The 68,354-nt window shown below is 59.5% G+C and overlaps 2 protein-coding genes across 2 annotated transcripts in view; one reads left to right on the top strand and one right to left on the bottom strand.

Moving 5' to 3' along the window:
- Window positions 1–20,508: 20,508 nt before the first annotated feature.
- UNC13A (unc-13 homolog A) lies at window positions 20,509–54,528 on the top strand. The gene is made up of 43 exons (XM_041422615.1): window positions 20,509–20,607; window positions 22,253–22,282; window positions 22,590–22,689; window positions 22,905–23,022; window positions 23,204–23,327; window positions 23,494–23,567; window positions 23,647–23,701; window positions 24,394–24,429; window positions 24,967–25,177; window positions 27,122–27,760; window positions 29,401–29,494; window positions 30,470–30,516; window positions 31,590–31,668; window positions 32,930–32,935; window positions 33,218–33,289; window positions 33,568–33,787; window positions 34,318–34,545; window positions 34,728–34,869; window positions 35,203–35,372; window positions 35,833–35,948; window positions 36,052–36,215; window positions 36,952–37,102; window positions 39,185–39,253; window positions 39,365–39,454; window positions 39,604–39,738; window positions 40,012–40,145; window positions 40,587–40,672; window positions 40,888–41,014; window positions 41,094–41,190; window positions 41,328–41,471; window positions 42,637–42,720; window positions 42,936–43,013; window positions 43,289–43,377; window positions 43,481–43,633; window positions 43,753–43,876; window positions 46,999–47,037; window positions 48,018–48,047; window positions 49,132–49,188; window positions 49,382–49,462; window positions 49,584–49,731; window positions 52,132–52,224; window positions 52,306–52,465; window positions 52,748–54,528. Exons 1-43 carry the CDS (start codon window positions 20,517–20,519, stop codon window positions 53,034–53,036), a joined length of 5,274 nt encoding a protein of 1,757 aa, XP_041278549.1. The 5' UTR covers window positions 20,509–20,516; the 3' UTR covers window positions 53,037–54,528.
- An 11,445-nt stretch (window positions 54,529–65,973) lies between these two features.
- MEX3D (mex-3 RNA binding family member D) overlaps window positions 65,974–68,354 on the bottom strand; it is an 11,587-nt gene continuing 9,206 nt past the window's right edge. Inside the window, exon 2 of the mRNA XM_041423569.1 lies at window positions 65,974–67,393. Within this exon, the coding sequence (XP_041279503.1) occupies window positions 66,141–67,393 (1,253 nt within the window). The 3' untranslated portion in view covers window positions 65,974–66,140. The remainder of the gene's footprint in view (window positions 67,394–68,354) is intronic.

The following is a 68,354-nucleotide window of genomic DNA, read 5'->3' as shown; positions in this document are numbered from 1 at the left end:
CTGACTCTTTGTTTGGAGTGAGTGAATCCCAGTTTGGTTTTTGTCTCCTCCCGCAGACATAGCTGGCAGAGGGGGGTCCTGCCACTGTCCCCATGTCACGGTCACACTGCCACGGCAGCCCCTCGGCCCTTGCAGCTCAGTTCTAGGGAGCAGGAGCACCCCAGTGCCAGCGTCACCCCAGTGACATCCTCGGCACAGGGATGTGGCTCTGCTCCACCACACCGAGCCCAGCAGCGCCCCAGTGCCAGGGGGGCTCCCCAAAATGTTTGTGTGCCAGGGGGAGCAGCACGCAGGGGTGAGGGAGGGAACAAAAATCCCCCCAAATATGGCTTTGCTGGAGGAGAGGGCAGAGGAGCAGGGAAGCTTTGGGGAGCTGAAAGTGAAAGTGGCGGGCGGTGGGTGCGGCGAGCACCGTGAGTGTTTTGGGGACCCAGCTGGCACCCTGTGCTCTGGGGGATTCAGTCCCCAGAGCCGGCCCTGGTGAGGGCAAAAGCAGCTGCTGGTGGTGCTTTGGAGCCCCAACAGAAGTGGGAAGGAATCCTGGGGGAATTTTAATCAGTTGCCAAAGCAAACAGAAGCGCGGGGAGGTAACGAGGTACCTGCTCCCGCGCCGGATCAGCACCTCCGGCCCAGCCCCTCCCAGCCCCCTGCCCACGGTGTGTGCCCGGCCCCGCGCTCCAGGGCGATGCCAGGGCGAGCAGCCGGCAGCCACGATGGAAAACCACCTCGGCCCATGGCAGCAGGGCCACAGCGGGGCCAGGTGTGGGGCTCACACTCCCAGCACAGCCCTGCAGCCCAGAGCTGGCCTCGACCCTCCAGCAGCTCTTAGATGAGGCCTTTGCTGTGGTAGGAAATGGTTTCTCTGAGGATTTTGTTTGCCAGAGGAGAAAACTGGGCTGGAATTTGCAAGAAGAAAGTTTGAGGGGAATGGCAAAGAATTATTATATTAGTTTTCCAGAAGGAGCTTCCAATAGTGCCGGCACACAGCGACGTGTCCCGGAGCGACACAAACGGGGGCAATACCCAAAAGTGATATTAGGTGAAGGGTCCCTTTCCCAGGAAAAGTTTGGCAACTCGAGACTCTGTTGCCAGCCTCTGTCTGCAGCTAAACCAATTACTGCAGACAAATTGGCATGGACGTTCGCCTCACTGAGCTCTCGGCCGCACAAAGGGCTCGCCTTCCCTCCTTGCTTTCCCTCCTTGCCTTCCCTCCTTGCTTTCCCTCCTCGCCCTCTCTCCTTGCTTTCCCTCCTCGCCTTCTCTCCTTGCTGTCCCTCCTTGCTTTCCCTCCTTGCTCTCCTTCATTTTCCCTCCATTTCCCCCTTCCCTGACACGATTTTACAAGAGAGGAAAATTACTCGGATGCTGAGCGTACTGTAAGTAATAAGGGCTTTGAAAATAGGCTCCTAATTAAAAATGATACCACTGCTCGTTTGTTTTTAAGCACATATTAAACTTTCTTCCCTTTCCTGCTGCATTCAAATGTTGGGGTTGCTGGCTTGGGTCTTTTTTTGTGAAAACTGGCTTTCCATGCCGTGATTCTGGTTTGATTTGATTCCCCCCTTCTGCCCCCTCCCGGGGTCTGCTTTGAATTAACGAAAGCCAAATCCAAGAAGCTGGAAAGGGATATTATAGAATTTTCCATGTCCTTATTATTTTTTTTATTAGCGGGACCAGGCAGCTCGGCAGAGCAGGGAGTTTGTGACTGGGGGGGCTGCGTGAGGCACTGGTGGGGGGACAGCAGCCCCCACCTGCAGCTCAAGGACCTCAGCCTCGGGGGCACGTGGCCCAAGTGTTTAGCACAGGGCATTGAGCTGCACCAGGAGATGGGATGTTCTGTCTGAACATGGGGTTTGCAGGGTCACCCCCCCTGCAGCACCCCAGGCTGGTGGCAGGGGACCCCCAGGCTGGTGTCCTGTGGTGTCCTGGCATGCACCAGCCTGGGCACAGGGAGCAGGAGCCAAGGGATGCTGTAAGCTGCCAGGGGCTCCCTGGGGGATGTGGTGGCACTCGAGGATGTGGGTGCTGCTGGCTGTGACAGTGCCCCAAGGCCAGGCATTGTCCCCAGACAGGTGCCCAGCGGGCGGTGGGCGCTGTGAGAGCCCGTGGGGTCAGTGCCAGGGCCAGGAACCCTCTGCAGGGTGGGGGGCCTTGGATAGCCCTGGGAAGAGGGTCCAGGGGCTGTTTCATGGTCCCACTCCAGCCTTGGCTCACAGACCCCAAACAGCAGGGCCAGGGGCTGGGGCATTGACGAGCTGCGTGCGGACAAACGCCTCACCTTGCCCGCCCCGTGCCAGGGCAAGGGAATTCGGTGGGTTTGGATTTGTTCCCCGCCTGTTTCGCACTCGGGGCTCTCAGAGCAGGGCCTGGAGAGTTAACACCAGCCACGCCAGCTCTTGGCCGCCGGCACATGCTCTGCCCGGCCCTGAACCGCCGCCAGCTCCCGCTCCGGCAACAACAGCCCCCATTGTGTGCCAGGCGCCCCGCGCCAGCACCCAGCTGCCGCCCGGGCCGAGGGTGCAGCGCAGGGCCACAAGTGGACTTTGTATCCCTGCTTTGGGCTGCTGGGTGGTGCTTTGCTGCTTGATTTCTTTTTTTTTTTTTTTTTTTTTTTTTTAATAGGAAGCGAGGAAAACAGGGCGTTCGGCTCCCGGCGTTTCGCCCAGCCGCTCTGCAGCGAGCCGGGAGGAAAATATTTTTTTAAAGACAATTGCTTGGCTCTTTTTGCCTTTTATTTTGGTTTTTTTCCCTTTATTTTCTCCTTTTTTTTGCTTTTCATTTTGCTTTTTTGCCTTTCATTTTCCTTTTTTTGCCTTTTTTTTTTAAACTTTCCCCCTCTTTTTCTTTTCACCTTTCCCCCCATTTATTGCCCCAGCTTTTGTGCCTTTTTTTTTTCTTTCTTATTTACTGCTTTTTTCCTGGTTTCTTGGGTCTCTCCCTACGGCGGCCCCGGGTGCATCGCCTCCGAGGGGCTGTGTTTACCCAAGTGGCACCATGTTTGTCACCGGGGCTGGCTTCTCCGGTGTCTAAATATGTGGTGGAGGCACGTGACAGCGGGAGCAAACATCCTCCGCTGGCTGCCAGCGCCGGGCTGCTCCTCTCCCGCAGGATTGGGGCTGGAGCCTCGCAGCTGCTGCACCCAAAAGCTGCCTTGGGGCTCAGCCCAGCCCTTCAGCTGTTTTGGGGTGAAGAAGGGGATCTGTGCTCCCAGCCCAGGCTGCCTCGTGGATCTGTCCCTGCTGTCCCATTCCCATGGGTGCAGGAGAAGCACCACGTCCCTCTGTGTTCCAAGTGGGGAAACTGAGGCACAGCTCCTTATTTGCAGGGGCAAATCAGACCCGCGGGGGAGGATTTTCCTGCTGGATCCTGAATATTTTTAAATCAACGTTCTGGGGCCTTTTGGGGTGAAGGCTGTTGCCATGGCAGAGATAGGGGGTCTCACTCACTGCTCCTGCCCCCGTGGCACTTTGGACCTGGGTGAGCTCTGTGCGAGGAGCATCCCTGTCTGAGCAGGGGGTGGTGGGGAAGGTGCCCAGCCCAGGTGTGCAGGAGGGCACTTGGCAGCACGGAGGCAGCAGGACCCACGCTGGCACTCCCCACCTGCCCAGCCATCCTGGCCATGCTCCCAGAGCGGGAGGAGGGGGAAGGCAGTGCCACGGGCCAGGAAGCCGAGCCAAATCTCAGCCCAGTGATAATGTTGAACATTGATTTCTGTATTCCCCTTCCTCCGGCCTGGCAGGACTGTGGGATGTGTGGAGCCAACATCTCCTGCAGCCGGAGCCTCCATCGTGGGGCATCCTGCATCCGTGTGTGCCCTGCATCCCAGCCAGCTCTGAGGCCCAGAGCTGCAGGGGGAGCTTCAAGGCAGAAAGAGGCTCCAGATAAAGGGTATTTCAGAGGAACGGAGGCACCGTTTCTGAGTCCAGGGGGTTTTTGGCTGCCAGCAGGCCCTTCTGGGTGCTCTGCTGTGTCCAGCATGTGCCAACCTCATCCTGAATCCCAGCCCTGCCCTGGGCTCTGGATACCCCTGACATCCCAAACACCCCCAACACCCCCCAGACACCCCCATGCTGCGCCTGTGTCTGACACTAGGATGGAAGCAGGGCTGTGGGGAACGCAGTGCAATCCCCGGGCTCCAAAGTGTCTCAGAAATGTGGGTTTCAGGTCACATTCCCAGATCCCTGCAGCCCCAGCCTCCTGCACAGAGCACGGGTCTCTCCAGGTTGGTACATCCCAGACCTGCCAAGGTGCTGGTGCAGGTGTCACCCTGCTCCTGCCCCATCCTTCCAGCAGCCGTGGAGGGGCCACAGCAGCAGTGGCACCCCAGAGCAGCCCCACAGCACCATAAACCCAGCTCCAGCCTTGGAATTGGGAAGTCTGTCTCGAAACCAGTCCGACTAGAATAACTGGGAAGGCAACTGTGGTTTCTTTTCAGGAAAAAAGAGATCTCGAAAAAGAACTGAAACTGTTTTCATTTGGACAAAAATATTCCTAGACATTTTTCCACATTTTGCCAGCAAGAAAGAGCATTTGCTTTTCATTTTTCAATGGAAACCCAGAGAAATGTAATTGAAAATGATGTTTTCCCTGAGAAAGAAGAAAAAGGCAATTACTGTTAAAAATCCATTTTGGTAAAAACAAAGCAACTTGGTGAAAGAAAACCCTCCCCAAAGCAGGCCTGGCCTGTGCTGACACAGTTCCCCCTGAGCTCTCATCCTGCCGGGTGCCGCACGCCGGGGCCGGCCGCTGGTCACTCTGCCTCCCTGGTGTCCGGAATGGCCGGGAGCTGGGAATGGCCAGGAGCCAGGACTGGCCTGACAGCGGGAGTGGGACACAGCAGGACACCCCCACCACGTCCCACCACGTCCCCACAGCCCGCCTGCATTTTGGAGCGGGGTGTGAAGCAAACATGAGACGACCTCAAACACTCAGTCCCATGGTGCTTTTTGGAATAGTGATAATTAAATTCAGACTTTTTTCCTTTCAAAATGCCCTGGAAAAATCCAATCACTTTGCAAATCAAAATAAGCATTTCCAATTAATCCTCTAACTTGAACCACATGGCTTTTAGGGAACGCGGTTGCACTCTGCTGAGACGCTATTTTTAAACCGGTGACGACTCCAGCGATGTTCCGAGCGTGCTGCAGACAGGCACGGCACGGCCCGGGCCGCCGGGGGCTGCCCAGGGAGCTCGGGGGCTTTTGTTCCCCTCGCTGTCCCCCGCGGTGTGCCGGCGGTGCCCCCTGGCCAGCGCAAGGGCAGGTGACAACTCTGGCTGCAGGGACGCGGCTTGAGGCTCCCTGAGCTCAGCTTTCCTCCTCCAGCGGTGGCCACTGTGGCAGAGGGGACACACAGCCACAACCTCCTGCTCCCTCCAGCCGAGGGGTCCCAGCAGCAGCACTTCCACATTCCTCCCCTGGCTGGGGGCTGAGGCTGCACAAACCCATCACAGGCTGCCCGGGCACCGCGGCGGTGCCAGGGACAGGGGTGGCTGGGGGTGTGAGGACAGTGCCCATGTCACAGATGGAGCATGAGGACACTAAAGCGTCCCCCCAAACTCCCTCCTGGATTACTGCAGAGACTCTGCCAGCGGGGAAAAGCCCCGCTTGCAAGGCCACTATGCCCAGCACCGCTCCCAGTTGTGCCAGTGGGAGGAACTGGTGGCATACTGGGTCATCTTCCCCTCTGACACCTCTTATGTCCCTGGGGACAGGAGCCTTGAGCCCGTGGTGGGCAAAGGCACCCAGCTGAGGGATGGGGCCAGCTCCTGCCTCCCGGTGCCTGTCCCTGCCCCACTCCAGCAGTGGCATTTCCAGGGCCCCTCCCTGGTGGTGCCAAGGCAGTGCTGAGCGGTGCCAGCTGCCACCCGCCGGGCCTGGGGGGTTATTTTTAGCCCTGGCTGGGGATTTGGGTGCTAAGCAGCCGGCACCTCACAAGCTGATTTGAGCACTAAGCTGAAAAGCTGGGGACGTGGCCAAGGCGGGCACGGATCCGGCCCCGGCCCCCACCTGCCCCTGGTGCAGGGGAAAGGGGAGCCGAGCCCTGTGGGGAGGGGGCGATGGGCGAGCCTGAGGAGCTGTGGGCTGGCACCCCCATCCTGCTGCCGTGCCTGTGGCAGTGACACGGGGGGAATGGGGTTTTGGATCCCCTCCAGGCCGTAGGGGCTGGTGCTGGGAAATGCTGCCGTGGGCTGGGCGAGGCGGGAGCAGGCCCCAGCCAAAGTCAACTCAGCCACCGACATTCCCAGGATCCATGTGCTGACGGACGCCCCAGTGCCCGGGGCCAGGGCAAACGGGGTGCTATCCACCCCCCAAATCCTCCTCTTCCTCACACGTGTGCTCCTGCACGTGTTTTTCCTCTGGGACTGTTTTGGGAGCAGCCAGGAGCCTGCAGCATCCCCTTTCCTCAGAGGCTGAGGCTGTGGTGGGGCCAAGGTTGGGTTTGGCACTGCTTTGGGCACGGAGCCAGCACCTGGAGCTGGAGCCATGGAGATGCTTGGGGCCCAGTTCATCCCACTGTGGGGATACTGTGCAGCACCCACATCATCTGTGCAGGGGAAAATTAGGGTGCTGAGCTGCTCTGGGAGCTGTGGCAAAGGAGGGATGGCAACGCAAGACACTGGAGCGCTGAGAGTGCCCTTGGCCTCAGCCCAAAACCACTCACTTTGTCCCCTAACCAGCTCCATGTCACCTTCATCACCTCCTTCCCATTTCTTGTCCCCCATGCTGGCATCATTCCCCTAGGGCCATTCCCTTGGGGACACCAGCACGGTGACCTGCTGTGGGTGGCTCATCCCAGCAGGTGAATGGCAGGAGGGCTGACCTTGGCCTGTCCCCCCTGCATCGCCCCTCACCAGCTCCAGGGTGGTGCCCGCTGCTCGCAGAGCCCGCAGCCTCCCCGCCATGCCAGCTGGCTGCCAGCCCTGCCTGGCACCGGGGCCTGCCCGCTCCTGCCCGCACATGCCAGCGGCAGAGCCAGGCCCAGCCCCGTGCTCAGCACCTGTGCCAAGGAGCGCGGCCTGACCCTGCCAGCACCGCGTCTGCCCCGCACGTCACGCTTCGCTCTCGCACCACGACGGGCTCGCTCTCCGCAGCGGGCTCGTGGCACCCGCCGCCCGCTGTGCCTGGCATGGGCAGCGTGGATCCAGCCGGCTCCGCTCCCCCTCCCGAGGAGCCGCAGCATCTCCGGCTGCGCCCAGGCTGGTGGGTGTTTGGCAGACGGGCGTGGAGGCGGCTCTCGGCACTGTACCTGTGCCAAGCGGGCGGCTCCGAAATGCTGCTGGTGCCAGGGGGCATGGCTGGACCCCAGCGGTCGCCCGGGGGAGCTGATGGGGGAAAATGAAAATGGGGACCGGCCCCAGCCCTCCCCTGGTTGTGCCAGGCAGGGATAGCGGGGTTCTGCTGGAGGAAGGAGGCGGCTGCGTGCGGCGTCCGGCCCTGCCGTGTGGGCTTCCCAAGCTGCTCGCCGTTCATTTCAGAGCTTATTAAGAGCTGGGCTTTGTCAATAAGGCACCATATAAAGCACATTGTTGTCTCTTAGCAACCTTAACTAGTTTAAGAAGAATTTTGTTTGGTGGTTTTTTTGGTTTTTTTTTTTTTTGAATATAGAAGAAATTCACCAGGAAATGGCTGCGCCAGCCGGGTTCATCCGGGAGCACCCGCTCTTCCCGCACGAGTCAGCGGCACAGCACAATGGCTTGGCCACAGCTCCAGTCCCAGCTCCCAGCGAGCAGGGCCCTCTCCCAGTTACAGAATGGGAGTGCAGGGAGCACTGGGAGTCTGATGGGGGAAGGACACAGACCCAGGGATGGCAATGCTGGTGATGGGGAGATCACCAGGCTCTGCCAGACCCCCTCTGGGCAGCCTGCAGGAACGGGGGGAAGGTGTGGAATGACCCTGTACCCGGTTTGAGGACAGGAGGGAGCCTAGGCCATGCCCCATTATTCCCTGTGTCCCCAGCCCTGGCCCTGCACAGGAGCTGATAGAATGCCATGGCCAAGGGCACCAGGCAAGTGGTGGCAGAACCCCAGGTCCTCCACTCCTGCCAGACTGGGACCAGAATGGGTGGAGACAGAGCTCCCACCACATCCCGGCCTGCGTTGGACTGGGATAACTGGGCCCCAGCCTCTCACTCTGCGTGGTGCTGGAGCTGGTTAATGGCAAACGGCGCCTGGGAGCATTAACCCAGGCGGGGGGGTGGGAAGGGGGGGTACAAACAGGCACTGAGGGTGAATCTGCAACCGCAGGAAGTCAGTTATTAATTCGAGGGAGACGTTTTGCCCCTTGATTTACTGTCATCAGGCCTTTATGTAACGGCAGGGCAAGGGTGGGCAATGCTGTGGGGAGGGGGTGGGCGAGGTGGGGTGCAGTTCAGCACCCCCCCAGTGCTCCCTTCTGCTGCTTCCTGAGCCCCCCCATGTGAAAGGAGAAGGGGATCAGGGTGGGAGCCTACCTGCTCAGTGTGCCACTGTGTGCCAGGGGAACATGGGGGACCCTGAGAGAGTCCCCTGCCTTCCCCATGGGACTTCCTCCTCCCCGCCCCCCAGTTCTCAGGCTGGCCCTCAGCAGGCTGTTGACATGGCTGGGGCCTCGTGTCCTCATGTCACCTCCAGGGTTGGGGGACAGGAGCAGCTGCCGCCTGCGTGGTGCTAGTGTGCAAACACAGGGGGGTTTGTGCACTCGCACGTGTGGATGGAGGTGCATGTGGGAGCACGTGGGCACATGCACACGCCTGTGCGTGTGCAGATGTGTGTGCACACGTAGCTTTAGCACGCCTGTTCAGGTGTGTGCGCGCACACGTGCTCCGCCGTCCTCTCAGCACACACCACCAGGCACACGCTGAGGAACACGCGCGCACACGCGGCGGGGACAGGGCACACGCGGGCTGCGGGACCCCCAGCAGCCCCGTGGCAGCACTGAGTGCCAGGGGACACGGCAGCCCTGTGGCAGAGGCCACGCGGCGTGTCAGAACCCCAGGGCGCTGTGGCAGGGGGGACACGTGGGGTTCCAGGGGACACAGCCGCCCTCGGTGCCGGCTGGCGGGTGGCCCGGGCGGGAGAGGGCCGGGGGATGCAACACTCCCCTGCCTTCAATTGGCTGAGCGATAAATAAATAAAAGGGAATTAAATAAATAGAGGCGAGTCGGTTTATATAATCGCTGGTACAGTTTGTCCTGAACCTCTGCACGGATTAGAGAGCTGGCACCGGCCGTGGGTCATTAGCAGCTGGGCTGAGCCCCCCCAGCGCGACTGCCCTGGCCCCAGCCCCGCCCGCGGCCCCCAGCCTTGCCCCCTATTTACCTATCCGGGTACTTTTTAACGAGAAACCTTGGGAAGGGCCGTGCATGTGTGTGCATGTGGGAGCTCTGCAAACGTGCACAGAAGGGCACACGGCTGTGTGCGGGCACCTGCCTGTGCCCAGGTGTGCCAGAGCAGGTCGGTGAGTGTGCAAGGAGCTCTGTGTGTGTGTGCCCGTGTCCACTCTGTGTGTGTGCGTGCGGGGGTGTGCACAGGAGTGTGTGCGTGCACGTGTGTTTTCAAGTTTGTGTGCAAGGGGGCCAGCACACACATGTGCTTCTGCACGTGGTGTGCATGTGCAGACGTGTGTGTGGGCACCTCACACCTCTGTGTACAAGCACGTGTGGTTTTCACCCCTCTGCTCAGGAAAGCACCTTTCTCCCTCAGCTCCAGTTTCTTGCGGGGTGCTGGGGTGTTCCTGCAAAACCTTTTGGTTTTTCCCTGCCTTTTGGAGCAGCACCTGGGAGGTGCGTTTGTTGGAGTGTGGGGAGCCCCCTCACAAAGTGTCGCACCCAGGGCAGGAGGCCCCCCCCCCCCGGCCCAGGGTTGCCCACAAACCTCGACTCCCCTCCTCAGCTGCCCCAAATTCTCCGCGTGGACACGGCAGAGCGTCCCACGGCGGGGATGGCCAGCAGGAACCCCCGATGTCCCCGGGCTCATCCCGAACTGTCCCCGCAGTGCCCCGTGGCGCACCCTGAGCCCCGCGCTGCCGCCCGGTGCCGGGGCTGGGTATTATCCGTGACGTGTCTGTGCCCGGGTCTGTGCCGCTGCCGCTGCCGGTGTCCGTTCCACTGTCCGTGCCCATTCCCGTGCCAGTGCCCGTTCCCATGCCCGTTCCCGTTCCGGTGCTCGTTCCCGTTCCCGTTCTGGTGCCCGTTCCCGTCCCCGTTCCCGTGCTGGTGCCCATTCCCGTGCCCGTCTCCCTGCCCGTGCCGGTGCCGCTGCCCGTTGCCGCGCCAGTGCAGATGCCGGTGCCCGTTCCCGTTCCCGTTCCCTTGCCCATGCCCATGCCCATGCCCGTTCCCTGTTCCCGTGCCCGTTCCCGTGCCCGTTTCCCGTTGCCGTGCGCGCTCTTCTGCTGCCATCTAGTGCCCACGCACGGCGAGTTCCCGCAGGGCGCCTTTCGCCCGTGGCCTTCCCCGCCCGGGCACTGCCTCGGCTCGGTCGGCCCTGGAGAAGCCACCTGTACCTTAGGGACACCTTGGTGCCCTCTCAGGAGGGTGCCGGCGGGCTGGGCCCCATGGCTTTGGACCCAGAGGTGGTGGTAGGCCCTTGGCTCTGGGGGATGGGGAGCAGCATTCCCCTGCTAACTGGGACAAAGCCAGCAGAAGCACCATGCCCGGGAAGAGCTCGGTGGCACGGGTTGCTGCAATGGCACTTGGATGTCCTGCCACGCCCTTCCCCAGCCACCTCCGTCTCACCGGGCACAGGTTGTGCTGGAGGGGTGCAGGATCCTGGTTTTACCCACCACTGACCATCCTGGTGCTATTTGTCCCTGGAAGGGACCGTGCCACGGAGGGGCCACGGGTGGCACCGAGCCCAGGCAGCACCAGCTACCTCGCTGCCACTGCAGCCGTGAGTGCCCGACCCGCGGACGCCACCACAGCCGTCCCCGACGGAGCCATTCAGTGCAGGATGATGGAGAGCAGCTCTGCCGCCTCTCCCCTGCCTCTCTCCCCAGCTCCCTGAGATGGATGGGCGCTCGATACCTGCTGACTCAGGGCTGGCGGATCCAGCTCTGCGCGCCTGCCGGGGCTCGGCAGTGAATCGCAGCGCTGGTGTGCGGCTGCTGGCCCTGCCCAGCGAGGAGGGGGTGATCGATGGGGTGTCAGCAGAGACTCAGGCTCCTTGGGGCTTTGCTCAGGGGCGTCTCGGCAGGAGATGCCGCAGAGGTATTTTTAGCCGTGTAATTCATAGCTACCTCCAGCCTGATTAGTTTTTTTCTCCCTTGGTCAATCCATCACACACTGTGCCCCGGCGGATGGATGCGTGCCGGGAGCTGGGTGTGCTGGGAGGGGCTGAGGCAAAACCTGGACACGGGGTTCATTTCAGAAAGCTTCATTTGATTCTGTTTGCAACGGAGTAAAACAAAATACGTGTATGAAGGACCCCAAATGCTGAGAAAACCCCTGCCTCAGGTGCCCCCCAGCAGGCCAGGGTGGGTGCAGAGGTGAACACCTGTGAGGTGAAATTGGTTCTGGGACTGTGTGCTGACCTGGACCAGATCCTGGGGTGCTCCAGCCTTTCCCAGGACATTTTCCCAGATATAGATGCCAAAATGGGAGGCAAGGAGAGGCTGCAGCATCCCACATCTGTTGTCTCTGGTGAAAGCATTTCCACTGAGGCCTGATTCAGCAAAACTGTGTTTTCCCAATTGCTGCTGCACCCAGGCTGAGGACACACAGTCCTGCGGGCTGCCGGCCTCTCCCAGGGGTGCAGGCACAGAAGGGGATCAGGCAGCTGATGTGATTGTCCTGCCGTTGGGAAATGTGAGCTTAGGGAGCTCAAAGGACCGCTCTGATTTGGGCTTTGGGCTCCCGTTTGCGCTTGTGCCCACCCCCCTTGTGCACCCTCACAAACTCTGTGAGTGCCATGGCACCAGCTGCCCGGGTGGGACGCAGCATTTGTGGGTGCACTGCAGGGCACGCAGCAGTGGGGTCACCCTGACACCCCACAGAGGCCCTGGGCTCCTGCCAGTCCCTCTTCCGGCCGGCCGAGCGTCACCCACCGCCCCCGTGTCCTGGCGCGGCCCAGCGTCCCCGAGCCAGCGCGGGGCTGCGGGGGCCGCCTCAAAGGAACGATTTTCTTGCTCTGAAGCCCCGGCTCTGTTCGGCGTCAGGCAGGGCAGTGGGGTGCTGGGGCAGCGTGGGTGCTCCCGAGGGAAGGGGCACCGCGCTCCCGCTGGGCACGGACGCTGCCAGTGCCCCCCACCTCCAGCCCTTTGATTCTGGCCCAGCCTCTTGCCCTGGGAACTGCAGCTGCCCACGGCAGGGTCGTGCGGGGCAGGATCTGATCTCCTGTCCCTGTGCTCTGTGCCTGAGCCACAGCAGAGATGGCAGGATGCCAGGCACCATCCCTGCATGAGGAGAGGGACACCCCAGTGTCCCCAGGGCTTGGCCCTGACTGAGTTTTTGGGGTTTCTGCAAGCCTGAGTGGCAGTGGCTTTTGCTTTCTGGCAGGAATCTGCTCAGCCTGTTCTGCTTCCCAGTTCTCCTGTCCAGGGAGATCTGTGGGATCCCTTGCAAAGGGTGATGGGTTCTTGGACTGCATCCCTCAGCTGAAGATTTTGCTGTGAAGCTGGAGAGAGGTTCCTCTGCTTTCCAAAACCAGCCCAGACTTGTGCCCAAAGCAGTTTTAAATCCAGTTTAAGGCAATTCACATCCCCTGCCCTGGGCCAGCACAGGTTCTGGGGGATGGACAGACAGACACTCAGGCCCCCTTGCTGGCACTGTCTCAAGGACAGAAGCTGAAGGGATTGGACAGGGCTGGCAGAGGTGGGATGGGGCTCATGTCAGCAGAGACCTTCACTGCCAAGCAGGGAGATGCTGTTTCTTGCCAGCAGCAAAGATTTCTCCAAAACCATGTGAGTAAAGCACCCGGAGTGAGCTGGGCCAAGGACAGCCAGGTTGGGACCCAGGGTAAGGCTGGGATCAGTGGGAAACAATAGAAATCCAAACCCCTGGAGCAGTGAGATGACCACTGAGCTCGCGTGGGTCAGGGGTTCCACCCCAACCCTCCCTCCCTGCCTTGGTCCCAGCCAGGGCCGTGGCACAACCTTCCTGTCCTTGGCCCCAAGTCCCTCTTTTGCCCACGATCAGCTTCCCCCTCCAAAATCAAACAGCCAAGGGGTCCCTGCACCCCTGACCCGGCCGCCCTCACTCACCATCCACCAGGTCCTGGCCCTCACGTCGTAGCAGAGCTGCCACCTGACCGAGCCCCCGGCCGCGGGTGCCGCTGCCGCCCCTGCCGCCTCCATCCCCACCGGCTACTCCGGGAGGTGGCTGGCATGGTGCCCTGCTCCCAGTGCCATCACAGATAGTTTTTCCTCTCAAAAAGCACCCAGGGCAGCTCCCAGCCCTGGGAAAAAGCAGCTGGATGGAGGCGAGGAATAATCCCAGTCCGGGAGTTCCTGGGCTGCCCCTGGGGAGGCGGGTCGGCTGCTCTGGCTGGGCTGGTGGGTGGTCACTGCCGGGCAGAGGCTGTGCCAGCGGCTGGACAGCCAGAGGGACAGCGCCCACGTCAGCGGGACAGAGGGACTCTGGTGGGTGGGACAGCAGAGGGATGTGCTGGGTCTTGCAGGATTTGGGAGTTGCTTTGGCTTTGTCTGCCCAGGGAAGGGGCTGCTGCAGGTGCCACCTACAGCCTGCCAGCCTCTGCTCCAGGGACCCTGACATGTCCCCATGTGGGTGATGGGCTCCCATGTCACCCGTTCCAGAGCTGTCCTGTGTCCCCCAACACACATGTGCTCAGAGGAGGGTACCCTCCTCCTCCTCCTCTCCTTCCCCTCCTTCTCCTTCTCCTTCTCTTCTCCTCTTCCCCTCTAGCTCTGTAGAAACTCAGGGATGAAAAGGGGATGTGTGGGAGTCTCTCCTGAGGATCTGGGGGGGGCGAACACCAGCAGAGCTGTGGGGGCTGAGATCTGCTCCCATTGGGGGGGCAGGATCTGGTCACTGGGGATTCCTGGCCCTGTCACCCTGCCCCCAGCATGGCCTGCCCCGAGGTGGTCAGAGGTGCCTCAGGGTGACATCCTTCTGGCCCCACTGTTCCCGCACACCCTGTGGGGTTCCCCAAAGGATCCCAGTGGGGTTCACATCTGTCCCTTCCCTCCCTGCTCCGCACCCAGGGATGAGCCATCCTGGATTTTGGGCTTTGCCACAGGGAATCCTGACCCCAGTGCGTGCTCAGTGCTCTCAATTGTTCATGTCACCATGTCCATTTAGCATCCCTTCTCCCAGGAACTGTGATTTGATTTGGAGTTTGGGGGTCGTGGGCTGACACCCCCCCCCCCCCCCCCCCCCTCCATGCATGGCTGGACAGCCAGCTCTGGCTTTGTTGTTCTCAGGGACAATCAGATCCTTCCCAGTGCTGTCTACTGGGACAAATTGGTCCCTGCTGGGTGCCCAGCCTTCCCCCTATGCCCCCTGTGCCCCCTGTGCCCCCTGCCCTCCTGCCTGCTGCTTGCAGACTTTCTAACCCCAGGGTTTTGCTGCAGGGGTTGATAATGTTTTTGAGGAAGTTTGGGGTATTTTTTTGTTTTGGTTTTTTTTTTTTTTTTTTTGGCTTTTAAGGCCCAGGAGTCATGGCAGAAGCTGAGTTTATGCTGAGCTGGAGATTTGGTGACATTTGGGGATATCCAGAAAGAAGCTTTGGGGATGGAGCCATGCTGCTGCCTGGGGCCCAGGGGGCTTGGGCAGACACAGTGCCAAAGGATCTCAGGGTGGGAGAGATGGCTGTGTGGGAAGGGAAGCATCACAGGGGGCAGGTTGCAGGAATTCAGCTCCTGGAAATAATTAATTTCAAGGCACAGAGATTACTTCCTGATTTACTTTTTTTTCCTAAACACTATTTTTTAAAATCCTTAATTTTGATCCAAAGCCAGGCCTTTTCTTGGGAAACGAACTCTGGAGCTTCTCATGAACACTTTCTTTTCCAATGAGACTTTTTTTCATCCAAACGAGGGCTTGGGGCAGAAAATAAACCCAAGGTTGAGCCATGGTTGCAGCTCAGAGCTGGCACCAAGGCAGGAGGGTGGCATTGTGCAGCAGTGGGTGCTGGGGTGGGGTGAATCAGACAGATTGAGCTGAATTATGAAAATCTTCCTGTTTGGAATCTTCCAGAATTGCTGTTTGGCTTGGAAAAGATGGCTTTAAAGTGGTGTGTGATAATATGAGTGTGTGTGTGTGTGTGTGTGTGTGTGTGTGTGTGTGTGACTGGAGCGGGTCTGTGACACGAGTCTGTGTGACGAGCATGTGTGAGTGACTGGAGTGTGTGTGTGACACAAGCACGTGTGTGTGTGTGACAAGTGTAACATGAGTGTGTGTGACAGGAGGGTGTGTGTGATGAGTGTGTGTGTGACACAAGCATGTGTGTGTGATGTGTGTGTGTGAAGAGTGTGTGTGTGTGAGGAGTGTGTGTGTGATGTGTGTGTGTGATGTGTGTGATGTGTGTGTGTGATGTGTGTGTGTGTGATGTGTGTGATGTGTGTGTGTGATGTGTGTGTGTGATGAGTGTGTGCCCCACGTGTGCCAGCACACGGCGATGTGCTGACGCTGAGTGGAGCAGACACGTCCTGCTAGAGGCAGCTCTGCTGCCCCAGGGCTGCCAGAAGCAGGGAGGAGATGCCAGGAGACAGCACCAAAAATACACTGAGAGGCCTTGGTGGGTTGGGAAGAGCCTCTGACACTTCACTGCCTGTGGGGCAGGGCTCTGGGGTGTCTGGGGGCCCCGAAGCTCCTGGCAGGATGGTGTTTGTAGGGGGGAGCGCTGTGGAAATGCCATGTGCCAGAGCTGGGGGTGCCACACCCTCCTGGTCCATCACCAGGACTTGATGGGGGTCTGGAAGTGCTGTGACAGGCACTGAGGGGCAGAAGGGGGTGAGAGGCCCCCTGGGTGAGGGATGGGAGGGAGGAGGTGGCCTCAGTGCTGACCCCCACCCTGGGTTGGGCCCACTCCGCCATTCCTGGGGCAAGACTGTTGGGAAGCAGAGAGCCAGGAGAGTGGATGTGCTGGGGAAGGGGCTGGGGCTGAGCCAGCTGCTCCAGCCTGAGCACCTGGGGGCTTGCCTTGGCATCTCAGCACTGCCCAGGGTGATCCTGCCTCCTCTGGCTCGTCATTGGTGCAAAGCCCAGCTCTCCGTGCCTCAGTTTCCCTGGCAGGAAGGGCTGTGCCCACTGCTGCCCACCGTACCAGTTCCTGGCCCATCCCTGCAGTATCCTCCAGGGCCTTATCCCTGGAGAAGGGAGGGAGATGGCAGTGGGGCTGTTCACAGCTGGGCCTGCCTGCTGCCCAAACTGGGTCACCCTGCCTGGGATGTCACCTCACGGGGCTCTGTGTGCACGTGTGGGGGTAACGGGGGTGTGCAGGTGTGTGAGGGCACACGTGGGTGTCCAGCTGCCACACCTCCTGCCACCAGGGGCTCCAGCACTGCGCTGCCAGGGGGCTGACCCACCCCAGGCCTGGGGCTGCTCTGGGAGGGTCAGGCCCTGCTGCTCGTTTGGCACCACTCGTTAGTGATGAGGGATCAGCCAGGGCATTCAGTCCCACAGGTACCCTTGTGCGCACATCTTCCCTTGCTGTTCTCTGCCTCAGTTTCCCTTGGCATCTCTTTTCCTGACCCCACTTTCTGCTGGTCCCTGCAAGATGCAGTAATCCCATGGCAGTAACATGGTGACACCTTTCCTTGTGCCACAGGGCCACCAGGACCAGCAGGATGGCAGTGTGAGCCCATCACCTGGCTCCACGGCAGGAGGAGGCAGATGGGGACAGGATGAAGGCCTGTCTGAGCTCATGTCCCCAGTGATGGAGGTGGAGGTCTCTGCTTTATGCTCATGTGGGACCCCTTCCATGAGGGCCAGCATCTGGAGAGGGTGCTGCTCCCTGTCTGGGACCGTGGCAGCTTCTGCAGCCCCTGAGCTGGGATCACTGCCCAGATCTGAGCATTTTTTGGGATGTCACATTTGGTGTCTGAGAGGAGAGAGGGGACAACAATGGGGGGTGACAAGGACAGTGTGCCCCACCTGCTCAGACGCACCTCTGAACATCCCGGGGGGGGAATGCCTCTAGGGGGGGTGTGAGGTAAATTCTGCACCCCAAAGCCACCCGCGCTTTGAGCTGTGCAGGCAGGACACAGCTCCCCCGCCCCAGCCAGACGACCCCACCCTGCCAGGGAAAGGAGGGCACCGCAGCCCCGGGGCTGTACGAGCCGGCCGGGCCCACCCCGGACAGCACCGACCGCCCCTTCGGGCAGGACCCCCCGCCCGTTCCGCGGGGCGTTCCGCGCTCCGTGCCGTGCCGTGCGTTCCGCGCTCCGTGCCGTGCCGAGCCGAGCCGTGCCGAGCGCTCCGCGCCCCCCGGGACCCCAGACCCGTCTCGGCCCCGGCGCCGGGTCCCGCGGCCCCTGTGCCCGGGGCGGAGAGGGGGGAGCGCGGGGCTGCGGGGCCGGGGGGGCTGAGGGGAGTGTGGGCAGGAGGCAGCGGTGAGGGGGGGTGTCGTGGGAACGGCTCCATTCACGAGCGCCCGGCGCGTGGATTTATGAATGAACCGGCGGGGGCGCGCGCGCGGCGCGGGAGCCGGGAGTGGGGGTGGGGGAGGGGCGGGGGTGTGGGCGCGCCCTGCCCGCACAGGGATCCCCCGGAACCCCCGGAACCCCCCGGGATCCCCCCGGAACCCCCCGAACGCTGGTCCTGACCCCAAAACTCCACCGGGAGGGACGGGACTCCCTCCGCGCCTCCCGCCGCCCCATGGGGACGGCAGGGGAGGGACGGGACTGCCCCCGAACCCTCCCTGGCTCCCCTCTCGCTGTGGGAGGGGAGGGGGCTCTCCCCGGAACAACTCCCGGCCTTCCCTCATAACCTCCTAGCGCCGTGGGGCGGCAGCTGCCCCCTTATCTTCCCACTGCCGGGGAGGGAGGGGGCTCCCCTATAAAACCCCCCCGGGCTCCCTCCGTGCCCACCCCCCGCCTTGGGGAGGGGGCTCGCCCCTCGCTGCCCAGCCCAGCCTCTCCAGCTTGCCGCCCCCTCGGAGCCCCGTTCTTCCCATCCTGGCCCTTTCACGCCTCTTCCCACACCCCCCTCAAGCTCAGACCTCCATGTGCTCACCCCTGAGACACCCCTGCCCGTACACCCCCCCCACAATCCCCATATACCCCCCTACTCATCCCTCCCAGGGCCCCACCCCTCACTCCTATCCTCAGGCACCCCCATCCTGCAGATGCAGCCTCTGCATTCCCAACCATTCCCTCATCAAAAACACGCCATCTGTGCCCCCAACACCCCACATCTATCCCCAACCCCCCAATTACACAGTGAAGCACCCCCGACCCCTAAAATCCCTCCACTCGCAAACATCATCCATCCCCATCTATGTATCTCTACATTCTCACTCCCCTGAACAGACCCCATGCACCCCAAATCCCACATTCTCCCCAGTTCCCTCTGTGAACCCCTAAATACCCCCTCAGATTACAGCCCGAGCCCCAGCCGCGCCTTCTGCAGCCCCCTTTGCCCCTGCAGGTGTTGCCTGACCTGGGCATGGGGATGCCGGTGGGAGTCAGGGCATCTGGGGGGGTCAGGGTAAGAGCCTGGGGGTCTGGTGGTGTGTGCCCAGTTAGGGGATCTGGTGCTGGTCACCCCATACTGGGATGAACTGGGGGACTGCACAGGTAGGGGATCCCTGCACCCAGCACACTGAGCCCTGCCCAACTCAGTGCACAAATGAGCCCTGCAAGTTTGGCCTCAGCGTCGCTGGTCAGTCTGGATTGAATGCTCAGTAATGGGGGGACAGAATTCGGGAGGGGGTCCCTTTACCCCCTTCTCAAGGCCCTGTGACATCCTGATGGGGATGGGGTAGCGCTCGTGTGTCATGGGGTCATGGGATGGAGGTGGCAGAGTGACAGCTGGGATAAGGTGGGGCATGGAGTGTCTGGGATTCCCCCACCCCAGGCGAAATCTGGAGGAAATGGGGCTCTCCCGGTGCTGCCTGAGTTCATCAGGATGGGGGCTGTGCCCCCTTCCACCCCCTGACATGTCCTTGTCCTTGAGGTGCTGTCACAGCCCCCTCTCTGGTGGCAGTGCCAGAGATGGCGTGCCCCTGGTGTGCCTGGAGAGCCCCCCCAGCCAGCCCCAGATTTCGGGTACTCTCCTCTGGCAGGGGGAGTGCCTCTTTACTGCCACTTAAAGGACTGTCACATGTGGTGACACCCTCGGTGACGCTGGAGGTGGCTGCTGAGAAACAGCTTCGAGTGGGTTGGGGCTTCCCCCAGTGCCCCGTCACCACTCGCTGGTCACGCTTCTCATGCTATTTTTGGGGGTCACGGGGGCGGGGGTGCCACCCCAAATCCTCCCCCCGGCTCTCCCAGCCCCTCCTGGGGGGCTTCGTGCCAGGGGGTGTTCCTGCATGACAGGCACTGGAGTGACCTGGGAGTGTGGGGTGAGTGGGGACAGGAGGGGGTGTCTGGAGTGGCGGGAGGCAGACGGACAGATGGACAGGCGGGCGGACGGGCATCTGGAGAGACAGATGGAGAGACGGAGGGACAGATGGATGAAGGGGATGGGAGACGTGATCACAGAGGCTGAGGGGTGGGTGGGTGGACTGACAGAGGGGTGGAGGGACAGAGGGAGAGGAAGGACAGAGGGTGGATGGAAGGACAGACAGGTGGGTGGATGGATGGAAGGATGGATGGATGGATGGATGGATGGATGGATGGATGGATGGATGGATGGATGGAGGGTGCATGGAGGGTTGGACAGAGGGTTGGATGAAGGACATAGGATGGACAAGGGGACAGACATAGGGATGGGTGAGTGGACAGAGAGTGGGGTGGACAGGCAGAGGCATGGGTGGGTGAACAGAGAGGGGAGTGGACAGAGAGACAGGTAAATGGATGGACAGAGGGATGGACACACAGGAGATGGAGAAATGGTGGGTGGTGGGAGTGGGTGGACAGACAGGTGAATGAATGGATAGACAGAAGGATGGGTGAGTGGAGAGACAGGAAAGTGGACAGAGGGGTGGGTGGATGGACAGAAGGATGGGTGAATGGAGAGCCAGGAAAGTGGACAGAGGGGTGGGTGGATGGCTGGAGGGGTGGAAGGATGGATGGACAGCAAGATGGATGGCAGATGGATGGGTGGGTGGCTGGAGGGATGGGTGGGTGGAGAGACTGGTAAATGGACAGGCAGCAGGATGGATGTTCAGAGGGATGTCTGGACAGGCAGAGGGGTGGACAGACAGTCAGGCCTGTTGGGGCATGCCAACAGCCCAGCCCAGTTTTCATGCCATTCCCAGTCCAATCTCTGCCAGCTGCCTCCTGCCTCAATTTCCCCAACTGGTCAACACCCCCTGAGAGAAGCCAGATCACCTCAGCCTGGGAAGACCCCAGCTTGTTGATGTTACATGAATGTCACACTGTCCTCAGCTCCTTGTCTGGAGACTCAGGTTGAATTTAACCCCAGAGTGGCACCCCAGGACTCGCCACTCCTGTGCCAGCTTTGGGGACCCTTTGATGGGTGGGAAGGCAGCACATCCTGCAGATGGTGACAGCAGGACTTCTCCCTGGCAGGAGATGACAGCCAGGAAAACCACGTGTTCCCTGGGTAATTGTTTGTTCCTGTCAGCTTGGGTATTTTTGGAGCTTTTCCTTCCTCTGCTCTCCCGTTCCTTTTTGGAAGCAGCAGCTGGTGGAGAGTAGTGGGTGCTCCTGAGCCCCGGGGGAAGGGAGATCCCTGTCAGCTACAGGCAGGTTCTGGCTACAAATGCTCTATTGGAATAGAATAATATCAATTTATAATATGTATAATATAATGTATAAATACATTCTATTTAATTTACATAATCATTACACACAGTGATGCCAGCCATCCCCAGACAGCCTCCAGGCTCCCAGCTTGGTGTCACTCGAGGATCTTTGGGATCCCAGAGCTTTGTGCCAACCCCCCAAGTGTGAATTCCCCATCTCTGGAGCCCTGTGATTCCCTGGGAACATGGCTGCCAATGACGTAGCTGGTGACCTTCCTTTGGGCAAAAAGCCACCAAGCTTGTCACCCTTTCGGTGGCAGGGAGCAGGCAGCCGAGTTAGCGGGTCCCCAGTTTTTTTCCGAGGTGATGATTTCCCTTGCCTCAGTTTCCCCGAGGTTTCTGGTGCCACGTGGCCTCCTCCCAGCCCTGCCAGGCACGTGGCGCTGGCGGCAGCCCCACGTCCCCTCCAGCGCTGGTGGCGGGTGATAAGCGGCTGGCGAGTGGCACGTCTCCGAAATCAAATTACCTTTGATGTCGCCAGGGCTATTTTCATCCCTGCTCGGTCACGTTGGTCCTGCACCCGCTGGCACCCGCGTCATTTAAGCGTTCTCCGGGTGCTGTGTCATTCCCTCCCCGCCTGGTCCCCTCCCGACAGCCCCGAGGACACCTCTGGGCCCCGCCGCCCCCCCCCGGCATCGATACCTGGCTGTGCTCGGCTCCCTTTGCCCTCCCCACTGCAGCCAGAAGCTGGGGACCGACCCCCACCCAACGGGGTAAAGCTGGGGGGTGTCAGCCAGAATCGGGGGGGGTTTCCCGTGGAGCTGAGCAGGATCGGAGGGCTCCCTGCACCCCCCAATGGCAGGATGAGAACCAGCCCCACGTGCCCCCATGGGGGAGACAGGGCTGGGATGCAGTGGGGACTGTGTTTTGGGGCTGTATAGGATTTTGGGGGAGCAACCCCCTCCGGGGCTGTTTGGGTCAGGGGGGGTTACAGGCTACCGACCCACACAGTTTCCTGCGGGAAATGTGGGTCAGTGGATGGGAGAGCCTTAACCCTGGTCCTGCTGGGCTGGTCCCACCCAGGTGGGGCTTGAATAGGGAACAGCATCCCCCAGACCACAGGTTTTCCTCTGGATATGGATGGTAACATCATCTGTTTCTCCAAATAAATCCCAAATCAAAAGTGTGGGCTGAGGGGGAGGTAACACGCCCTCAACAGAGGCAGGCTGGTCATTTGGGGTTGTAAGCTGTCCCAGAGGAGCAGGTTTTTTGGGGGAGCATTTTCTCCCCTCTGATACCCACCTCCAACTCATATATGATCCCTCACCCTCACTTGGCTTGGGGGATCCCAGCACTTTTCCCACCTGGCAGCTGGAGGGCTTGGGGGTCAACCAGGACTGAGGTCCTCCTACCCCCTTGACACCCTGGTGGGAGTGCCCAGCCTTTCCCCAGCCTTTCCTCAGGATCTCAGCCTGATTTTCTTCCCTCCTTTTGTCCCCACAGTTAAAAAGGCCAAGTATGATGGGCCCCAAGGTAAGTGAGACCTCACCTGAGGGGAGAGGGTGGGGGGATCTTGGGCTGGTTGGGTGTGGCAGGATCAGAGGAGGGGGTGGGGAAGGGGGGCAAGGGGACCCTTAGCACTGGAGGCATCATTTGTCAAGCTGGGGACACACACACACAAATGGGGGTGCCCTGGACTGGTACATCTACCAGTCCTGGCAGATGTAGGATCCCTCCTGGGACTGGGGTGCTGAGGGAAGTGTGTGTGGGGGTGGCAGGGGGCAGTGTCAGGGAGTGGGGACACACTGGGGGTCACTTCACCCTCTGCTTGTTCCCACAGAGAAGTTTAACACCTACGTGACCCTGAAGGTGCAAAATGTCAAGAGCACGACCATTGCAGTGCGAGGCAACCTGCCCTCCTGGGAGCAGGACTTCATGTTGTGAGTGTCCAGGGGTCCCCTGAGCTCCCCCACCCCTGCTGCTCCCCCTTGTCCCCATAAATAACACAGGGAGTCCCCCACTGCCCTGACCCCAGATCTGAGGGTCTCGCCTGAGCCTGAGGGGACAGGTAGAAGCTGGGGTGGTCCCAGGAGGCTGCTGAGACCTGAGGGGGGTTAACTTCATGGGGGTAACCTGATACCTTTCCTGTCCCCAGTGAGATCAATCGGCTGGACTTGGGCCTGACTGTGGAGGTGTGGAACAAAGGGCTCATCTGGGACACCATGGTGGGCACGGTGTGGATCCCCCTCCGGACCATCAGGCAGTCCAATGAGGTAGGGAGACAGGCACAGGCACCTCCCTGCTGTCCCCCAAGGGACATGTGCCACCCCCAGCTTTCCTTTGGGCCAGGCAGAGCCTTCCCCAAACTGCCTGGGGCCACGCCCTGTGTACTGGGGTTGTGGGGAAGCGAAAGGGGGGTCTGGGAGCTCTCCTCACCCCATTTCTACCTGACAGGAGGGCCCTGGGGAATGGCTCACACTCGACTCCCAGGTCATCATGACCGACAACGAGATTTCGGGCACCAAGGATCCGACTTTCCACCGCATCCTCCTCGACACGCGCTTTGAGCTGCCGCTGGGTGGGTGCCCCGGCCCCCGGGCTCAGCCGGTGTCCTTCCTTGCCCTCAGCCCCAGGGATGCTCTTGAGCTTAGAAGCTGAGGCTGAGGGTCTGATCCTGTGGCCCCAAAAGCTTGAGGGCTGTTTTGGAGAGGTCTGTGCACCAGCTGGGGTCTTTGCCCTCACAGATATCCCTGAAGAGGAGGCCAGGTACTGGGCCAAGAAGCTGGAGCAGCTTAACGCGATGCGGGACCAGGATGATGTGAGTGCTGCCAGGCCTGGGGTGAGGGGGCAGGGGCAGTGCTGCCAGCAGAAGCTCTCACCAGTCCCTTTCTCCTCAGTATGCCTTCCAGGAGGAGCAGGAAAAACCTCTGCCTGTGCATGGCTCACAGTGCTGTAAGTGCTGCCCTGTCCCTGCCCCGCTGTGGGACCCCCACACCCTCCTTTCCCACACCGAGGAATTTTAAGGTGTGGGCTCCACATCTGCTTTGAGGCATTGGACCCCAAACCAAGTGGGATTCAACTTCAACCCATACCTGGTCCCCATCCCCATTCCTGTTGTCCTTCCTGTGTTTGCCAGTGTTTCTCTGCTGTTTCCCAGCTTCACAGTGGCTGAGCCTTCCTATGGATGGAGGGGAGCAATAGGAGCAATGGGGCTGATGAGGACAGTTCTTCTGGGGCAAGGGGCAGCAGGCTGATGTTGGGGGCTGCTGGATGAGGGCCCTGCAGAGGCATTTGGGGTAGCAGCTTAGTTTGTCCCAACGCATACCTCAGTTTCCCCTTCTGTAACCACCCCAGGGGCATGCCCCTGTACCCACCCTCAGACTCTGTCCCCTGTCAGTGCCACCATCCCTGGCCATAGCACTGTCCCCAGCCTGGGTCAGTGACACCATGCCCACACCAGCACTGTCTCCAGTCCAGCTTGGTGTCGACATGTTCAGGCCCAGGCAGTGTCCCAGTGCCAGTGTGCCCCATCCTGGCTGCTGTCCCCAGGGCAGTGTCCCCTACCCAGTGTGCCCTCTGGGGAGATGCTGGTTCCTCCCAACCAGCTGCCTCCATATTTATTGTCTCTGCCCCTTTCTTTGTAGGCAACTGGAATTATTTTGGCTGGGGAGAACAGCAGAGTAAGTATCCTGCCCACTCCTCTCTTCCCAGCCTGTGGGTCCCCAGCACATCCCTCTTTGCCTGGCCCAGGGCTCAGAGGACCTGGAGCTTGGGTCTAGCCTGTGGCCTTGTGCCATGACTCTGTACTGGGTGAGGACAGTGTCACCAAGTGCCCTGTCCTGGGCAGGGCTGTCCCCATGGGCTGGTGGGGACATGGCACCACGGGGCTCTGTGCTCTTGGGGTGTCCCAGTGGCAATGAGCAGCTCGGGCTTTGCCTCTGTGGTGGAACATTGGTGGGGCAGAGGGATGGTCCCTGCCCCCCTGCCCCCATCCTCTTCCCCCTTCTGTATGTTCCAAATTCCCCCTCCATGTTCCCGTCATCCCCCAAACCGTTCCTGTGCTGATAACATGTCAGCTCATCCCTCATCCTGCCCTGGGCCCACCTCCCCAGCACAGGCCCACAGTGGTGGGGACACAGTGGTGGCACTAAAGCGTCTGTGCAGGGTGGGGGCAGATTTGAGCCATCCCCTGCCCTGCTCACTGTGGCCTCTTGCAGACGATGACCCTGACAGTACCGTGGATGACCGGGACAGTGACTACCGCAGTGAGACCAGCAACAGCATCCCCCCACCCTACTACACCACGTCCCAGCCCAACGCCTCTGTGCACCAGTACCCCATGAGGCACCAGCAGCAGAGCTCCCGCGACTCCTACACTGACTCCATGCAGAGCTACGAGATGGACTACTCGGACCAGGCTCCCATCAGGTAGAGTGGCCACAGCCAAGTCACCCTGGGCCCGGCTCTCTCAACCTCCCCCGCAGGTGACAGAGGCCAGCAGGTCCCCAGGGTGATGCCAGGGATGGCACTCCCAGTGCGGTGGGTGACAGAGGGAAGGATGAGGTGAGGAAGAGCAGGGTGGTTCTGGCCCCATCCAAGCCTTTCCTTCTCACTGTGAAGTTTTCAAACTCTTTTGGGTCACTGCCCTCCTCTGTCCTCACTGGGTTTGGGGCCCCCCACCCCTGGCTGTCCCTTCTGGGAGCTGGGCAGTGGAGCGTGGGGTGGCTGGGGACACAGACGTGGCAGAGCCCAGCCCTGAGTGCCAGCCCCATCCAGGTGGACAGAGCCTCCCTGCCAGCGTGCCCACGGCAGCAGGGGGTGGCGGGTGGCGGTGGGACCTCGCTGACCATGTTCCTCTCCTCCCCTGGCAGACGCTATGGTAGCGTAGACTCTGCCGCAAACGGACGCAGCGACGCTGAGTCCGGTTCTGAGTCGAGCAGGCGGACCAGCCGCCAGCCTTCCCTTGAGAGCAGGCGGTCCCTAGACCTATCGGATAGGTGGGTCGCTACCTGTGCCGTGTGCCGTGTGCCGTCGCAGAGTGCTGTGGTCGGTCCTTGCAGCCATGGTGAGGCCAACACCAGTCCTGGCAAGGGCGGCCTTGTGCCACCTTCCCCACCCCGAATCAGCCTGGTACAGGGACAGCTTTGGGATGCTCCAGGTGTCCCCCCCAGCCCCTCTTGCTGCTGCACCCAGTTCATGGGGTGACATCCCGGCATCCTGGTCCCACTTGCTGCCACTGCGACTGTCTGGCAGCACTGCTGCCTGTTCCTTGTCATGTCAGCGGGTGTGGGACTGGGCCCTTGGGGACTCAAATGCCATCCCCTGTTCCTGGTCATCTGCCAGGGTATGCCTGTCTGGGCAAAAGCTTCATGCAGTGATTTGGGATCCTGTGATGTGCCACGAGCACCTCTCCCAGCTCTGGCCAGGATCAAGATGGGGAGGTGTGGGGTTTCCAAGTGTGAGCTGTGTCTCCTGCATCCCTGTACCCCAAGTGCTCCTTCCCAAGGTACCTGGATGATGCCAGTACCCCTACCAGCTGGGACCAGCCTGAGCCATCCCCCAGCACTCTCTTCCCTGCGGTGTCCCCTGGCTTCCCACAGCCTGGTTCAACCACTCTGGGCTCTGCCCAGCCCAGCCCCTCGCCTTTGTCCCCTCACGCACCCCCTGAGTCCTGAATGCCAGTGCTGGAGACGTGGTGTCGGCCTCTTCCTCGGCATGTCCCTGTCCATGTCTGCATGTCTGCTTCTGTCAGCCTGTCCCCACGGAGCCACGGGGCTGCCCTGTCCCTGGCAGCCTCCCTGGGCACAGGGCCCCTGTGGGCCTCCCAGTGCAGGCAGCTGTGAAAGGAGAGGGCTAGAAGGGCTGGGGGGGCAGATGGGGTGGGGTAAGAAGTCTGGCCTGGCAGCAAGAGCAGAGAGGAGCCCCCTGGGTACAGATGGTGTCAAGAGGAGTGAGGGGGTAGAGGGGGGGGTGTCTTGGGGTGGGGGTGCCTGGGAGGGCTGCGCGGAGCACGGGTGACAGATCTGTGTGTCAGGGGCAGGACAGGGTGTCTGGCAGCAGCGGGAGGCAGGATCTGGCTGGGGGTGCTGCTGCCCCCACCCCTGGCTGGAGTAAGCCTAGGAGACAGACACTGTCAGCCCCATCCCCACTGTCAGCCCAGGCACAGGCAGGGAGATCACAGTGCCCCTGCTTGGGGGGCTGGTTCCAGCCGATGGAGTTTCCTGGTTCTGTGCCTTCTGCTCCCAGGATGAGGAGCCCAATGCTCCCGATGGGAGCTGCACATCCTCCCGCCCCTGGTGCAGGGCCCCGGGGCTCTGCCTGGGGTGACACGGACCCATGGGAGCCCTGTCCTTGTGTCCCCTCGCCCCTCAGCCCCACAGGGAGCAGCCGCTACGCCTCGTCGGCCGAGCTGAGCCAGGGCAGCTCCCAGCTGAGCGAGGACTTTGAGAACGAGAGCCTGAGGGACTCGGAGCTGGACGAGAGGGACGGGGACTCCTACCACTCCTGCCATAGCTCCGTCAGCTACCGCAAGGACTCGCCGCACTGGGAGGAGGAGGATGATGATGATCTCTACCTGGAGGAGGAGGAGGAAGAGTTCATTGAGGACTACAGTGAGACTGAGGAAGGCTACCCCAAGGAAGAGGAGTTGGAAGAGGAGGAGGAGGAGGAACTGCGGGTGCAGGACACCTATGAACCCCCTGAGCATGAAACGTACCCACCACCACAGAAACCCCTGCCACAGCAGCAGCAGCAGCAACAGGTCCCACAGCAGCAGCAACAGCAGCAGCAACAGCAGCAGCAGCAGCAACCCCAGCTGGTCCCACAGCAGAAACCTCAGCAGCAGGAAAGGAAGGAGGAGAGGAAAGAGGAGAGGAAAGAGGAAAGGAAGGAGGAGAAGGACACCTCTGCTCCCCAGGAAGCCCCTGAGGCCCTGCAGGCCCAGCGGGCAGAGGAGGAAGTTCCCCTGCAAGAGGCAGCCCTGGAGACTGAGCCCTCAAAACCGGCTGAGAGGTAGGAGGGGAAGCTGACCTGTGGTGTCCCTGGGATGGCATTGTGCCTGGAGGCACTGAGGATGCTCTGGAGGTGGCTCAGGGATGGTGCTGGTGCTTGGCGCAGGACCAGGGACCTTCTGCTGTGTCTGGAGCTTTTCCAGGTGCCTGAGCCATCGAGGTGGGGGAAGCCCACCTTGTGCCACCCAGGCAAGAGCCAGCACCCTGGGCACGCTGCCTGAGCCCAGCCTCCCCCTGTGCTAAGCATGGCTCAAGGTGTTCAAGAACCTGCTGGGGCTCCAGGGCTGCAGGTTTATAACCTGGGACGAACATGGGGCTGGGGGAATGGGATCTCAGGGCTGTGATTCCTCTCCTCTGGTGCAGGCTCTTAGCACCCTGGGTGGAGCTTGGTCAGAGGAAGAGATTTCCTTTGCAGAAGTCAGTCCTCTCCCTAGGCCTGGTAGAAGCTCATCCATGGCCTCCTGTGGTGTACAAGTGAATTAATTGGTGGTCAGGTTCCTGGTGCAGCATGTGAATAATTCATGTCTTGGAGACAGATTAGATTGTTCAAATATCATTATTGATCATTTCCATTTTCAGAGAGTGTCACTCCTCGGTGCAGAGGTGAACTGCTGTGATGGGCTTTTTCAGCCTTTTATTTAGTTTAAATTACACACCAGGAATGGAGAATCTCAAATTTAAACCAATGTATAATGAGCTGTTTTTAAAAATCCTGGATATTTAGTCCCAAGACCTAGCAGGCACCTGAGGGCCTCAGGTCATGTCTGCCTGCAGTATCCACTGGGCAGGGGACTTAGAGGTCCTGTGCTAGGATTTGGGGACTGTGGATTAGTGCTGGGGACCATGCATTGTGCCGAGAATCCCAGACTGTGTTGGGACCTCAGATTAGTTCTGAGGGCCTCAAATTAGTACTCATGACCCCAAATTAGCTTTTGGGACCCCAGAGTAGCACTGGAGATTGTGGATTACTGCTGGGAACCACAGGTTAATGCTGAGGATCCCAGGTGAGCACAGACAGAGCCCCCAGGTCTGAGCAGGTTCATCTTCTGAGCACCCCATGGCCTCTTCCCAGAGTGGTGCTGGGTTCCTCTCTCCAGTGTCACATCACACCAGGCTCTCCAGGAGACTGGTATGTTTGGAAGATTTCTTTGCTTTTCCTCTGTGTCTTGATTTTGTAGGAGAGGAGAAAGAACCCCACAACACCCAGCATGTCCAGGCAGACACTTTTCCCTGGGCTTGGAACCAGTGGGGTGTTGGGTGCTCTTTACCTAGGAAGCTGTGGTGGGAAGTGGCCAGAGGACATTGTGCTGGGGAGAGGGGGGCAAAGCATGTTTAATTCACATGCTTGTGTCACCAACTGTCCCCTCTGTGTCACTTGGGTGCCCAGGGCAGGGTCTCCTGAGGGTGGGGAAGCTTCTGGCTTCTCCTCAGTGTTCTGCCCTGATTGTGGTTGCCCTTTGCAGTGGGACCTGCTGCCTTTTCAGTCCTTCCTGGTACCAAGAGGCAGTTTTGCCATGGCCACACTGTCTCAAGGCACATCAGGATCTCCAAATCGCAGCCTCAGACCTGCTGGGGGTGTGGGGGCTGCTCCCCCTCCATGGTGCTGTGCTGGGAGGTGACAGGGGATGTGTGTGCTTGCAGGGAGCCGGCAGAAGAGGAGGTGCAGGACCCCAAAGCACGAGCCAAAGCCAACTGGCTGAGAGCCTTCAACAAGGTCTGCATGCAGCTGCAGGAGGTGAGGACCCCCTGGCCACTGCCACGGCTTGGGGCTGGGGGCACAGCCCCTTTCCACACCTGGGCAGCTTCCAGGGACATCCACGGACTTGGTGGTGCCAACAGTGGTGCCCACAACCCCATTCCCACCAAGTGGGATGCCCCAGAGGTGCTGGGAGTGCTGAGGATCCCCCGTGTGTGCTGCATGCATGTGCTGGTGCGAGACCCCCCGCCCTCTCCCCTCTGTTGAGTTGACAATATTTTGTTTTGTTTTTAGACTCCATCCTCCATCTTTTCTTTTTGTTTTGGCTCTGGATTCGCTCCCCGGGGTCTCGATCCCCCTCCCCACCGCTTCTCTTTTCAGTTGTCCACCACCATGGCCCTTGCACCCGCGTCTCCCCTTCCTGCAGGGAAGGGGTGTAGCCTGCCTGCAGGTAAGCATGTCCCCCTGGAACCTCCCAGCCCTGTGTGTGCCTTCCCTGTGTGTGTGTGTGTGTATGCTCAGGGATTGCCCATGAAGGAAGGGTAGTGGTCTCTCTCTGCCCTTCTTCTCCAAAATAATCCCCTGCCTGCAGGGGTAGGTGGCACTGCTGGATGATCCCTGCACACACACCCTCTTCCATGTGCTCTGGCTTTTCCCTGCTCTTCTTTCCAACTGCTGTGGGTCCCTGAGGACCTGCTGAGCTTTTGTGATGCTTCTTCACTCCCCCAAGCCCTGAATTTTCACACAGTGTAGCCATGCCCCCTGCTTTGCCAGCCTCATCCCCTTTGCTGAAGCCCACCCACTTGCTCACCCAGGTCAGCCTCCTGAAGAGATTTATTCCCAGTGCTGGCTCTTTGCTGGGAAGAGCCCCCTTGGTTTTGGAGCACACTTTTCTCTGCCCACCCTGCTCATCCTTCCATGCTGCCCCAGTGCTGTGAGCATTCACTGCCCTGGGGGGGCTGTCCCCACGCTGGTGGCTCTTGCTGGGCCCTGACACTGTCCCTTGTCTTCCAGGCCCGCGGGGAAGGTGATGGAGAAAAATCCCTGTGGTTCAAAGGCGGGTGAGTACAAGGGGAAGCTGGGTACATTCTGCCACCTGGGATCTCAGTCCCCCTCCTCATTAGGATGTGATTAATGAGCTCAGCATTAATGGGCTTGTGTGGGGAAGGGTTGCCAAGCTGTGGGCATTCAGGGAAGCCAGTCTTTTGGAGCTGAATTTTGGGGCTGGTCAGTGCTTCTGGAAGAGCCAGCAGACATGGCATTGCTCTGTGACCCCAAGAGCTGCTGCTGAGGGGGAGAGCAAGGAGGTGAGTTGAGATGGGGATGAGGAGGGGTGGCAACTCCTGCTTCCCTCATGGAGTGGTGTCATGGGGAATCCTGAGCCTCTCACCTGGATGGCCTGGAGGTCTCAGTCCTGTCTTGCCATCACAGACAGCCTCATGGACCTGGGCAGAACCTGGTAGGTTGCCTGAGAACCCTCAGATCACTCCAGGGATTTCTTTCCAGCAGGGCTGTGAAGTTCCATTCCTGCCTTGGGTTCCCTGGCAGCAAAACTTGAGGCTCACCTGCTCGGCGCTCCTCTTTGGGGTCCCAGAGGGAACCCCACCTCTCCAGCCTCACACTGCAAAGTCAAAACTGACTAAGCCAAATAGACAGTTTTTCTCCTGGGTTTCACTGTTAAGCTTCACATGGGGAAAAATCACAGTTTTTGCCAAAATCCCTTTTCCCTTAGTTTTTAGTCCAGTGATCCCTAACCTGGCTGGAGTGGTGGTGGGGATGGGGATCCCATGGGTGGGTCTCTGGCCACACGGGGGTTGCTTTGCAATCATATTCACCAAGTCCTAGATATTGAGCAGAAATCCTTTCCTGTGAGGGTGGTGAAGCCCTGGCTCAGGTTGTTCAGAGCAGCTGTGGCTGCCCCATCGCTGGAAGTATCCAAGGCCAGGTTGGCAACCTGATCTAGTGGAAGGTGTCCCTGCCCTTAGCAGGGCATGGAACAAGATGGGCTTCAAGGTCCCTTCCAACGCAAACCATTCCGTGGTTCTCTGAAGTGCTGAGTGACTATGGGGCAACAGCAGGGGGCCCCTTCCTGCCTCAGTTTCCCCTTGCCCGCTGACTCTCCTCTCTCTTGCAGGCCTGGTGGTGGGCTGATCATTATAGACAGCATGCCGGACATTCGCAAGCGAAAACCCATCCCCCTAGTTAGCGATTTGGTGAGGTTCCTCCCAAGGCACCCCCCCACAGCTGCCAGCTTTGCTCCTGCTGCGCCCCACCGGACTGCGCCGCCCGTGCCCCGCTCCCCAGCTGCCTCTAACATGGCTTGTGTTCTCTGTTTTCTTTCCTGTGGCCTGGCTGGGCCTTCCCTGCGGCAGGGGGGCGGCTGTAAGGTTTCTGCGCTGCATTAACAGCATGCCCGACATTAAGCCTGGACGCAAATCTCTCCCTCTAGTCAGCGATCTGGTGAGCGCGGTGCGAGGGGTTAAAGAGACAGCGCCCTTGGGGCTGCCAGCCAGCCCTCAGTGCCCCCAGCCCTGCCAAAGGGGGGCGGGGGTGTCCCACACTGCCTGGGGGGCTCCTGGCCCTCCTTGCAGTGGGGAGCTGGGCTCTCCCTACCCGAGGGTGCTTCTCTTTAACGGAGCTCTGGTCCCTACCCCAAGCATCAGCCTAAGGTTTCCCAGGGCTGTATCTGGTTTCCCATTTTTTTACTGGTGCTGTGGCCCTGGTCCCTTCCTGTCCCAGCTGCTGTGCCAAGCTGTCCCTGCAGCATGGAACACACTGGTGCTGGACAGACAGACCCTGATACCAGGGGAAGGCTGGCAATGGCTTTTCCAAGTTGCCCAGACCCTGTGCTCCTGTCCCCACTGTCTCACTGTGTGGGGCTGGAGACCCCCACTGTACAGGCCCCCCATGATGGGGTCCCCTCCAGTCCCTGGGCTCCATTGCACAGGGTCGCTCTGCTGGTCCCCTCCTGCTTCTGATAACAAGAGACAGCAATTTTGGAAACAAGACACCCTTGTCCTCCAGAATTAGGTGTCCTTCCTGTCCTTCCCCCTCTCTTTACACCTTGTCATCTCCACTGTGTGCCCTCCCTGGGGTGCCACCCTCCTGTTCCCAATCTGCCTCCCCACATCCCCCTATCCCCTTGCTGTCCCCAACTTGGTGCCCCCACCCCAGCCCTCTTGGGCAGCTGCTGATGCTTCTGCACTGTGCTGTGTTGGTGTTTTGGGGGTGGGGGGGTGATGGGGTGGGCAGTGTGTGGGGTTTGGGGGTCTGCTGCCTTTCCCTGCTGGGATTTGCAGGCTGCAACCAGTGCTGTGGCTTGGGGACACAGTGCCCCCCACCACAGACTGCTCAGTGCTGGATGAGGGGGTGTTTCCCCAGTTCCCACTGGTTCTGGCAGGGAAGGGGCTCTCCTGGGAAGTGTTTGCACTAATGGCTTTTTATTCCCCCCTCGCTGGCCCTGGCTGCCCACAGGCCATGGTAAGTGCCCCCCACCCTATCTCCCCAGGGGTCTCAGACATGTGAGAGGCTCTTCCCCACTGGAGCTGAATTGGGAATGTCATAGGCTGCTGCACTGGTTCCAGTCCCACTGCACAGCAGTGCTGGCAGCAATGGGGGCTGGGCTGTCCCCACTGCCCTCATGCAGCCAGGATCCTTCCCTGTCTGGAATCGGGGTCTGCCCTGGGTGTTTCACAGCCACTGGGGTGTAGGAGGGAGCTCTCATGGTCTGCTGGATCTGGGAACTCGCTTTCTTTCCCACAGTCCCTGGTCCAGTCCAGGAAAGCGGGAATCACATCCGCGCTGGCCTCGAGCACCTTGAACAATGAGGAGCTGGTAGGTGCTGGGGTGGGCTGGGTGCAGGATGGGTGGGAGGGGGAAACAGCCTGGGGGCCAGGCCAGCAGTGGAGGTGCAGAGTCTGTGACCCACCAGCATCATCTGGTGATGCCTGAACATCTGGGATGGGGATAGAATCATGGGATCATTAGGGTTGGAAAGGACCTATAAGATCATCAAGTCCAACTGTCAACCATCACCATTAAATCAATGTCCCCAAGTGCATCCTCTGCCCTGCTTCAGCGTTTCTCCCCCTCTCTCCCCTCTCCCTGCACAGAAAAACCATGTTTACAAGAAGACCCTGCAAGCCTTAGTGTACCCCATCTCCTGCACAACGCCCCACAACTTCGAGGTGTGGACGGCCACCACCCCCACGTACTGCTACGAGTGTGAGGGGCTGCTGTGGGGCATTGCCCGCCAGGGCATGCGCTGTGCCGAGTGCGGCGTCAAGTGCCACGAGAAGTGCCAGGACCTGCTCAACGCTGACTGCCTGCAGAGTAAGGACCTGGGGCCCACAGCCTTGTCCCTTCTCACCTTGCAGAGGGAGGAGGAAGCAGCCCAGAGATTCCCACTCCTGGCCTGGGCATGGGAGAAGTGGTGTGCAGAGCAGACTCATCCTGGGCAGGGGATAGATCTCTGCAGGTTTGGATTAATTCATGCATGGAATCACAGTATAGTGGAATTGTTAAGGCTGGAAAAGACCTTTAAGATTATCAGGTCCAACCATCAACTCGGCACCTTTGTGGTCACGGCTAAACAGTAAACTCAAATGCCACAGCCACGTGTTTTTTGCACACTTCCAGGGATGACTCCACCACTGCCTGGGCAGCCTGTCCCAAGGCTAGACAACACTTCTGGGGAAGAAGTTTCCCCTGATACCCAACATAAACCTTCCCTGGTGCAACTTGAGGCCATTTCCTCCTGTCCCTGTCCCCAAGTCCACCATGCCAACCTGCGAGAGCTCATGTCTCTCTCCTGGGTACCACCAGCCCCCCAGCCCATCTCACCCATGCCTGTCCTCTCCCAGGAGCGGCGGAGAAGAGCTCCAAGCATGGAGCAGAGGACCGGACCCAGAACATCATCATGGTGCTCAAGGACCGCATGAAGATCCGAGAGCGCAACAAACCAGAGATATTTGAGCTGATCCAGGAGGTGTTTGGGGTCAACAAGACCACACACACGCAGCAGATGAAGGCAGTCAAGCAGAGTGTCCTGGATGGCACCTCCAAATGGTCAGCCAAGATCAGCATCACTGGTAGGCAGCTTGTCACCTTCAGCCTTGGGGACCGTGGGAATGTCCCCATTGCCCAACCCCTCATTCTGCCAGGCAGCTTCAGCCCCTGGGGGGACACAGGTGCCCGTTTTGGGGATCTTAGTGTGGCTGCAGCACTGACTTTTCTCTCTCTGTTCTCTCTGCCATGCTGTGCTGTGCTGCAGTGGTCTGTGCCCAGGGCCTGCAAGCAAAGGATAAGACAGGTTCCAGTGACCCTTATGTCACTGTCCAGGTTGGAAAGACAAAAAAAAGGACTAAGACTATCTACGGCAATCTCAACCCAATCTGGGAAGAGAATTTCCATTTGTAAGTTCACCCCCTGTCTCCCCATTCCCCTCCCTGGCCCTCATGGTTGTGCCAGGCTGTGCTGGCTCTTGCCGTATCCCAGTAGGGTGGGGGGAGGCAGCTTGCGTTCTGTTTTCTGCCATGAGGGTGTGGCTCTAGGGGCTGATCCAGGCTGTGCTGAGGCTGCCTGGGTGTGGCACAGAGCCCACTGGGAGGGGATTGGTGCCCCCTCATCTGCTCTCTTCCCCAGTTCCTGCTTTGTGCTAGTCCCTTTTGTTTACGGCAGCAGTGATGGGGAGTAGCTGGAAAGGTTTCACTGCTCATGCTGGGGCTTGCCCTTTGTCACCTCCCCAGCGAGTGCCATAACTCCTCTGACCGCATCAAGGTCCGTGTGTGGGACGAGGATGATGACATCAAGTCCCGCGTCAAGCAGCGCTTCAAGAGAGAATCCGACGACTTTCTGGGCCAGACCATCATCGAGGTCCGGACCCTGAGTGGGGAGATGGATGTCTGGTACAACCTCGGTGAGCAGCACAGCCTGGGACCCCCGCCCTGGGCTCAGGGAGTGCCACATCCTGCTCAGCCTGGGACCCCCGCCCTGGAGTCCAAGGGGGAAGTGCTGCCAGCCATGAGCTGAAGGCTATTGCAGCAGGGTCTGCTCTTAGAAACATTTAATATCAAAAGCTTTCAGAATAAAGTGTTTTCCCAGGGTCATTTTGAGAATCCCCTACCCATGAGGTTCTAGAACACCAGCCTCCTGCAGAAGGGAAACTGAGGCACAGAAAGGCTGTGTCTCTAGCAGCTGGAAATGTGGCCGAATCCACCCCAGCCTGGCTGCACACCCAGCCAGGTGCTGGGTGTCCCCTCAACCCTGGCCCTGTGCCAGAGCATTGTGCCAGAGCACTGTGCCCCTCTTTGGGGTTGGCAGTGAGCAGCGTTGCCCCAGGAATGCCTCACACCTTGTTCCTCTCCCTGCACCCACAGACAAGCGCACAGACAAGTCTGCAGTGTCAGGAGCCATCCGGCTGCACATCAGCGTGGAGATCAAGGGTGAGGAGAAGGTGGCTCCTTACCACGTTCAATACACCTGCCTGCATGAGGTGAGCAGCCCAGAAAGGCACAGGGGGCACGGCCCCCTCCCCAGCAGTGCCACCCTGCCACCACCTGCCCTGGGGAGCTGATGGGACTCATTTCTACCTCCAGAACCTCTTCCACTTTGTGACGGATTTGCAAAACAACGGGGTGGTGAAGATCCCCGATGCCAAGGGGGATGATGCGTGGAAGGTGTACTTTGATGAGACAGCACAGGAGATCGTGGATGAGTTTGCCATGCGCTATGGAGTGGAGTCCATCTACCAGGCCATGACGTGAGTCCCCTGTCCCCATTTGGCTCAGAGGGGCTGCACCCACCCCCCAGGTGGAGGGTTTCTGTCCCCATCTTCCTCTCCTGCTGCCATTGGCACTCATCTCCCTGCCATGGGTGCAGACTGGCCCCAAACCTGTGCACCCATCCTTCCCTTTCCCAACATACTCTGGCACTGCCTCATCTCAAGTCCGGTGTCAAGTTTGGACACCACAAGATTAAAAGGATCTAAAACTGTTGGAGAGTGTCCAAAGGAGGGACACGGAGCTGGGGAAGGCTCTGAGGAGCGGCTGAGGGCACTTGGCTCGTTCAGCTGGAGCACAGGAGACTGAGGGGAGACTCCTCGGGGGCTGCAGCTCCTCCCCAGAGGAGGCAGAGGGGCAGGGGCTGAGCTCTGCTCTGGGACAGGGACAGGAGGCCAGGAAGGGCTGGAGCTGTGCCAGGGCTTGGCATGGAGCTCAGGGAAAGGTTCTTGCCCCCGAGGGTGCTGGCACTGCCCAGGCTGCCCAGGGAATGGTCCCGGCCCCAAGGCTGCCAGAGCTGCAGGAGCGTTTGGACAGCGCTGCCAGGGGTGCTCAGGGTGGGCTTGTTGGGGTGGCTGGGCAGGGACAGGGGCTGGGCTGAGCATCCCTGAGGGTCCCTTCCAATTTGGGATGCTCTGGGATTCAATGACTTTTGCACCCCAAACCCTGCATCCCCTCCCGTGGCCCTAAACCCTCAGCTGCCACTTCTATCCGTAGGCATTTTGCCTGCCTCTCCTCCAAGTACATGTGCCCCGGAGTGCCGGCGGTGATGAGCACCCTGCTGGCCAACATCAACGCCTACTACGCCCACACCACCGCCTCCAGCAATGCCAACGCCTCCGACCGCTTCGCCGCCTCCAATTTCGGGGTAAGTCCCATGGTACGTAAACGCTCTTTTCTTTTTCTCTCCTTTCTTTGGGAGGGGGTGGGGGGCTCGGGAAGCAAAACGAGCTGTGCAAAACACCTCAACCCCAAACTGCAGCCAGGCAGCAGTGGGGTCAGCCCCTGCTTGCCCCAAAAGTCATCCTGCTCCTGTATTTCAGGAAGGAAAAGAGCCACCACCTTCCCAGGAGAAGGGCTAAATTTACTCCCCTATTTATTGTGGGAGCCTGAGCAAACTGGATGGCAGTGTGCCAGGACAGGGGACCAGCCACCTTGGTGGCAAAATCAGAAGCATGTGGCCATTACTCACCCCTGCACTTCCTGGGGGGTCTTGCACAGCCTCGTGTGCTTTGGGGGACCCCAGCCTGCTGCAAACTCAGCCGGTTGTGCCAGCACCACTGACTGCCAAGTGGGGCGAGTTTGTGGCAGGGCTGGGTGCCCCCTGGGAATGTGGGCAAGGAGGGCTGAGCTCTCACCTTGGCTCCCCGACCCGTGCCATCCCAGAAGCAGGAAATGGTCGCTCTGGGTGTGCATGGGTCGAGCCAGGGTCAGTGCCCAGCCCCGGGTGCAGCAAGGTGCTGGGTAGCCAGGGACACAGCCAGGGCCGAGCACAGCTCCGGGCAGCTTTGGCTCACCTCCACGTTCCTGTTGCAGGGGGTAGCTAGAGCCGAGCGAGCTGTGCCTCCGGATCACGCAGGAGGAGAAAACCAAAAACCCGCCTTTTCTCTAACATGGAGGATTTTAAAAACTTGTCTCTTTCTCTTTTTTAGAGAGCCTAAGGTTGGGTGCTAAAGTGCCCGGCCGTGTCGCTTTAACCCTGAGTACCCGTCGTGTCCAGTGTTAGAGTGCTGCAGCCGCTCCTTGGGTGTTGGGGACACACGGCCCGGCCCAGGGCCCGGCTGGGCCATCCCCGCCAGCGCCGAAGGTTTGCGGTGGCCAGCACAGGCTGTGGCCACGGCCGAGCCATGGACTCGCTGCCCCTCCCACCCCTGTGCTCTTATCCCAGGACTCAGACGCTGCTCCGGACTCTCCAGAGCCCTGCGGGTCAGCCCTGACCCGTACAGCCAGTGCTGAGGGGGGAACCAGGCCTCTCATGGCAGGCCCACATGGCTGTCCAAAGCCTCTCCATCAGCAGGAACACAAAGGGAAATGCTCCCCAGCAACATTTTGGGGTCAATATTGGGAAGAAATTCTTCCCTGTGAGGAAGTGAGGACTTAGGTTGACCTGAGAACAGCTGTGGCTGTCTCATCCCTGGAAGTGTTCAAGACTAGATTGTACAGGGCTTGGAGCAACCTGGGATAGTGGAAGGTGTCCTTGCCCATGGCAGGGAGTGGAATAACATGGTCCTTAAGGTACCTTCCAACCCAAACCAGTCTGGGATTCTATGATGAGTTGCTTTTCCATCAGCTCTGACCCCTGATCCAATCCACAACCCAAGATAGGATTTACATCCTTCTGCCCTGTGCTCCCTGGGTGGGAGCTGGGCTGAGCTGAACTACAGCCCCTCAGCCCCACTGGAGACCCCCCACACGGGGTGTTCTCTGCCCATGTCCCTTGATGCATCCCAGTGGGGTGAGTGAGGAGTCAAGGAAATGTCCAGTTCCTGGGGCCAACCTCAAGATGGGCAACCACTGCACATCCTTTCCCTGCCCTTTTTCTTGAGCTCTTGGAAAGCCCCAGTGGTGGGGCTACTGATCCTGCAGCCCCTCTCCCAACTCTTGTCCTGAGCCCAGGCTCAGAGGTGTTCCAGTGGGCAGGGCAGACAGAGCAGCTTGTCACCCTCCCAGCTGACACACAAGGGACACATGGTGTCACTTCTCCATCCTGAACAGCACCTGGCATGGCCACATGTGCCCCAGGAGCTGCTGGGGGCTTCGAGTGAGCCCCAGCCACCAACAAGGAGATGCTCTTCTCTGCAGGCATGTCCTGCCCATTCAGGGCTCAGAAAAATGGAAGGAAGGAAGGAAGGAAGGAAAGGGATGGGCTGAGAGCAAAGTGAGACAGGGGCGGGGGGTCGGTCCTGCCGCCTTTGCCCTGTTCACCTGCCCCCGGGGCGTTTCTCCACAGAAAGATCGCTTTGTCAAGCTCCTGGACCAGCTGCACAACTCCCTGCGCATCGACCTCTCCATGTACCGGGTAAGGTGCCTGCCCTGCCTCAGTGTCCCCACCTGAAGCAGCACGTGGCTGCTCCCTCACCCTCACTTGCCCTTGTGAATTTTGCGGGCTACTCCCCTCTTTCCTTTCCAGAACAACTTCCCTGCCAGCAGCCCCGAACGGCTGCAGGACCTGAAGTCCACAGTGGATTTGCTGACCAGCATCACCTTCTTTCGGATGAAGGTACTGCTGGGGCCCCGCTCACCCTGTCCCTCAGGGGATCTGACTCCCTTTGGCCCTGGTTCTCTGTGGGTTGGGGTTGCGCTGGCCTGTGGTGCTCCTGGGTGGGTGTCTGCGGGTGCTCCAAACACCATGCCCTCCCTGCACACCAGGTCCAGGAGCTGCAGAGCCCCCCACGAGCCAGCCAGGTGGTGAAGGACTGTGTGAAGGCCTGTCTCAACTCCACCTACGAGTACATCTTCAACAACTGCCATGAGCTCTACAGCCGCGAGTACCAGACAGACCCGGTGCGTGGGCAGCGGGGGTGCTGGGCACTGACTTTCCCATTCCATTCTCTCCTCCTTTTCCTCATGCTCTTGCTCCCTCTCCAGAGTGCTTAGTCCTGTGCAGAATGATCCCCAGGCCTTGGAGTTTGAGCTGTGGGGTTGAGATCAGGACAGACAAGAGGGGATTGCATGGGGCCTTCAGGGTATTCCCTCCTGCTCCCTTGTTAGCCCTGACACAAAGTTGAGCCCTGCACTGGCGTGACCAAATTTTCCACTGTGTCCCTGCCCCTCCAGACAAAGAAAGGTGAGGTGCCTCCCGAGGAGCAGGGCCCCAGCATCAAAAACCTGGATTTCTGGTCGAAGCTCATCACCCTGATTGTCTCCATTATTGAGGAAGACAAGAACTCCTACACACCCTGCCTGAACCAGTGAGTAGGTGGAGTAGGGAAGGGGACACTGCTGTGCCCACAGAGGGTGCCCATGTGGAGGCAGTAGGATCTTGAGGATTTTGGAAGTGGTTTTAACATCCATTCTACAGATGGGAAAGCTGAGGTTGCTGGGAGGTGTGTGAGGGATGTCTGTCCACATGGAGGGATTCACCCTGTGTTCATAGCCTTGAGCTGTGCCAGGGGAGGTTCAGATTGAACATCAGGAAGAATTCATGGAAGGGGTGGTCAGGCATTGGATGGGGCTGCCCAGGGAAGTTTGGAGTCCCTACCCCTGGAAGTGTCCAAAGAAGGCCTGGATCTGGCACTCAGTGCTGTGGGCTGGGTGGCAAGGGGGCGATCATTCACAGGCTGGACTCAATGACCTTGGAGGTCTTTTTCACCCTGAATGATTCTGCAATTCACACTCTCCCCTCACCCCAGGTTCCCCCAGGAACTGAACGTGGGGAAGATCAGTGCTGAGGTGATGTGGAATCTCTTTGCTCAGGACATGAAGTACGCGATGGAGGGTGAGTCCCACCTGCCACCCTGAGCCAGAGAGGGGTGAACCAGGCAGGAGCTGTCCTCAGCTCACACCTTCCCTGTTCCATGGGCAAACCCATTTCATCTCCTCATCAACACTCCCTCCAGAAGCACTTCCATCTTTTTTCCCTGGAGCTGCCCCTGGGGAGCCACGCCCCAGATTTGGGACTCAGAGTGAGCCCCAGGCCCTTTGCCCATGCAGAGCACGAGAAGCACCGCCTGTGCAAGAGCGCAGACTACATGAACCTGCACTTCAAGGTGAAGTGGCTGTACAACGAGTACGTCACCGAGCTGCCCTCCTTCAAGAGCCGCGTGCCCGAGTACCCCGCGTGAGTGCAGCCCTGGGGCCGGGCAGGGGACTGCCACCACGAGGGCTGCTGGCCTCACCACGGTGGGTCTCTCTTCCAGCTGGTTCGAGCCCTTTGTCATCCAGTGGCTGGATGAGAATGAAGAGGTGTCACGGGATTTCCTGCACGGAGCACTGGAGCGGGACAAGAAGGATGGGGTATGAACAGGACTAGGGATGAAGTCTTGGAGGAGAGGGGCTTGTCCCTTGATGCCCTGACTGTGATGTCCAAATATGTCCTGATGGGCCAAAATCTCCCCCACACATCCTGCTGACACCTCATCTCACTTCTACAGTTCCAGCAGACCTCGGAGCACGCGCTCTTCTCCTGCTCCGTGGTGGATGTCTTCTCCCAGCTCAACCAGAGCTTTGAGATCATCAAGAAGCTGGAGTGCCCTGACCCCCAGATTGTGGGGCACTACATGCGACGGTTTGCCAAGGTGGGCACCTGCCAGGGCAGGGGTCAGCACCACCCCTGGGACCACAGTGCCAGCCCTGGCTGGGGCTCCTGGGCTCCCTGTGCCCCTCCATCCAGTTGTGGGCAGCCAATGTGCTACTGACACACCCTGGGACACTCCCAGCTCTGCTAGCACAGGATATTAATTAATTAATTATGAGATAATTGATGAGTTATTTGCTTAATTAATATAGATTAATTAAAACTGGCTTGCTGCAATATAGGAGGAAGTTAAATGCCGGCTTCGTGGCTGTTGCCTTCACAGCTGTGCTGGAGCAGCCCATGGAGACCAGTTGTGCTGGATCTGGCTTCCAGAGGCTGAGCCCATGTGGCTCCTGGTGCATGAACATGAGCCAGCTGTGCCCAAGTGGGCAAGGAGGCCAATGGCACCTAGTCTGTACTAACAATGGTGTGACCAGTAGGACCAGGGCAGTGACTGCCCCCCTGTGCTGGGCACTGCTGAGGTCTCACCTGAAATCCTGCGGTCAGTTTGGGGTCCCTCATTACAAGAAGGACATTGAAGGGCAGGAGCGTCTAGAGAAGGGAACAGAGCTGGGGAAGGGTCTGGAGCACCAGGAGCAGCTGAAGGAGCTGGGGAGGCTCAGCCTGGAGAAAAAGAGGTTCAGGGGGGCCCAAAAAAGAGGTTCAGGGGGGCCCTTCTGGTTCTGCATAACTCCCTGACAGGAGGGGGCGGCTGGGGGAGGAAGTTGAGCTCTGCTCCTAGGGAACAGAGATAGGATGAGAGGAAATGGCCTTAAGTTGTGCCAGGGGAGATTTGGGTTGGATGTTGGTAAAATTTATTCGCTGAAAGGTTTGTCCAACCCTGGCACAGGCTGCCCAAGGCAGCAGTGAAGTCACCATCCCTGGAAGTGGTTAAAAAACATATAGATCTGGCACTTGAGGATATGGTTTAGTGGTGAACATGGTGGTGGTGCTGAGGTGATGGTTGGACTTGAATTTATAGGGCTTTTCCAACCTTAATGATTCCATGATTCTGTGATCCATGAGATCAGAGGGTCTGGGGCTCCCCGTATGTATCCAGATATGAGGTTGTTTCACTGCTGTTGGACTCATGGTTTCCTTCTCTCCCTCCTTACCTTTTCTTGCTGCTTTCTGGGTGTCTTTCTTGGTGCCCTGTTTGGCTGCAGACCATCAGCAATGTGCTGCTCCAGTACGCTGAGATCATCTCCAAGGATTTTGGCTCCTACTGCTCCAAGGAGAAGGAGAAAGTGGTGATGTATCTCCCTTTTGCTGTCTCCATATGTCACCTCAGCCCCAGGGTGGGTCAGTCCCTTCCTGATGGCAGTTCCTGACACACTGCCAGGGTGGCTTCCCTGCCATCCCTGTCCTCATGTCCCCCAGTGCAAGGTGCGAGGGTCCTGGGACTGTGAGCAGCTACCCCAGGCATATTTATTGGTGCTGACCCCCCTCTCCATCCCCCCTCCAGCCCTGCATCCTGATGAACAACATCCAGCAGCTCCGTGTCCAGCTTGAGAAGATGTTTGAAGCCATGGGTGGGAAGGATGTGAGTATGGGGAGGTTCCAGGAAGGAGCCCTGTGAGGGGTTGGATCATTCCCTTCCCCCCTGAGGTAGCCCCATGCCCAGGTCCCCAGTGCTGGAAGCAGACCCCTTCCTAACCTATGTGGAGTCTCACTGTGCTGCCCCATGGCACTCTGCTCTCCCACTGTATTGGACTGGGAAGGGCTTCACCCTGCCCAAGGATGCATTTGGGATGCAGAAACTTCCCTGAGGGCTGGTTTAGGAACCCTGTCAGCTTCAAAAACCTCTTCCTCCTGCAGCTGGATACAGAAGCCAGTGATATCCTCAAGGAACTGCAGGTGAAACTTAACAACGTCCTGGATGATCTGAGCCGAGTCTTTGCCACCAGGTACAGCTGGCTGAGAGGGCAGGGGCAGTGGGCAAAGGAGAGCTCTGGGGGTTCAGGGGCTCTGGGGGGATACGCTGAGCTGCCTGTGTGTTGTGGTCCTCAGTTTCCAGCCACACATCGAGGAGTGTGTGAAGCAGATGGGTGACATCCTGAGCCAGGTGAAGGGCACCGGCAACGTCCCCGCCAGCACCTGCAGCAGCGTCGCGCAGGACGCTGACAATGTCCTGCAGCCCATCATGGATCTGCTGGACAGCAAGTGAGTGTGGGGGCAGCTGGAACCCCCATCCTGCCTCTCCCGGCCTCGTCAGACAGTGCGGGGGACCTGCAGTGTCAGGGTGACACGGGAGGGGTGACACGTGGGATTTCCTCTCGCAGCCTGACGCTCTTTGCCAAGATCTGCGAGAAGACGGTGCTGAAGCGGGTGCTGAAGGAGCTCTGGAAGCTGGTGATGAACACCATGGAGAAGACCATTGTCCTACCCCCACTCACAGACCAGACGGTGAGTGATGGGCAGGGGGACCAGGGACCTTGAGACACAGGTGGCTGACTGGGGCCAGTGTGGGACATGGCTGGCCAGGTGCCCTCAGTGACATGTGAGAGGCTGGGGACTTCACTGACATCTCCAAACCCGTGTCCAGCTCCTGACCAGGGAAAGGATGGGAGAGATAGGTCATCCTTCCTCCAGAACCTTCTTGGTTGGCTTTGGCAAAGGACCTTCCTGCCACCTCCATTGTGGCACAAAGAGGGGACACTGGCCCTTTCTTATCCATCCTTCCCTCAGAGCTGAGACAACATCCCATGCCACACTGATCCACACTGGCTGTGGGCATGCTCCTTGTGCCAGGAGGTGAATCCAGGGGCTCCTGGAGTGTGGGGAGATGCTGCCTGTTCGCCTTGCTAAGGGGCTGGGGTTTTCATGAGGATGGGGGGACATGTTCCCCAGCAGGGCTGAGCTGTTCCTTGCTCCTGGGGGATTTAGGAAAGCAGAGCAAACCCAGGGAATGGTCCCTCTCTGAGGCTCCATATCACATCGCTATTTGTCTGCCCCCCCTGCACCTGAAGCTTCCTGAGGTGGTTCCTTCAAAGTCACGCAGGAAAGGGTGACACTGAGTGCTCTCAAGCAGCTACACACATGTCACTCTTTGGTGGCTTTTGTCACCATTACAAAGCTGGGCTCAGGCTCTTCCTTGGAGTTCCTGGAGCTGTCAGCCTTCATGTCACCTTTCTGGGACTGTGGAGCTCCTGTGCTGTGTCTGTGAGGGACAGCACAGTGGTGACATGTCAGCCCTCAGTGGTGCCACCTGACTGTCAGTGTGTCACAGCCCTGAGTCTGGCTCAGGTCAGCCCCACATCGCTTCTGACTGGGCTTGGCCAAGGGTGGCCAAATCTCATAGGGATGCTGGTGCCACTGAGTCCCAGTCCCCATCCCAGTCCCCATCCCAGTCTCCTTCCAGCCAGTCTGTGGAGACAGTGGAGTCTGTGCTAGGGCACAGGATGGGGCATGGACATGTGGCTCTGTTGGGTGATTTTCCTGAGGGCAGAGAGTCCCTGGAGAAAGCTGTGCTGGGACTGGTCCCTCAGGCAGGGGACGTCCTGCCCAGGTGTCCCCGGGTGCCAGCCCACAGGGTGGCCGGACAGGCTGGTGGTTTGGGGGTGCGTGTCAGAGCCAAGAGTTGGCTGGGGTCCCTGGAACTGAGCCCCCCTGGGGCAAAACCCTCCCCCCCCCACAGTCAGGAGGGACTGGGCAGGTGAGGATGGGGCTCCTCGGGAGCTGTGGAGGCCTGCGGCGCGGTGGCAGGGCAGTGACACTGAGTGCTGTGGCTGGGGGACAGCCATGGCTCTGCTGGGGGTGGGGGGCAGCCAGGGCTGGCGCTGGGGAGGATGGAGGAGGCGGGGGCCGACACTCACGTCACGGTTGTTCTCTCCAATTGCTCCTCTCGCCTCACAATGGCAGATGATTGTAAGTACGGCAGCTCCCTGTCTGTCTGTCTGTCTGTCCGCTCTGTGTCGGTCCTGGCCTCGCCGGTTCTTGTCTTGTGTGGCTGCCCGTGCCCTGCCCACACCCTCCTTCGGCTCCTGACCTGGTCCAGCTCCTGGTCCCCGCCCCTGCCTGGCACTGGCTCCTGGCCGGCACATGCCAGCCCCTCCGGGATGTGGTGGGTGGAGAGGTCTTGGACAGATTGGTAGTGCCGGGATATGGGGAGGGACAAGGGGCAGTGATGGGGTGGTAGGGGACGGTGATGGCAGTGCCATGTCATCAGGGACTGCCAAACCTGGGCTCCGTTCTGAAGGGAGGAATACCGCGGGAGGCACGAGCAGGGAGCAGTGCCTGCCTGCAATCAGGGCTGCTCGTCCTTTCTTCGTGCCTCAGTTTCCCCTCGAGGCCCTGGCTGGGGTCTGGCTGTGATGGAGGCAGAGGTTTTCCCTGCCAGGAGGAGGAGGAGTCTCTCGGGGACACAGCGGTCCCTGGCCCGTGTGCTTGGTGTTGGGGCAGGCTGCTGGCACAAGTTGTGAGGCTCTTCCCGGGTCGGGATATGGCCCTGGGAACCTGGACTGCTGGTTTCCTTCTCGGCATTGCTGCTGGGTCCTTGCATGGCTTTGACTGAGCAGTTTCCTTCTGTCCTCTTCTGACCAGTCTGTGGCTGTGGGTTTATGCCCCTGGGGGCAAGGGAAGGGCAACTCCCCCCCCCAGTCCTGTCCCCACCCCTTGTTGTGACCCAGGCACCTATGCAGGAAGAGCAGTGGGAGCCAGCTGCTGGGTGCTGGTGCCAACCCCTGCAGGGACAAATACTCTGCTGTCCCCCAACACTTTTTCTGTCCAACAGTAGCATTTGGGGAAGCCTTGGGGGCAGCCCGGGGCTGAGTGTCCCCTCAGATCTCTTGAGGACCTCATGGGGACCTCGTGGGAGCCCCACGTCCCAGCTTTGCTGAGGCTCTGGGGGACAGAGCAGTGTCAGCTCTGTGTGGTACAAGCTCCTCTTGTTCACCCATCACGCTGTTGCCAGGGCCAGAACCCCTCCTGGCAGCCCTGTTTGGCCATACCTGTGCTGCTTGTTCCTTCTGAGGCTTCCCAGCCAGCTGACTCCCTGCTTCCCCCTCCTGACTCCAACAGTCCGTGCTCAGAGCCGAGTTCATCCCCGCCATGGCACTGTGGCTCATTTCACACAGTTCCTCTTGCCTGGGCCAGTGTGGGGCTGGCACTGGGCCCAGCCATGCACAAACCAGAGCTCTGCGTGCCAAAGCCAAATCCCAGCTACTCCCTCCCTGCTCCCTCCCCAGTGCTGGGAGCACCTGCCAGAGCTGAAGCAGGATGTGTGGGGGCACCAGAGCCTGCCCACACACAGCTGGATCCTGTATTCCAGCAAGGATCATCCCTCACGGATTCAGCATCCCAGCAGTTTCCCAGTGTGAGGACAAGTTCTCCAGCAGTGCAACATCCTGCTTTCCTGTGGGGATCCAGCACCCTGATGATACCAGGCCCTCACCGAGTATCCCGGTGGGGACCAGTCCCCCACTGGCTGTCCTTCAGGAGCTCGTGATGTCTCTGCCACCTGTGCCCCTGTGTCCTGTCCCATGCTGTCCCCCCCACCCCACACTCAACCTCTGACATTGCTTCTACAGGGCACGCTCTTGAGAAAACATGGCAAGGGGACAGAGAAGGTAAATAGCTGTGGGCTCCATGTGTGTCACTGCCCCGGGGCCACACTCGTGGTCTCACACCCGCCTGCTGTGGAGGTCCAGGCTTGTCCGTGCTTCCTCTGTCGTGCTGTCTGGATGTGCTGTTGCCTGCGTGGTGTTGTGGTGAGGTGTGCTGTGCTGTGTGCTGGGGACAGCCCCAGTTCTGTGTGTCCCCGGGGTAGGGAGAGGGGTCTCTGTGGTGTTCAGTCCCCTTGGGGCAGATGTGGGGTGTCACCTATCCCCGTGGGGAACACTGCCCCACAGCCCTCAGCACCAGCTGCCTGCTGGGACAGTAAGGGGGTGAGACCCTCTGCATGGTAGACCCTCCATACAACCCCATCCCACTGTGGGGGGCTCAGGAAGAGGGGACCCCCTGTCCTGGGCCTTGCTGGGCACAGTGAGGGCCCCAGGGCTGCTGGGATCCCACGGATCTCTGAGCCTGCTCCCCCTTCCTTGCTGAGCCCCAGCCCTGCTCCAAGGGCTTTCTCCAGCACATGGGCTCTTGCCCTGTCTGGGTGCTCCTGCCACAGGGTGGGTGCCCAGCAGTGACCCCAGCCTGCTCCCCAAATCCTGGTTCTTGGGAAGAGCCATGCCAGCATCCATCTGGGCAATGCCTGCAGCTCCCCCTCCTCTCCTGGGGGACACTGGCTCTTGCCCAGTTTGCTGAGTGTGCTGGGTGAGCTGATTCCTTCTGGTCTCCCAGCCCCAGATGGGGTGGGGAGCAAACCAGCCCGTCCTCAGGAGAGACCTGGCACACTCATCTCATCTTCACCAGCGTGGCCACGGGGCTGAGTCTTTGCAGCTGTGAACTGGTGCCCAACCAGCAGCACCAGCAGAGAGCTGGGCAGAGCCAGAGGAGAGTACAGGCCAGAGCCCTCATGGCCAGGGGATGTGGGGGGCCTGGAGCCGCGGCTGAATGCTGCTGGGGCCACCAGTAACTGTCCCTTGCTGTTCTCTTCCAGAGCAGGGTGAAGCTGCCCAGTCACACTGAAGTAAGGACATGGCTCTTCTGCTCCCCACTTGGCACTGCTCTCTCCCCTTCCCTCCCCGCTGTCCCTTGTCCCTTGTGCTCTGCGTTGGGGACTCCCAGCTCAGTACAGTGTCCTGTTATACTGTTTTGGGGACACCAGTGTCCCCAGCTCCCAGCCTGTCCACTGACTGGGGGAGATGGGAACAGTGAGGGTGGAATTAATGGGACAGAACTGGGTGGCCAGAGGGGTGGGCACAAAGGGTTAATGGGGCCATACCAAATGTGGGCACGGAGTGGACAGACCCCTGTAGAAGGTACTGGTTAATGGGAGAGATGCTGAGGTTCCTGTGTTGGGAGGGACTGGAACTGCTGGTGCTGGGAGAGGGAAGGTAGTGGAGTCTCTGGGCCCCAGTTTATCCAGTTGCACTTGCACACTGGAGGAGCTGAGGAGGAGAGCTTGTGCTCAGCCCAGTCAGAGGTGCCAGCCCAGGGCAGTGAGCAGGATCTGCCCATCCAGGGGGCTGCTATGCCCATGGGCGCTACAGAATGGCCCCATGGCCCCTGCCATGGTGGGGTCAGGCTGAGGCAGCCCGGGTCTCCCACGTGGGGGAAGGGGCTGGGAACCTCCCTGGGACTGCTGGGGCTGGACAGGGCTCCGTGTGGCTGGGGGCTGTTTGGTGGCTGTGGGGTACAGGCCATCCTCCCGTGCCCGCTGTCCCTCGCTCTCGCTCTCTGCTCCCGCCGTGTCCGATGTCCGAGTGGTCAGTGCCCTGCTGTGCCAGGCCCTGCTGGATGCAGGAGCAGGTGCTTGGAGCACAGGAAGCAGGATGGGACTCTTGGGCCGAGCTGCTTGTGCTGAGCAGAGCCAAGGATGACGCCAGGGTGGCGCCCTGCCCTGGGGTCCCCAAGCCTGCAGCCTCACAGCTGTGCTGAGAACTTGGGGCTGCCAGCCTGGTACCTGTGTCACCTTCCTGGCTGCTGTCCCCTGGAGCCTGGAGGAGCCCCTGGAACTGCAGCAAGCTTCTGGCATGATGTGCCCAGCCTGGCCATGCCACCCCCAGCCTGGCTGCTCACCGGGGCTGTCCCTGTTTCTTTGCTCTCTGCAGGGCACACAGATGATTTTCAACGCGGCCAAGGAGCTGGGGCAGCTTTCCAAGCTGAAGGTGAGGGCTGGGGGGCTGGGCTGGGGGTCACCGAGCTGAAGGTGAGGGCTGGGGGGTTGGGTTGCTCTCTGTTCCAGGGTGAGTGCCAGTGCCACTGCTGCCAGGACCCCACCACTGCCCCCTTGCTGGCTGGGCTGGGCTGGGGGCAGCAGGGTCCTGGTGCTGTGCTGAGAGCAGGATCTGTGTCCCCCAGGACCACATGGTGCGTGAGGAAGCCAAGAGCCTGACCCCGAAGCAGTGTGCCGTGGTGGAGCTGGCACTGGACACCATCAAGGTGAGGGCACTTTGGGGCATTTGGGGTGCCCCCAGGGCTCTGACCCTGAGGCCCAGGCACAGGAAGCACTAGGGGGACCCTCTCAGAACTGCTGAGCATCCTGAGGCCTTTCCCCCTCCAGCAATACTTCCATGCTGGCGGCGTGGGGCTGAAGAAAACATTCCTGGAGAAGAGCCCTGACCTGCAGTCGCTGCGCTACGCCCTGTCCCTCTACACCCAGGCCACAGATCTCCTCATCAAAACCTTCGTGCAGACACAGTCATCGCAGGGTAGGACACGCTGCCCTGGGCCCCGCTGTGCCCTCGTCCTCCCCAGGCTGCCCCATGGCCAGGACCCACCTTGGCTCTGTCCCAGTGGGCTGGGGGTCCCAGCCAGGCTCACAGTGGGGAAGAGAAGGGTTGGGGAAGGAAAGGGCTTTTTCCTCCCATGCCTTGCAGGTGAAGAGGGGCTGTGGTGCTCAGCAGCAGCAGCCTGGCACTCCCCAGTTCCCCACCAACAAGAGCAATGGGTCCCCAGTGCCAGGGCATTGCTGGACTGGCATGGAAATGGGGCCTGTGGGTGGGGGGAAGGTCACCCGCTGGCCAGGTGTCACAGTGTTTGTCCCCTCTGGATGGCCCCAGGCACCCAGCACTGACAGGGTCCATGGGATCCGGATGCTGTGCCAGGGCATGTCCTGGGCATGCTGGATGCCCAAGCCCCTGATCTGGGCTCTGGTGTGCTGAGGTGCAGTGCAGGATGCTGGGCACCTTCCAGGGCAGGATCAGCTCTAAATGCTGCCCTTTATTCTGTCCCTTGGCTGCTGGAGGAGGGCCCTGAGCTGCTCGGTGGTGGTCACGGGCCACCGCAGGGTGCCCCAGCCAGGCTTGTCTGTGTCCTCGGGGAGTGGGACGTGCGTTTGCTGTCCGTGAGTCTCCTTCAAGGGACGTCTGTCCTGTCTGTGCCTCCTGTGCCAGCCATGTCGGGGGCGTGGGGTTGGGTCTGGTGGGTGCCAGCACCCCTGGGTGTACCCTGTCCCCAGGAGCCCATGCTCGGAGCTGGGGGTGCCTGGCACTCCTGTGTCACTGCAGTGTTGTCCGGGTACTTGGCCGTCAGTCTGTCTGCGAGATCTGATTTCTCTTTCTCTTTGTTTCCCCCCCTCCCTCACTGTTCCCGTTCCCCATGCACGTCATCTCCTTCCTTCTCTCTCATCTCCTTCTCTCTTCTTCATCTCTTTCCTCCTCCCTTCTTTTGCATCTCCTCCCTCCTCTCTTCGTTGTCATCTCCTTCCTCCTTCATCTCCTTCCTCCTCTCTTTGTGTACTCTGTGCCGTGTCTCTGTCTCTTTCTCTCTCCTTCCCACTAGTTCATGGTGGGAAAGGGATTAGGTTTACCCTTAGTGAAGAGGTTTATCCTGAGAAGGGTACGTGTGCTACTCGCCCGCCCCTGCACCTGCCTGCCGCCGGCCTGGGCTAGTAACAGTCCCAGCACCGCGGGCTGGGGTGGCCTGGGGACCCCCAGCATCGCCGGCCTTGGGGACCCCCAGGATGGGCAAACTGCCACTCCCAGGGCTGCTCTGGGGGGAGTTTGAAGGAACTGTGCTCAGCCATATTGACCACCCCCAGAGCGGGTCGGGGGCTGTCCCTGTGGGAATAGGGGTGTCTTCCCACACGCTCTGGGCACCCCACATTGTCCCCAGCACTGCTGCACACACCGTGACCTCCCCCTGGGACATTGGCTCTAGGGGAGGCCATGCCACATCCTGTGCCCTTCCTGCCCATCCTGCTGCCCTAAGGACCATTACTAGCCCTGCTCTGGCGCGCTCCGTCTGCCTGTCCTGGGGCGCAGGGAATGAGCCCCCCGCGGGCCCTGCTTGGCCTCCATCACACCCTGCTGGGGCGGGGGCTGCACCCCCGCTTGGCCTTCCATGCCCAGACCCCCTCCCCACCCACCATCGCCTCCATCCCGGCTCAGCATGCGGGGGCGGGGGCCGGGGGTGGAGGGGGATGTGCCACTGCCAGCCCTGGCCTGGCCTGGCACCCTCAGTGACACGTGGGGACATGCCCTCCTTCCACTGCTCTTCCCACCCTGAGAGCTGCCCACTGAGCCCTGTTGGATCTCTGTCACCCCATCAGAGCCACAGAGCCTGTCCTTCTGCCTTGCGCCCCGTCCTTCACCCATGGGTGCATGCACAATTCTGGGGTGGTGGGGGGTGGGCTGACCTGTTGGTCCCCAGGCTCGGGGACCCCTGGGCTTGGTGTGGTCCCTGGGATGGAGGGGTACGAGGGGGCGGGTCTGCCTCGAGACACTGGTAGGGCTGTGGCTCCCCTGGCTGGGTCCCTCCTACCCAGGGAGGGACCATGACACTGTCACCCCTCTGTGGCCAGAGCATGGGGAGCTGGGCCACTGTCCTCTGCCCCATCCTGGACAGGCCTCTCAGCCCTGCTTTAGCAAGGGGGGGTCCACAGGGGTGGGATGGCAGAGGCAGCGTGCTGCTGGGGGTGTCCTGTCATGTCCATCACAGCTGCTGCACCCATGCTGCTGTGCCTACAACCCTTTGGGACACACCCTAATGCCCACCCCTTTCCACCCCATGGTGGGTGACCTGCCTCCTCAGTGGGGTTAGTGTTGGGCAGGGCATGTCAGGAACATTGGGAAAACAGGCACTTCATCTCGTCCCTCTGTCTGTCGCAGGCTCTGGCGTGGATGACCCCGTTGGGGAGGTGTCAATCCATGTGGAGCTGCTGACCCACCCCAGCAGTGGTGAGCACAAAGTCACCGTCAAAGGTGGGTCCTGCTGCCCGGGGTGCTGGGGTCACAGCTGCAGGTGACAGTGCTCCGTGAGCCTCACCTGTCCCCTCCTTGCAGTGGTGGCTGCCAATGACCTCAAATGGCAGACCTCGGGCATCTTCCGGCCCTTCATCGAGGTCAACATCATCGGGCCCCACCTCAGTGACAAGAAGAGGAAATTCGCCACCAAATCCAAGAACAACAGCTGGGCCCCCAAGTACAACGAGAGCTTCCAGTTGTGAGTGGCACCACGGGCTGGGGATGTAGGGACAGGCTGGGGGAAGTGTCCCCAGCACGTGGGGACCTCCAGGGGTCTGCAGGGAGTTTGTTCATCCCCGATGGGGTGTTTAAGGTATTTTCTCATTGGTAAAAGCAGGGAGAGAGGAGCAGGAGTAAAAAGGAAAAGACTTTCCTAGGGGTGGGGGCGGGGACAGCAGCCACGTAGGGGCTGTTAGTGGCCGGGCTAGGGGTGAAGTGTGACCCCTTTTGCCAACACCACCCGTCCCTTGGTCCCCCTCAGCACGCTGGGGACGGAGACGGGCCCGGAGTGCTACGAGCTGCAGGTGTGTGTGAAGGATTACTGCTTCGCCCGGGAGGACCGCACCGTGGGCATCGCCGTGCTGCAGCTGCGGGACATCCTGCAGCGCCCCGGCTGCGCCTGCTGGCTGCCCCTGGGCCGCCGCATCCACATGGACGACACCGGGCTCACCGTGCTCCGCATCCTCTCGCAGCGCAACAACGACGAGGTGGCCAAGGAGTTCGTCAAGCTCAAGTCGGACACGCGCTCGGCCGAGGAGGGCAGCAGTTAAAGTCCTTTGGTCCCCCAGCCCTCGCCCCCCGCTCCCGGCCCCTGACAGAATCCTCCAGCCGTGTATAAGCCATAGGAGTGGCCACAGAGGAGTCGCTGCCCCGGCACTGGGGAGGGGGTGCTGTGGCTGCAGTGACAGACCCTCGCCTCCCTCCCCGGCCACGATGGCTGGCTGACAGCGGTGCCGAGCACAGCCAGGCCCCCGTCACACCCCGCAGGAAGGTGCTGGTGTTGGGGGGGTTGCAGGGATGGGCTGGAGCTGAGCCTGGCTGAGGGGAGCAATCGGCCCTTCCCCAGCCTGTCTGAGATGGAGGAACCCCAGTGGTTCATCTCTGAGCCTCCACTGTCCCACCCAGCCCCACACCTCACCGAATGACACAAGGAAAGGGCTGCGGGGTGTGTGTGTGTCTGGTGCCATGTGCTGTGTTGGTGAGTGGCTGGCACAGCGTGATGGCCCCTTGTCCCCATCCCTGAGCGTGGTGGTGTGTCCTGAGGGCAGGGCAGCTGCCAGCCCTGAGCACATATGTGTACATATGTAAATACCTGTACATACAGGGCAGCTGGACAGGCTGTGTCCTGTACCCGGAAGGGCTATTGGGGCTGTTGGGTGGGCGGGCGCAGCCCCCCTGCACAGGGTCCCCTCCCTGGCTGGCAGCAGCATCACCAGGGTCGGGAGCAGCAGGGAGCAGCCCCCGGCCCATATCCTGTCTTCCCTGCCTTGCTGCCACCGTGGGCTACCCCACTGCCCCCCACAAGGTGCCAGGGCTGAGGGCACCTCAATAGAGGGACTTGTTCCTCTTTGCTCTGGCCGGTGGGGACCAGCATCCCTGAGCAATGCAGCCCATGGGATCTCCTTGGCGCAAGAAAACCCTTCCCACCCCAGCCCAGAGAAGCCCTCTCTCCAGTCCCCCAGTAAGCACCAGTTCTGTGCCCCCCAGTTCCCCAGTGAGCACCATTTCTGTGTGCTAAGTGGTGTGCATGTCTCGTGCGAGTGCCTGGGAGGCCTGGGTGTGTGGTGTTGGGGTGGCCACCCCAGCTGGCCAGTTCGCCCCAAGTCTGGGGCAGACAGAGGCCTCATGACCCCACAAATCAATACAGCTCTCTCAGTCCCCTCCCATCCCAAAACAGGGTACCCCAAATGGCCCCCACGCTCCTTTGTCTAGAGGGTTTGCCTGGGACCAGAGGGTTTCACTTTGCTCTCTCGTTTCTGTTCAATGTTTACACCCTTTTCTACCGGCTGCTCCCGCGTGGCCAGGCTGCGGCTCGGCCCTGCAGCCCGACCGTGGTGCCCTGGCCCTGTGCCCCTCCCCAGAGCGTCCCGTTTGGCATGTGATTGAACTGACCAATTCTGCTCCTGTAGCACAGTGTCACCGATGCCTGTGTGTCTGTCCCGCCCGCCGTGGCGGCTCCCATGGATGCATGACAGTGAGATGTTTTGCACTATTTTGAATTTTTTTGGGCTCTGTAAAAATATTTTATTATAACTGACATTAAAAAGCACACCCTTCACTGCGGCTCCTGTGGAGTTGGGAGGGGATGGGCATCTGGGGGCATTCCCACCTCAGTGCAGCACTTCCACCTTTAAAGGGAAAACCAGGGATATCCAGCCTCAAGGATAACCAGCTCCAAGGATAAGCAGCTCCAAGGACCAGTAGCCCAGGGATGATCCCTGTTGCCAGTCAGCCTCCCTGAGGTCACCTTTACAAAACCAAGGAGAGGTGTTAAATGGAATCTCAGGAACACAGAATCCTGGAATATCCTGAGCTGGAAGGGACCCTCAGCCCAGGCTGTCCCTGCCCAGCCACCCCAACAAGCCCACCCTGAGCACCCCTGGCAGCGCTGTCCAAACGCTCCTGCAGCTCTGGCAGCCTTGGGGCCGGGACCATTCCCTGGGCAGCCTGGGCAGTGCCAGCACCCTCGGGGGCAAGAACCTTTCCCTGAGCTCCATGCCAAGCCCTGGCACAGCTCCAGCCCTTCCTGGCCTCCTGTCCCTGTCCCAGAGCAGAGCTCAGCCCCTGCCCCTCTGCCTCCCCTGGGGAGGAGCTGCACAGCTGGGACAGATGTGTCCTGGGACGTTGTACAATGCTGATAATTCCCAGGCATGGGAGTGATCAGGGACAGCCAGCACAGCCTCATGGAGGGCAAGGCCGTCCCTCGCTGGTCTCGTGGCCATCCCTGATGGGGTGACTCCATCAGCAGATGAAGGGTGAGCTGTGGATGGCACCTGCCCGGACTTCTGTGAGGATTTTGACACAGTCAATCAAAACACTTTCCCCAGTAAATTGGATTGATGTGGATCTGATGAATGCAGGGCCCCGATGACCTACAGAGAGAGCTGGGGCTGTTCCTGGGCTCTGGCAGAGTCCTGCTTCACCCTTGAGAATTGTGGGGCAGCACCAGGCTTTGCTAGAATCATGGAATGGCTTAGGCCGAATAGGACTTTAAAGCTCAAGTCCAACCCCATCCTTGTTCTTGAGCTCTTGTCTTTTTTTCCAGTGATCCTTGATGGATACACCCTTTCTTAAGGTTTTCTATATTAATTACCTTTAATCACCACAGTTCCCCATGGGGCTCCTGTGCCTACGTGAAATGGGAGGCCATGGTAACACAGGCTGTGCCCCTGTAGCCAGGGAGGTGCCTGGGGAGCAGAGATGGACCTGCAGCCCCTGGAGGAGCCTGAGCAGAGCTGGGGATGTGCCCTGAGGGAGCTCTGAGCCCGTGCAGAGGCTGTGCTAGGGCAGGCCCTGCGGTGCAGCAGCTCCGGCAGAACCTCAGGGATCCATCCATGCTGGAGGTGCCTGGAGGCTGGGCCATGGGAGGAACCCCAGGCTAGAGCAGGGGAAGAGGAGGAGGAGAAGGAGGAAGGAGCAGCAGAGACAAGGGGTGATGGACTGAGCACAGCCCCCATTGCCCAACCCCCTGCACAGCTGTGGGGGAGGAGGTGGAGAATTTGGGACAGAAGTTGAGCCTGTGGAGAAGGGAGAGGTGGGGGGAAGTTGTTTTATGATTCATTTTCCATGATCCTCAGAGGAGTGGATTAACAGCAATTTAAACAGTATCATAATTTATGCACCAGCTGCCCACTGTGAGCAGGACAATAAATACAGTCCATGAGAGAGCTGCCCTCAAACCCTGCTCAGTGAGTCCCAGCAAAGCTCTGAGTGAGCCTGGTGGCCTCTTGGTCTGTGAGCTCTGGGATGCAATGCTGGGCACTGGAAAACCCAAACCCACCTCAAGTGGGAAAATGGAATCCCTCCCAGCCACCAGGACCTGGTGTAACCAAACTCCTTTAGGCCTGGAGAATGAGGCTCCAGGGAGAGCTCAGAGCCCCTCTCAGTGCCTATAGGGGCTCAGGAGAGCTGGAGAGTGACTTTGGACCAGGGCCTGCAGGGACAGGACAAGGTGAAATGGCTTCCCAGAGGGCAGGATTGGCTATTACTGGTCCATCTTCCCACCATCAAATCTCACCTCAGTCACAGAGTGGAAAATAGCTGGGTTCTTGAATTTAAATTCAAGTCCCTCTGAGCCCTGACTCTCATGACACTTCATCCTAGCTCCTTCATGTAGCTGTCAGTCCTAAGGCTCCCAAAGCCATTAGAACTCAAGAGCAGGACACAGCATTTTCATGGGATTATTTCATCTGCTCCTGAAATAAATCCTGTTTATGAGGAAAGGGGGAGGCTTGGCTCCAGGAGATATTGCAATTCCTCAGAGGAATGCCTTGAGAGAGGATGCTGTGGCACAGTGTCTAACTGGAACTGCACATGTGGTTCAGGGAGGAGTGTACAATTCTTTACTCCTGCTCAACAGAAGCCCAACTGTGATTAACTGCACCAAACCTTTCTAGAGATGCTCCTGTTCCAGCTGGTGACATTACTCCTGCCAACAGTCCCAACCCTAACAGGCTGAGGAGTTGAAGACTGCATGTCATCAGCTAAGCCAGGTCATTCTGTCTTGACAGGAAGCAGGTAAGTCTGTCCCAAGCCTGCTGACCACCCCTTCCCTAGGGGCTAAAGAGCTCCCTCAGACCTCCCTCCCCCCTTGAACTCCCTCCCAGCACCCTGCAAACAGCCTCAAGGCCAGAGTTACATGCAAAGACTTCTATTAGCTTCAAAGGGTTAAAAGGTGGCCAAACAATCCAGAGAAAACTCAAAAGGTGCTGAACCCCCACCCTGCCAGCCTTCCCAAACTTCAGAGGGTTCAGACACCTTGAAATGGGACACTGGCAGCAGCCCAGTCTCAGCCAGGGAAGGCCAGGCTGAGGCTCTCAGGGATGTGGAGCTGCCCAGGTGCAGGGTGGGGGCGGCGAGGGGCATCAGGGAAGATGTGGCTGGTGTCCCCCAGGAGCTCCTCAGGTCCTCCCTGTGGGGTCCTGCAGCCGCCTTGAGGGGCAATGGTCAGATGGAGACTGCTCCAGGCTGGGGTGTCCTGCAGGGCACCCCCCGGTGCCACTCACTGTGCTGCTCCAGCCCCAAGGCCGGGGTGTACGCCCGGGGCATCTCCACAGCCTGGAGGGAGGGTGGGGACAGGGACAGGGACGGGCTGGCACATCCTGCCGTGTCTGGGTACAGCGTGCCAGCCCAGGGCACCAAGGAAGGGGCTGCCTGGAGGCTCCAGTTTCCCTGCCAGGCCCTCACCCCGTGGAAGGTCACCTCACCCTGCAGGTTCTCCTGGTCCTGCTCCAGGTGGGGATATTTCTGCACCAGGCTCCAGAAGCATCCTCTGTCTCTGCTGCTGGAGCAGCTCTGTGGGGACAGCCACAGCACACGTGGGGACAGCCACAGCTCACATGGGGACAGCCACAGCACACGTGGGGACAGCAACAGCATACGTGGGGACAGCCATGCTGTGACCCCTCGGAGAGGGGATGGCAGAGACACATCGAGCCTGCACACACCAGGGGGCAGAGCACCCCTTTTACCTTCCAGACCCCGGGACTGCTCCAAGGTGTGCTGGATCAGGGCTCTCCTTCCCCAGCTGCATCCATCTCACAGCCTCCATCCCCACCAAGAGCTGTGGGGAGGCAGAAGGGAGGCACAGCCTGAGCCCTGCCCAGTGGACTCCCCCCAGGGACCACCACATGTGCTCAGGAGAGCTCTGTGGAGCTCAAGAAGAGCAGGAGCATCCCCCAGCATCCTGCCCAAGCTCCTTGACCTCCTGGCCCAGGCAGCTGTGCCTCTCCAGCTGTGCCAGCTGCTGGACCTGGGCATCACGGGCTGTGTCCTCCTGCAGTTGCTGCATCTCATCCCACGGGCCCTGCAGCTCCTCGGCCCCAAGAGCTGCTCCTGCAGCTGCTGCTTCTCCTGGGCCTGAGGAGAGGGGCAGAGCTGGTGCCCTTTGGTTTTGCCTCTTTTTTCCTTTTCTGTTATCTGTATTGTCACACATACATCTGTAACTCTGTAGCCTATTGTATTACTAACTTATTTTCCCAGTACTTTTCCATGGCCTTTCCCTAAGCAGAAAGACAAACTCCAGAGTTCCAAGCCCCCCTGTGCTCTCTTGGTTCTTCCTGGGAAGCAAGGCCGAGAGCAGCCTTTTGAGATACATTTTCATGGACAAAGCACAGCTAGTACCGAGGCAGGGGGCTCCAGAGGAGGGGGTTGACCTGGGGGGAAATTGAATCACCACTGGTCTTCCTAATTGGTGCTTTTTATCAATTATGCTAATTTCCTAAAACCTATAAATATGTACTCATTCCTGTGGGGTTGGGCTTTTGTGGACAACTTTTCAGAACTGACTCTGAAAGGGCTTTATGATGGAATAGAGAAAATAAAGATCTGCTTTTATATTACCTCCTTACTAAAATGATCTCGAGTTTCATTTCCAGGTTGGGAAAAAGGCAACAGAGCATCAGGCAGGGCTGGGAACAGGGGCACACATCCCGATGTGTCACATCACTGAGAGCCGCCACTCAGAGGCTGCCCCTCTGTAATGAGAGCCCATTTCCCAAAATCTCTGGAGATCTGAGCCTTGGGATCATCCCACAGAGAGCTCAGGCCTGGGAGAGCAGCTCTGCCTGCCCTGCCACCCCACGGGCTCCAAAGCTCCTGTGAAGGTCCCTTCCCCACCTCCAGGCTGATCCCCACAGCAGGATTACCCTGCCCCGTTTTCTGCAAGTCCCAGACAGGATCACACCACCTCCCTCAACCCCCAGAGACACCCCCAGAACTGGGGCAGTGACAGAGCAGAGAAACCCAGATGGTGAAAAGGGACACTGCCAGCACAGCAGCAGAGGGGCAGTGTCACAGCAGAGCTGTCCCTGGCACACAGGGACACACAGGAACATGTCCCTGGCACACAGGGACACACAGGAACCTGTCCCTGGCACACAGGGACACACAGGAACATGTCCCTGGCATGCAGGGACACTCAGGAGCTGTCCCTGGCACGCAGGGACACACAGGAACATGTCCCTGGCACACAGGGAGACACAGGAACCTGTCCCTGGCACGCAGGGACACACAGGAACCTCTCCCTGGCACACAGGGACACTCAGGAACCTGTCCCTGGCACACAGGGACACACAGGAGCCTGTCCCTGGCACACAGGGACACACAGGAACCTGTCCCTGGCACATGGCACTGCTGCAAGGCTGCACCCAGGAGGGTGCCCCACCCATCCCAATGCCACAAAGGAGCACAGAGATCCAGAGCAAAGCCCAGAGGCTCAGCTTCTCCTGGGGACCCACACCAGGCAAGCAGCTCCTGCCCCAGGCCCAGGAGAGCTGGGACAGGCCCAGGTGAGAGGTGGCCAGCACAAAGCCCCTGCACCTGGATCACCTTCATCTCCGTGCCCTTGTGCAGTGCTGGACCAAGAGAGGGGCCTGGATCACCACAGCCTTGTGCTGCCACCCCATCTGTGGGGGCAGAGACACCACTGGCACCCCCAGAGGGGACCCTGGCACCCCCAGCCCTGCACTCCCACCTCGGGCTGATGGCCTGGGCAAAGGCCGGGATGGTGGCGCTGGCCTGGCACGGGGCAGGGACAGGCTCCGGGACAGGAGGATCCACCTCCCATCCTGGGAGGATGCACAAGGTGCCACCACGGTCTCCAGACAGGGGACCACTTGTGTGGAGCCCCTGCCCAACCCACCGCAGCCACAGCATTCCCTACCTGTCCAGCAAAGTGGGACACAATGAAAGCATCCACGGGCCTCTTGCCCATGTTTCTGGAAGTGGGAGCTGCTGAGGTGGGTCGGGTAAAGCTCCTGGGATGGCCCAGCTCCCATCACTGCCTTGAGACATCTGAAACGCAAACGGGTCAGAGGGGGGCTCTGGGTGGTCACAGCAGCCTGCTCCCAGCAGCCCTCACCCCCCTTGGCCCAGCTCCCATCACTGCCTTGAGACATCTGAAACGCAAACGGGTCAGAGGGGGGCTCTGGGTGGTCACAGCAGCCTGCTCCCAGTAGCCCTCACCCCTCATTCACAGGTGAAGGATGCCAAGCCAGCCCTCGAGGAGCTCCAGGCATGGCTGGCTGTCCCAGAAGGTGACAGACACCAAGGGATCACCTCGGTTCCGTTCTCCTCCTGATCCAGCTTGAAGATGTGCTGGAAGGCAGAGACAGGACACCAGGAGTGGCCAGGAGGGGACAAAAGTGCTCAGCCCCCAGGCAGCACCTTGGTTTCCACAAAACCCCTGAGCAGCCCTTTCTGTGGAGCACTTTGGGGAGAGCAGGGACTGCTGAGCCCGGGGCTTGCAGGGCCTGACCACAGCCACGATGGACACAGAGAGCACAAATCAGCAGGGACAGGCAAGGCCCCCCTCGGCAGCTCACAGCAAAGGGACACACCTGGGGACACACTTGGGGCCACCCCTGGGTGATACCCACCAGGTTAAAGTGCTGCTGGAGCTTCTCGCTGGCGTAGCTGATGCAGAGCTGCTCAAAGCTGTTGTGCTCACACATCTCAAACCTGTGGGCAGCAGAGACCAGCGTCAAGCAGCTCCCAGGCAGAGCCACCCAGGCACCCAGCTGTCCCCAGGCAGGGACAGGCACAGCTCTGCCCCAGCTGGAGCAGGAGCAGGCAGCCCAGGAGAGGGGAGCTGCTCCTACCCACAGATGTCCAGGATGCCAGTGGAGCTGTGGTGACCCTTCAGTGAGCACAGGGCACAGCTGAGCCTCCTGTTAGAGGTGAGTGCTGAGAGGGTGGCTCTCACAATGAAGGGGTGAACATGAGGTGTGTTTTAAGAGAAGTTTTGTGAATGCTGAGTTGTGTTACTGCCATGTGTCATCCCCCTTGCGTTGTTGTCATGGGCTGGCCTTGGTACTCAGGGCATTTGGGAGGGTTGGCCCGTTACTATGGCAACACCTGAGCTCCAACCAAGGTGTAAGAAAGTGATCTGCCCCCCTGGACAGCAAGGAAGGAGCCGACTGACAAGACTTTAGAGGAGCTAGAAGTGCAAAAGGCAGAGCGTCCATCTTGAAGAGGAGCATGGGGGTCATGGGGGCTCCCAGCGCTGGAATTTTTCCTTATTTAGTCCTTTTGTATTTTTTGTTAAGGTTTAATAAACCTTTATAATTTCACAAAGTGAGCAGTCGTTTCTTACCCTCCTCACCATCCAGCTGAAGATCTGTCTGTGCATGTCCTTGGCCAGGGCACCCTGGGCACGCAGCACCTGGACGGCAGTGTCACCAAGGTCACAGTGAGCCAGCAGTGGCCACCTTGGGGTGGCACAGCCAGCCTGGGACACCTCCACGTCCAGCAGAGCACAGAGCAGCCCCAGGGCCTCACTGCCTGGCTGCAAAGGGACAGTTCTGTCACTGAGGCCTGGCCTGGCTGCAGTTCTGGGGACAGTTTGGGGTGGCATCAAGTCCTCTGCCACCTCCACGGCACAGCTGTCCCCACGCTGGTGCTGCCCTGTGCTCACGGTGTGTCCCAAGGGCAGGATGGCAGCCAGGATCCTGAACAGCTCCAGCTGCTCACACTCCTTGGGCACAGCAAGGGAGGGGTCCCTCTGATGCCTCAGGTTTAGCTTTTCTATTTTTCAGACTCTGTGCTGCTTTAGTGTGTGGGTCTGGGTTCATATCAGGGCATGGTGAGCTCTCTGCACAGAGCAGGGAGACAAAACAATTCCTGCTCTAGCTGGGGACCAAGGACAAATGATCCAAATCTCAGCCCAAGAGCACAAACAATGTGGGCTGAAGAGAGAAAAACAAGAAGGATGGGACTGCATGGGCTGGAGCTGGAATTCGACAATGAACTCCAATCTGCACATGGAGCAGAGCTGATCAAAGTGAGAGACCCCATGACCAGGTGTCCATTTTGGGACCATTTTGGTTCATCTTGGGTGCAGCCCTGGCTGGGCTCTTGTGCTGCCCCAGGTGGATCCACTGAAGCCTTTTAGTAAATCCCCACTTTATTCTTCAGCTCTGTCCAGCTCTGTTCCAGGCCAGCCCTCACAAGGCATCGCTCACTTCTGGCACACACCAGCACGAGACAGAGCCGGGCCCATCCTGTGCCTGCTCTTGGTCCTTGGTGGCAGAGCAGGAGCAGCTCCCCTCCCCAGGCAGGGCTGAGCAGGACAAGCAGCAGCACAGCTGGGTGCTCAGGTGACACTGGACTCTCTTCTCACCTGTGCTGAGCCCCCTGCAAGGTGCTGCTGGCCACCGGGCTGGGCACCAGCACAGAGGTGACCAGGGGACACCCAAGCCACCACAGCCCCTACAGCCACAGGGTGTGGAGCCCCTCAGGTCAGAAATGAGCCCCCCAGACCCACGGGAAGGGGGTGAAGCCCCTCCAGCTCCCTCCAGAGCCCTGTGGGTGGGACCCCTGCCCCTCACAGCCATGGGGTCTGACCCCCCTGCTGCTGCTGCCAGTGCTCCTGATGCCTTTTTCTCTGGCCATAAAAATACGAATCAGATACAGCCAGAGTGATCAAAGGGTACCTTTGTATGAGGAACCTCAGGAGCACACATCTGCCAGGTGGAAAAGGCTGAAGATGCACGGTGGGCCTGGCCCATGGACAGTTTTTATAGGTTCTGCAATTAGCATATCTGATAAGAACCCTCCAATTAGAATCCCCCTGGTGAAGTAATTCCCTAGTTCTATCCGCAGTTCCAGCACCTTGGAGGTTCCCCCTTAGGATAAGATCCCTGTTTAGGTTTCCACCTTGGTTTCTAAATAAAACCAAGACAGACAAACCAGCAGGTGTTGTTTTTTTGTTTCTTTTCTGCCTGGGTTAGGGTTGGGATTGGAAGCATTTGAGATGCTGTTTTGTGTTTGGACTCAGATGTTTATTATTTCTTATCTGTATTACAGTCTTGTGAGTTCTACAGTGTTTAATGAACAAGCTAGAAAAGGGCTCTGTATTTATTTCTACAAGGTCTTTTAAGGAAAAAGTATCTAATTAAGAAATATCACAAATTATTTTTACTTTTTTACTTTTACTTTTAATCTAATAACTAATCACCTATGTTCTGCAACGTGGACTTTTCTGTCTAATTACAAAATACCACCCAAACCCGAGAAGAGGAAGGACTAGCAACTGTCTTGAAACTTTTATCTGAGTTATATATATATATATAAATACATTCTAAAAGCTGGAAACTCCAAGTTTTCTATCATCACGTGACATTACACACATCTATACTCGTAATCTTAGTTCTGGCATTGAATTTTGGCAGCTTTCTCCACAGCCTCAGGTCAGTGCAGTGTTCTCTTGAGAGTCTGTGCCTGTCAGCACACAAAGTCTGAAATTCTCAGCAGCCAGGGTCGCAGCACACAGGGATGCTGGAAGTTTTGTCTTTCTGCCTGGGAGAAGTGTGAAACTAAGATACAGCATGAGGCTACAGAGCAGCAGCTCTATAAGGACACAGAGAATATAGAAAAGCACAAAAGGGCAAACCCCAAAGGCCATCACTCCCCCTGCCCCACCTAGGGCCCTTTAATTAGCCGTTAATTGCCCCTAATTGGAGGGGGAGTGGATTATGTTCCCTGCCCTGGGGGAGCTGGGGCTGGTCCCCGGCGCAGCCCCCCCGACCCCTCCCAGTTCGGGCACCTCGGTACCCCTGGCTGGGGACAAGCCAAGTGTCCCACAGGAGGCACCCCAAACTTCACTTGGGGCGTACAAAGGAGCCTCCTCAGGCGCCCCCAGCACGGGACACCCCAAACTCTCAGTCCCTCCCGCCTGGGACACCCCCCGATCCCCTCGTGGCAGCCACAGACCTCTCCTGTTTGGGGTACCCCAAATCTGTCCCCACTGAGGGGCGCCAGGGCCCCTCCAGGTCCCTCGTGCAGGGCACCCTAAGGACCCCCTCCCCTCACGGCAGGGGCTCCAGGAGCGAGGGACAGGGGTCACCCTGGCCCTGCTGGGGCTCCAGCACCTCCGGCTGTCCCCTCTGCCACAGGTGCCACTGTCCGGGCCCCACTGCCCGCGGCTGCCACTCTCCAGGGGTGTCCCTGTGCAGGTCCCCGTTTGCCACCACCCCAGGGGCCCTTGTGTCCCCAAGCCCTGGGTGCTCCTGGCTGTCCCCACACGCCTGAGGGGCCAGGCCAGCCCTGCAGGGCCAGAATGAAACCCTGGTGGGCAGGTGCCACATGGAGGGTGGGTACAGCTGGGACAGAGTGACAGCGGGGTGTCTGAGTGAGGTGAGGGATCACGAGCATGGGGCTGGGGCAGCTCTGCAGCTGGGCTCTCACCTGAGCACAGGGGCACAGGGGCAGAATCCCCCCTGCCATGCTGCCCACGCTGGGCACGGATGGATTTTGGGACTGGGAGCAGGAGCATCTGTGGGGAGAAGGGGAAGGCCAGAGCCAGAGCAGGATCACCCGGCCTGGACAGGGACAAAGACACCTGGGGGAGGTGGCAGAGGTCCCCACTGCTCCTGCTCCTGCCCCCAAGCTGGCACCTTTCTCCCTGGGCCCAAGGAAATGGGAACAGGCACCAAGAGGCTCCAGGCAGGAAGACACTGGCTAGCACAAGGATTCATATATAGTAAAAAGTCTTTATTAAGAAGGCTTTGAAGTCAAAAAATAAAACTCTTGATACAATTTTCATAACCGTCAAGTCAGCTCAGCAAATATATAATCAGTACTTTAGCCATGTAAGGTTAAAGGTCCGTTATTTTCTTTTTAAAATAAAATATATTTTAGTTTTTAAAATTTATTCAATAAAGTACATATTTTCCTATAAATTCCCTACATATACATAAAGAGGTAAAAATAAAAAAATAAAACAAAAACAAAAACAAAGAAACTTAAAAAAAAAAAACAAAACAAACCTAACCAAAGGGGAACCCCCCCCCCCCCAAAAAAAAACCAAAACAAAACAAAACAAAAAAAAACAAAAACAAAACAAAAAAAAAAAAAAAAAAAAAAACCAACCAAAAAAAAAAAACAACCAAAAAAACAAACACCCAAACTAACCCCAAAATAAAATGGAGATAGAAATCTGTCTGGTTTTTGTGACATGGTGTGTTAACTGTGCCCCCTCCATTCCCTGACCTCCTGACCTCACATCACACATTTCTGGGCAGTTTTCACATTGGCAAAATACAAGATAGACCTGCATTACTTTTTTTTTTTTTTTTTTTTTTTTTTAAAATATTTAAAAAAAAAAAAAAAAAAAAAAAAAAAAACAAAAAAAAAAAAAAAAAAAAAAAAAAAAAAAAAAACCTACATACAAAAAGAACCACAAAAAAATTATTATAATAATAATAGAATGATTTTAAAAAAATAAAAGACAACCCTTGCGTGTCCTAAAATAAAAAGTGCAACCGGACCTTTTCTTTCTGGTTATTTCAGTTTGCAAACGGAATACTGGTATTTGGGAAGGACTGGTGGAGAACAGCCGGGCTCCCTCCCCAGCCCCACAGCCAGGTGAAGAGTTAAAGCTATTCTGTAAACATCGGAGTTTCCTCCTCGCGGAATTTACGCCCCTCTTTCCTCATCCTCATCCTCATCTTCTTTTTCTTCGGCCCCTTCTCCCCCCCCCTCCCGCCCCCGCCGTGCCCTCCGCGCCTCTCCGCTCCTGCCGCCGCCTCTCCCCCCTCCCGCCCCTGCGCCCATCGCATCTGGTATTAAATAAAAAGCTCGATTTCAACAGTAGAAAGTCCTTAAAACGCCGTGGTGTCGGGGTGGAGGGGGAGGCCGCCGGGCGAGCCCCCGCGCTAGGAGAAGATGTGGATGGCTTGGGTGGCGGGCACGTGGCACGCGGGGCACTGCGGCTGCGCCCGGCCGCAGATGCGCAGGGCGCACTCCATGCAGAACAGGTTGTGGCCGCAGGGCACCAGCGCGGCCATCACCTCGCTCTCCAGGCACACCATGCACTCCCGGGAGCTCTTGCGGTGCCCGTCCGAGCTGCTGGAGTCGGTGGGCGAGCCCGAGGCGGCCGAGATGCTGCCGGGCAGCGAGGAGGAGGAGGAGTAGCCGGTGCTGTTGGAGAAGGAGGAGAGCGAGCCCTGGGCGGGCAGCCAGGCCAGGGCGCCGGCGGGGTCGCTGGGGATGCGCCGCGCCGAGGGGTGCTCCAGCGCCGCCGCCCCGCTCTCGGGCAGCGTGGGCGAGTGGCGCGGCGTGGCCGGGCCGCTGTTGCGTCTCTGCGAGCTGTTGATGGAGGAGCAGCTGCTGAAGGCCTGCAGGGGGTTGCCCGAGCGCTCGAAGGGCGACCAGATGGTGGTGGTGGGCGTGGTGAGGTCAAGGGCCAGGAAGTCGAAGCCGAAGTCGCACTCGTCGGAGCCCAGCGGGGCCGGGGGCTCGCTGAAGGTGCTGTAGGGGCTGGTGGGGCTGGCGGCCGCCACGCGCCCGCTGTAGAAGGACTCGGTGGAGCCGCTGCCCAGGGAGCTGAGGCTGTCGTTGCGCAGCGCGGCCGAGGGGCGCTGGGCGGGGTGCGGGGCCTTGGCCCACGGGGCGGCCGCGCCGCCCTGCAGGTCGAGGCAGACGTCGGTGCCGTTGGAGTGGAAGTCGTTGTCGGCGTTGACGTCGATGAAGGAGCCTGTCCTCATGGTGATGTGCGCCTCGATCTCCTCGCGCGCCCGGTCCACGTTCTCGGGCATGCCCGTCACCTCGAACACGGGCTCCTTGTCCCGGCTGGGCGTCACGATGTACGTGTGCGTCTGCTGCTGGATGCGCTTGATGGTCGCTCCCTTGGGGCCCACCACCAGCCCCACCACGCGGTAGGGGACCCTCACCTGGATGGTGGTCTGGCCCGGCAGGTTGGGGGGCCCCTGCAAGGCCCCCGTCAGCCCGTTGACTTTGTTGCGCGTGGCCCGGATCATGGAGAAGTGCTCGGCGGCCGAGAGGATCTCCCGCTTGGCCATCTCCACGTCCTCCTTCCTGCCCGTGACGATGAACACGGGCTCCTCGCCCCTGACCGGTGTCTTGATGTATGTGTTGGTCTTGGCACGCAGGGCTTTGATTTTGCAGCCTGTGGGGCAAGGAGAAGGGGGAAAAAATGACACGTCAATGCTGGGCCTCACAGTGACCCTCTGCTCACCCAGGGTGGGGACACGGTGGACCAGCAGGAACCAGCAGGTCCCTCTGGGTCTGCACCTGCAGCATGGACAGCCTCGGAGAGAGGGGTCCCTCCCGCCTCGGAGGCAGATGGGGGCTCATGGCTCAGTGCTGGGGGGCTGCCCTGGCTCCTCCCAGCTCCTGGCACTGTTCTGACTCTCAGGGGTTGGGGATCAGCAGGATGCAGTCTGCAGCCCTGCTCCAGAGGGCTGTGGCAGGTGTGGGCAGAGGTGCCAGGGCAGGCAGTCATGGGGCACCATCAGGGCCACTGAGCAGGTGAGAAGCTGGATTCGCCCCAGAGGTGCTTAAGGAGGTACAAAGAGAAGAAAGATGCCAAGATGGAAAGGAAGGAAAAGGCTGTTTGGATCCTTCAGGTCCACTGACACCTCTGAGCCAGCTGCTGAACCTGAGGAACAGCCCTGGATGCACTCCTGGAGGGACAGGGGAGCTGGACTGTCCCCAGGTGGGGGACACAGCCACCCCCTCCTCTCCCTGTCCCACGGGAGGGCTCCCCCATGCCTGGGCTGGGGCAGGGGTGCTCCCAGGGCTCCTGCTCTGCCTGTTCTGGAAAGTTCTGCTTCCCCTGCAGGAGGAACGTGATTCAGCAGGCAGAGCTGCCCACGGCTGGCTGTGGGATTGCAAGATGGGGCTGCAGCTTTGCCTTGGCCCCATGCAGCCCTGGGCACAACCCTGGGCACGGCCCTGCCCCGGCCCAGCTGGGCTCTGGCTGTGGCTCCTGGCAGCATCATCCAGCCAAAGGCTCCTGCTCTCCGCTGGGGCTGCAAAAGGCCCCAGCTCTCCTCCAGGGCCCCTTTGCTCTGCCCCAGGGAGGAGCAGTCTGTGGCTGCCAGCCCAGCCCCACTCCCTGCACCTCC

The sequence above is a fragment of the Onychostruthus taczanowskii genome, unplaced genomic scaffold, assembly GCF_017590055.1.
Source record: "Onychostruthus taczanowskii isolate IOZ18803 unplaced genomic scaffold, ASM1759005v1 scaffold110, whole genome shotgun sequence".
NCBI lineage: Eukaryota > Metazoa > Chordata > Aves > Passeriformes > Passeridae > Onychostruthus > Onychostruthus taczanowskii.
This window is presented reverse-complemented; position numbering and strand designations above follow the sequence as displayed.

Excerpts from the sequence above, each read along its gene's own strand:
- UNC13A (XM_041422615.1), top strand. The coding sequence starts at position 20,517 with ATGGGTGGGAAGGCAGCACATCCTGCAGATGGTGACAGCAGGACTTCT. Across the intron at positions 33,788-34,317 it reads CAACGCTGACTGCCTGCAGA|GAGCGGCGGAGAAGAGCTCC; the intron begins GTAAGGACCTGG and ends GTCCTCTCCCAG. Across the intron at positions 43,378-43,480 it reads AGCCGAGTCTTTGCCACCAG|TTTCCAGCCACACATCGAGG; the intron begins GTACAGCTGGCT and ends TGTGGTCCTCAG.